General features: G+C 41.9%; 1 protein-coding gene and 1 pseudogene across 3 annotated transcripts; both read right to left on the bottom strand.

Annotated features, from left to right (window-relative positions):
- Positions 1-43,562: 43,562 nt before the first annotated feature.
- LOC145351808 (F-box/LRR-repeat protein 3-like) lies at positions 43,563-68,352 on the bottom strand. 3 transcript variants are annotated; one of them, XM_080201465.1, is made up of 7 exons: positions 68,252-68,335; positions 61,774-61,843; positions 58,323-58,388; positions 51,515-51,888; positions 49,577-49,699; positions 49,314-49,485; positions 43,563-47,522 (listed from the first exon to the last, which is right to left on the bottom strand). In XM_080201465.1, the coding sequence occupies exons 1-7, from the start codon at positions 68,291-68,293 to the stop codon at positions 46,879-46,881; spliced, it is 1,491 nt and encodes a 496-aa protein (XP_080057591.1). In that variant the 5' UTR covers positions 68,294-68,335; the 3' UTR covers positions 43,563-46,878. The 3 variants fall into 3 exon arrangements, with proteins under 3 accessions (XP_080057591.1, XP_080057592.1, XP_080057593.1); XM_080201466.1 differs by lacking the exon at positions 61,774-61,843 and having other exon boundaries at positions 68,252-68,352; XM_080201467.1 differs by lacking the exons at positions 58,323-58,388; positions 61,774-61,843 and having other exon boundaries at positions 68,252-68,345.
- Positions 54,521-54,899, bottom strand: LOC145351809 (LYR motif-containing protein 9 pseudogene; annotated as a pseudogene).
- Positions 68,353-72,089: the final 3,737 nt, after the last annotated feature.

Below are 72,089 nucleotides of genomic sequence, written 5' to 3'. Positions count from 1 at the left end.
TGCTCTGCTTCCTTGGCACATTTACTCTGTGTTCACACTAATGACCTCCCTAAAGTAACGAATGGCATAGCCCACACCCAAGGGGTAAATTTTCCAGTTCCACCTGCCATAGAAGGCATCACAGGACAATTCCATGGACCACTGAAAGGTCTGTGAACCTTGGACAAGGATTTCCAGTCTTGGGGTGAGTGGGACTGAAAAATCCCACCCAGGGATGTGCACGCAAAAAGCCAAAAGTCACCAATACCACCAAAATTACAGGTGCTGCCCAAATTTATATCGCAGCCCTCACACTTTGGTCTTCTGGATTCCACCATCCTAGATAACTTTTTCCAAAACAAAAACTAAGTGGCCAACAGGCAAGAAAACAAGATATTTTCTCTCCTGTTTTTTGGGGCGAGCTTAGTGAAATGAACTCAAGGCACTCTGTGAAGCACAGAGATTTATGCCAGTGTGGGAGGGGCGGGGCATATTCTTGCTCGAGAGGCTGGCTGCTGGGGGGGTCAGTGCATGTGTGCCAATCTCCCAGTAGACCAGGAAATCAGTTGACATGCCCCTCCCTCTCCCCGGACATTGCCAATTGCCCAACCCAGACATGCCCCCCTGACATCACTGGCCCCACCTCTCCCAATTGCTATCCTACCCTGCTCTCTCAAGCATCAGCCCCAACACTCTCCAACCCGATCGCTGACTTCCTGATGGCCAGGTCAGACCCAGCCTCTGAATGCAAGCCCCATCACCAATCCACATCCCCCAGTGCAGAGTTCCCCCATTCCCTCTCCTCCTATCTCCTTCCACTCTCGGTCTGGTCCTACCCCTATCTGGCCCTAACCTCATCTGACCCCTTAGTAGTGCCTGGTGTCCACTGGATGCTGCTAGTGTGCCAGGCTGGCAGTGCCAGGGTGCCAGGCTAGCATTGTCAGAGTTCTAGGCTGGCATTGACAGGATTCTAGGCTGGGTGTGCAGTGGGCAGTTTTAGGGTGCCAAGCCAGCACTGCCCAAGGGACACCCCACTTGCCTCCAACATCTCGGGGGACCTCAATGACATTTGGTATGACCAGTGAGTCCCTGTTGCTAAGGACTATCTATGATCTTCACTGGTGTGGACCTCCACTGGTAGGGTCAGAAACAATAGCGAGCCCAGGCAATTGCATCCCAGGTTCATTAAATGGATGCAAATAAGTAGTTGCATTGTGCAGCCAGTCTCACATTGTTCCGCCTGTTTTTGACCTCCCGCTGACACTTTCTGGCCTGCTGCTGTACCTGAGAATGGGCCAGGAAAGATCACTATCTTTCCTACAATGGGTATCCAAAGTTGAGCATGGTATTCCGCACAAGGTTCGAGTAGCATGTTGTTTTTATGCTTTGTATTTGCTATAGGCCTTGACATCATAATAGACTTTTTGATTGTCTGCTGCATGTGGAAGTCCAGAAACCTGCCCATGTTTCAACAGAAATTGGGATCAATTTGGCTAAAGCACTGAGAGAGCTTACAGGATGACCAATACATGAAATGAAAAGGTCACAGTTAGAAATGGGTCATGCTGTTTTGACACTCAGGTTAAGGCAAATTTGGGGCACGTATCAGGTCAGATGATAATAAAAGCTTGATTGAAGAGGCAGTGGAAAATGTGCTGTCTTCTGCATCCAACCCACGCTGCGTCTGAATGATTGGAACTGCCATTGTGTGAAAGAAGAGGAAGTTTGTTTCCTTTGACATAAGGTGTTGGGGCAGGTAATAAACTCAGCCCATGGAACAGGAGGAAGGGAAAGCCTCAGGCAGATAAGAAACAAATGGCGTTAACATGGATCGAGCGGAAAAAAGTTTAAAAAAATGCAGAAGGAGAAATAAACCGAACGAAAGAAAATAACTCGCATTTATTAGTCGCTCTTGTGAACTTTTGAAAGTCTTTATTGAGAATTAACTACATGTTTGATAGATTGTTATTATACAAGCAAAAGCAGCAACCATTATGCTGAGAGTTGGAAGAATTTTAGCCAAGATTTAGTGAAGACATCCTGCTCTTCAGCACACACCATCCAAACAAGCAGACTTATTATTAGTTTAGAGTCTCAGCCGATGGATGAATTACTGTGGAGGAGCAGAAAGGTCGCTATCAGGAATTTTGTCTGGAAACTGTTAAGCGAAGCTATCAGTCAATGCTAAAAAAAAATGACTGCACCACCTCTGAGGGCTGAAGCTGCTCTTGCGTACGTTGTTCATGATTCATTTACAACGGGCTTCTATTTCCACACTGGGGAATAGCTAGCTTAAGCACTTGTGCTGCTTATATCCTTGTATTTTTTTATGAATTCAGGTAGATCCAAAATAAATTCTGTTATTTCAAAATAAATCTTCAATGGAAAAGTTATCAAATTTTCTGCTTACTGTTCACAACAGTAAATCTCCAGCCTCAGCTGGGCTGTTGCTATAGCAACAGTCCGTTTATGAAAAGTCTGCCACAATTCTGCAAAAAAAATATATAAACTGATAATAAGAATGAACAGACTATTAGTGCACTCCTTGCAATTACTGTCACTTTGATTTATTCAGCTCTTAATAAAAAAAAACTAAAACTGTAACTATGTTTAAGAAGCAGTTACCCTCTCAATGCAATAATGTGGCTATTCCTTCTGGAGGAGTAGCCTTCAATACATAAATGGCATTGTACAACAGAGAAACTAGAAGGAAGAGTCGGCCATTTGGCCCTTCAAGCCTGTTCCACTCCGCCATTCATTATAATCATGGTTGATCATCAAATTCAATATCCCGATTCCTCCCCCCACCCCCCCGCCTCCTTGATCCCTTTAGCCCCATGAGCTATATCTATAAAAACAAGAATAAACTGTAGAGAGCAAGAAGATGTCGGGTTTATGTGATGCTCCACTGATCTCAGCTAAGATTCTGGATCAGACCTTTCTCTTTGCGAATGAAGGAAAACCATCTCCTGGGCAGAGGATGGGGGGAGTGGGGGGAGTGTATCACCTGCCTGACTCCAATCCGGTGGGCCTCATGTTGAATTGTTGAAGAGAAAATCTTCCCTCAGTTACAGTGTTCCTGAGCAAAGGCGGGATCTTAAATATTTAGGGCCCGATTCTCCCATCGCAACGCACTAGTTTTTTAGCGCATCAGATTGGGAGGTGCGCGTGTCGGCCATTTTGCGGGACTTGCGCTTATGTCACCAAAGCATGTGTGTCTCCTACTGCCGTAGAGCAGGAGCAGTAAAGACTATACTGAAAACTGAGGGGAAGACCAGGTAAGTGACTTTAATCAGTTTTTAATGTAATTTAAATGTCATTATCGGGCTTGGAACTGAATTCTCAGGGCCCGATAACATTTCGCACCCCACCAGGAGTATTTCACTCTGGCAGGGTTTAGAATAACTCCCTACATTCAGGTAACCAGCGGGAGACCCGGCTGAAGTGAAGGGGGAGGCAATCGAGGTCCCCGCAGAGGTCGGGCGGCTGGGGGTAGTGCTCCCTGGGCGTGGGTACCTTGGCAGTGCCAGCCTGTGCTCTTTGGCACTGCCCAATGAGCAAAGTGCCCATGCCCAGGGGGCACTTTGGCACTACCCACCGGGCATGGGGCAGTGCCAAGGGGGTGGGGCCTATTATAGGCAGGGCCTAGGGGTGATCAGTGGAGGTGAGGGAGTCCAGCTGCCACTCTGCACTGGAATTTGATTGGTGCTGAAGGGAGGCCAACGATTAGGGCTGGCTGGGGGAAGGGTTGGTCTTCTGGGGGAGGGGGTGTCTGGCTCCTGTCGGAGGTGAGGGGGGTCTGATGGAGTGGAAGGGTGGGGGGATCATCACTGCTGGTGTGGGTCTGGAGATCATGGTGCTTTGGGATGAGAGGAAGGTTGGACCTGGCCTGGGAATAGTCGTAGGGGCCTCCATCGAGTTCTGGGGGTTTGCTGGGGGGAAGCATTGTGAGGGTCCCTCGCTGGCCAGTGATTGAACTGGCCAGCAAATAGGAGGCTGACAGATCAAGGCCACTGCGCATGCGCAGAGTCCTGGAACTGTCAGACTCTGGTGTGAATAGACCCCCCCGATCCCGAGATTTTAGTGATATTCACAATTGTGACCTCAGCATTGCACAGTGTGGGAGATTCGAGTCTGAACTCCCACTGAAAAAAAAATCGTGAATTATACCATTTTTCCTGTTAATTTAGCACTTAGAATTTTTTGGGGAGAATCAGCCTTAATTGCAATCTTGAACACAGGCTAGATGTTTGCATGTCTAAATATCAGGTGAAGGCAGTTTTGGGAATTAGCTAAAATTCCCTGCATCATCAACATACCTGTGAAAGTCATGACGAGGTTATATCTACACTTCCGAACACTTGCAAAAGGATTCTATACGATTACAGAACTGAATCCCAGCGTGAGTAAACAACGTCAAGAAAGATTGCAAAAAAGGAAAACGGAATTGCTAAATAACCGACCACACCAACCTCAACAGTTGATTACTTCTGGAATGTGTTCAAATAACAAACAAGGCAATCATACTTAATATGGAATAAATCTGCAAAACCTACTATATATGGCAGTATTAGTCAGAGCCATATGCATTCCTGTTAAGATTTTATCTTTCCGAACCTCATGTTCACTTCCCCATCTGTTAAGTATATACCACACTTGTAAATAGCTTTCAAACACAAAACAGAAACACACACCCGAAGGCAGTTTTATTGCTATTTTGTTCTTTTGAAATACAGCAGCGCGGTCTAGTGCAGGATTAGCCAAGGACTGATTCCCACGCTAAATGTGGCACTCCTGGGGCTGAAATGTTTGATTACACTGCCCCGTGGATGAACTCAGTTCCAATAGATTCAGTCCATTGTCGCTGGCTCCTGGACTGTCAGATAGTGAGGCGTGACAGGCTAAATGGATAAGCACAATGCATGATCTGATATTTAGCATATAATGTGAAGGAAAAGGTATGTAGGTGCAATGGAGCAGAAAGAATTATTGACAAGGAGATTGAAATAAAACAGAACCATGGCAGCTGAGTAACTGTTTAAGTATTACTGAATAAGTGTTTGATAGAATTAGAATGTGTGCCAGATAATTTTAATAAGAGGGATTATGTGAAGCAATGATGTTGGAACTCGGCAAATAAAAACAGTTAGAGACGAGCTCCATAAAGTAAAGTATTTTAACAAAATTTAACAAAAGAGAAGAGATAGCAGAGGCTAGACCACCCAAATTTAATAATTCATTGGGGAAAAAAAAGATGCCATGCTGGAGGGCTAGTGGCTGCTAATATAATTCTTATATTTAAGAAGAAGAACAGACCAATCCCAAAGATTGGAGAACAATTCAATGATAGGAAAAATGATGGATTCTTTATTAAAGGAAAGTAGAAGAACATCCAGAAACGAAAAAGATGCTAATAAATAATCAGCAGAGGAATCCATCCTGGTCAAACCAAGGCAGTCAAGGCAGCCTTGAGGAGGAGTTCATAGAATGTATCCACAATAGCTTCCTTGAACAGTATGTAATGGAACCTACCAGGGAGAAAGCTATCCTAGATCTGGCCCTCTGTAATGAAACAGGAATAATTAATGACCTTACAGTTAGGTATCCTCTCAGAAGAAGTGATCACAGTATGGTTGAATTTAAAATACAAATAGAGTGTGAGAAGGTAAAATCCAATATCAGTGGAGACTACAAACGGATGAGGGAGGAATTGGCTAAGGTAGACCGCGAGCAAAAACTTTATGGTGGGAGAATTGAAAAACAGTGGACGACTTTCAAAGCGAGTTTTTACAGTGTTTAGCAAAAGTATATACCAATGATAAGGAAGCACTGTAGAAACAGGAATAATCAACAATGGATATCTAAGAAAATAAAGAAGGGCATCAAATTGAAAGAAAATGCATACAACCCAAGGACTCTGGGTTGGTTCCCACAGGTTGGAAAACAGCAAATGTGATAACACTGTTTAAAAAAGGAGGTAGGCAAAAAGTAGGTAACTATAGGCTGGTTTGAATCTATCAGCAAGGAAGAAATAGCAAGACACCTGAATATAAATTGTCCCATTGGAAAGATGCAGATTGGGTTCATGAAGGACAGGTCAGGTTTGATTAATTTGGTGGAATTCTTTGAGAGCATTACATGCGCAGTGGGCAATGGGCAACCTGTGGATGTAGTGTATCTGGATTTGTAGCAGGTATTTAACAAGTTGCCACACCAAAGGCTGCCACATAAGATAAAGGTGCATGGTGTTATGGATAACGTATTAGCATGGATAGAGGATTGGTTAACCAACAGAAAGCAAAGAGTGGGGGTAAATGGTTGGCGAACAGCAACTAGTGGTGTGTCTCAGGGATCTGTGTTGGGACTGTATTTGTTCACGATTTACATAGATGATTTGGAGTTGGGGACCAAGTGTGCTGTGTCAAAATTCACAGATGACACTAAGATGAGCAAAGTATGCAGAGGATGCTAAAAGTCTGCAAAGGGATATAGATAGTTTAAGTGAGTAGGCATGGGTCTGGAAGATGGAGTACAATGTTGGTAAATGTGAGGTCATCCATTTTGGTAGGAATAACAGCAAAATGGATTATTATTTAAATGGTAAAAAATTACAGCATGCTGCTGTCAGAGGGACTTGGGTGTCCTTGTTCATGAGTCACAAAAAGTTGGTTTGCAGGTGCAGCAGGTAATTAAGAAGGCAAATAGAATTTTGTCCTTCATTGCTAGAGAGATGGAGTTTAAAAACAGCAAGGTTATGTTTCAGTTGTACAAGGTGCTGGTGAGGCCGCACCGAGAGTTCTGTGTACAGCTTGGTCTCCTTACTTGAGAAAGGATATACTGGCACTGGGGGGAAGTGGGGGGTGCAGAAAAGATTCACTAGGTTGATTTCAGAGTAGAGAAGGTTGGCTTATGAGGAGAGACAGAGTAGCCTTGGGCTATACTCATTGGAATTCAGAAGAATGAGGGAAGATCTTATCAAAACATATAAGATTATGAAGGGAATAGATTGGATAGAAGCAGGGAAGTTGTTTCCACTGGTGGGTGAAATTAGAACTAAGGGGCAAGGCCTCAAAATAAGGGGAAGCAGATTTAGGGCAGAGTTGAGGAGGAACTTCTTCACACAGAGGGTTGTGAATCTGTGGAATTCCCTGCCCAGTGAAGACATTGAGGCTACTTCATTGAATGTTTTTTAAGGTAAGAATAGATAAATTTTTGAACAGTAAAGGAATTAGGGCAGATATATTGAGCTGAGTCCTTGAAAAGATCAGCCATGATCTTATTGAATGGCAGAGCAGGCTCGAGGGACCAGATGGCCGACTCCAGCTCCTAGTTTTTATGTTCTAATGTTCTTGACCAACCTTACTAAGATTTTGAGGAGGTGATAGAAAGAGAAGACAATAAAATGTATTTTCAAAAGGCCTTCTGTAAGATATCTCCAAAGTAGACTAAGGCTCAAGTGACAGAAGGTGCTGCTGTTAAGAAAGAAAGCAAAGAGTGAGAGTAAAGTGTATTTATTCAGAGTGGCAGAAGATGGGAATTGGTCCAGGATTTTTAAATGGGTCGGGGCGAGATCAGAGATGGGTGTGAACACAATTTGGTGCTCTCAGCTTCTGTGCTGATTCCCCATCATGATCATGACCTAAGCCATTTTCAATCCACCTCTGGGTGCATCTGCTACCCATCAAGAAACAGCAGGTAGCAAAACTATTGTCATTTGGGCCCCATTATTGTGCCACATGAAATGCAGGCAATCCACCTTGGCCTCAACCATGGCGCCTTCTACACCACAGCTGCAGCCGCAAGCCATCCCTTGGAGGAGCTGTCCCTCCAGAACCATGACCAGGCAGCGTGGCATTTTTGAGAATAAAGATAAACTTAGCTTCACTTCTTCCCCTCTCCTTCCATGTTCACATCAATAGCTCCCACCTCAACCCGTGAGACCGCTGATTGCTGAACGCTGCCGCATCTCCCTTTGGTCCTTCAATGTCAGAAGCTCACCCACCATCCATGATCAGATGGTGCACCTGTTCACTATGATTAGTTGGCTTGGCATTAGTGGACTTGTCTGGGTTGAGATATAGAACTGAACAAGTGACTGGGTTCCTGATGCAGAATTAAAATCCCCAGTTCCTGTGTTCCACAAGGACTTGTGCAGAGACCACTGCTGTTCACAGTTCACAATAACTCTTCAGACTTTGGAATCAAATACAATTTCTAAATTTGCATCTGTCGGCAAATTAGGGGAGTAGTCTACAACAAATTATATAAGTATATTAATAAACTTGCAGAATAGACAAAAGTTTTAAAGTTTAAAGTTTATTTAATCATGCCACAAGTACGCTTATATTAACACTGGAATGCAGTTACTGTGAAAGTCCCTTGGTCATCACACCTTGGCGCCTGTTCGGGTACACAGAGAGAGAATTTAGCATGGCCAATGCACCGAACGTTTGGACTATGGGAGGAAACCAGGGCACCCGGAGGAAACCCATGCAGACACAGGGAGAATGTTTAGACTCCACACAAACAGTGACGCCTGTGTTGCTTCTTTAAACAGTAACAACTTTCATATCCTGTTGCTTCATCACTTTTCCACTCTCTCCATTGTGTCTGTTTATGTTCTTACACCACTGTTCCACTTCCTCAAGTAATTTCTTTGCTCCTCAACATCTCATCCAAATACGTTACAACCCACTGGGCCAAATGAATTGGCTACCACATCTCATTATGTAAAAATTTGCCTTAGTAATTGCTGTCAGGGTCCTTGATGGAATTTAATAATAAGCACTGCGACATGATCATCCGTAATTTCTTAGTGTGATTTCTGATCATTTCTGGCTGGTAGAATTTTGGAAGAATATAGAAACAGGCAACAGATGGGGAACTTAACTTCAAACATAAATGAACACATTGGTTGCATAAATCTGCAAATATGAAGAAATATTTGCTCCTGTTTGTGAGGCCATTGTAGATTACATTAATTCTTCCTGAAATAAAGTCACGATAGGATGAAGACCAGGTAAATGAACAATTAAATTTTCTTTTCTTACAATGTTTTGGTGATACTGTCTGATCATAAGCATACACTTGTTCTTCCTTCATTGGCAATAAGTGATTAAATGATTCAGGCTTCATCATGAAATAGCTAGCGTGTCAGAGGTTGGGAACTTGAGGGGTAGCTCAAATTATCTGGAAGTACAGCTGGTAACGTGAAGAAGAAAAGTGGCAAGTGAATATAGAAAGCGGGCAAATTGAGGGCAAGCATCAATTAAACCAAGAATGTGGAATAATGTCAAAAAAGATTAAGTTAAGGGCATTCTACTTGAATGCACACAACGGCCGTGGTTCTCCCATCCTTCGCCATGCTAATTTTCAAGCGCAGCAGGCCAGGAGAATCACGTAGGGGCAATATGTGGGATTTACGCCCCACTAGTGTTTTCCAAAGTTGGATTTCCAGTGCCTGATTTCCGGTGCAGCTTGCTCCACTTCGGAAATTGGCAGGGCTAAGATTTAAATGATATTTTATGTATCATTTAAATGCTATTAGTGGGTCTGGGACTGAGGTCTCCTGGCCCGCTAGCCTCTCCCACCCCGCCAGAGTGTCCCACTCCAGCAGGGATTACAGTAGCTCCCCTGGGGGAGCTGGCGGCTTGACCCCCCCCTCTGGAGTGAAGGGGGGCAATTGCACGTGGTGCTCCTGAGCATGGACACGCTGGCAGTGCTAGCCTATGCCTTCTGGTGCTGCCCAAGTGGCAAAGTGCCAATCAAATGTCCAACAGACACCTTGGCCAAGCATATCATGCATGGGGCAATGCCAAGGGGACATAGTTGGAATTTAGAGGTCCTGCCGTCACATTGCCATTGGGATCATCAACTAAGGAAGGAGGCCAACGGGGCGGGCTGGGAGTTGGTGGGGGGTCAGCCAGGACGAGGGTCAGCTGGGAAGGGTCTGCTTGCTGGGGGAATGGCAGATTGGCACTACTGAGGGGAGGGGGTAACTGTTGGGAGTGAGGGCTGGAGATCGGGGTGGTCCGGGAAGGCTTGGGACAGGGGATGGATGTTCAAGGCTGGCCTGGGCATGGTCAAGGGGCCAGCAATTAGGCCATGGGGGGATCAGAGGGACAGCATTGTGGGGATCGTGGGCTGGTCAGCAATCGAGCTGGTCAGCAATTGAGAGGGTGACAATGTGGGGTCACTGCGTATGCACAGAGGCCATTGGTTTCAACATTCTGTGCTGGAATAGGCCCTGTCCATTGATTTATAATGATATTCACACTGGTGGCCTCTGCACTGCACAGTGTGGGCAATCCTTCTACAAATTCCTACTGAAGAAACTAGCATGAATTACTCCAGTGTTCACGCAAATTCAACACTTAGAACTTTTTTGGGAGAATTCCGGCCAACATTCACAACAAGGTAGATGTATTAAAGGCACAAATAGAGATAAATGTGTATGATTTAATTGCCATTACAGAAACATGGCTGCAGGGATATACAAGAGGACCTGGGTGACCTTGTCAGCATGGACAATGTGGATAAGGAACTACTTAGTTGAAGGGTCAGTCATGAGGGGACATAGGTTTAAAGTGAGGGACTAGAGGTTTAAGGGGGATGTGAGAAAAAACCTTTTCATCCAGAGTGGTGATGGTCTGGAATGTGTTGCTTGGGAGGTGATAGAGCTGGGCTGCCTGACATCATTTAAAAAGTACCTAGATGAACACTTGGCACATCATAACATTCAAGGCTACTGGCCAAGTACTGGTAAATGGGATTAGGTGGGAGGTTAAGTGTTTCTCATGTGTCAGTGCAGACTCAGTAGGTCAAAGGGCCTCCTTTGCATTTTATAATACTATGATTCTAAGAAAAGCTAATGGCATGTTAGCCTTCACAAGAGGATTTGAGTACAGGAGTAGTGAAATCTTGCTTCAGTTGCATAGAATACTGGTTTGACAAGCCCTGGAGTATTGTGTGCAGTTTTGAGTTCCTTAGCTTAAGAAAGATTTTATTGCCAAGGGTGAGTGCAACAAAGGTTCACTTGTCTTGTCCCAAGCATTCAGACTGTCTGATGAAGAGAGATTGGGGAAACTGGGATTGTTTTCTCTAAAGTTTCAAAGAATAAGATGTGTTCTCATTCAAAATACTTAAAGAGATAGATAAGGTAGATCCAGGTAAGATGGAAACATAGAGACATTGAAAATAGGACCAGCAAGAAGCTTGCTTCTGCTCTAATGTTAGAACAGGTAGCTCAGATTGCCATGCACCTCAGCCTAGGTTAGAGTGGCTCAGTTGAAACTTTCGGGTATCAAGAAATTCTTAACATTCACGTAATCCTCACAGGGAGAGGTCAAAAGAAGCGTCCCGGATAAAGGACAGGGAGCAGTCCCAAGAAAACAAGACCAAGGTAAGGGACAAAGACAGGAGACAGAAACAGGTCCCAGTTAAGTTCAGTTAAAAGGAAGGAACAGAGAAACAGTCTCTAATTAGAGAAAAAGCTTACAGGAAACAGACATTAAATGAAGTGGGTCCAGAAGAAAGTCTAGTCATCAATGAGGGCTCAGATGAAGCTCCAAAGGTCCAAGATGGTACTTGAAGTTGGTGAATCTGTGTTAACACCCCTTGGTTCCCCCATGGAGTGGAAGTAGTCTGTTTGGCACAGCCAGAAATATGAAATCCTGCTTGGGTTTTGGTGTCTGAGTGTTCTCTGGAATTCAGCAGAACGGAATCTCAGAAATTGAGATTGAAACCTGCTGTTATTGAAGCCATTCAAGTTGGAGTGTCTTTTGGAGTGAATTCCAAACTGAGATCTTCAAAGGTGAAGATTGGAACCCTAAGAGAAAGAGAGAGAGAGATAGAGAGACAGAAGGAGGGGTTCTCTGGCCTCACCACTGTGTGTTTCTCACAGCAGGAGATGGTGGAATCTTCTGGACTCAGTACTGTTGATAACACAAAATGCTAATAGACACAAGCTGGATCTTACCAACAACCTGGACATCTGGTCTAAAATCATAATATCAACGAAGAGGCCATCAGTGACTGCAGATGCCGTGGTGTGCTGTCATTTGTGATTTGCCACTTAGGTCCACAACTGTTCCTTCAACAAAGAAAAGAAGGTCAAGGCCAAAATGGCTTTGATGACTGTCACAATCTTCCTGCAGAGCAGCACTGGATCTTAGTCATAGCTATACATTCAGTGGTAGAGTTTGTGTTGTCACTATTGCCCCCATTGTCTTCCTGGGCCTCTTTCCCCTCCCCTACCCTCTGTTGTTTGGGGTTCTGCCCTTCCTGTGATGGTTTTTTTCCCCTTGTCACCACTGAAACAAACTCTGATATTTGTATTCCCATTACCAGCACCAACCTTCCCATTGTGATCTGCAGCCTTGCCCCTAGCCTTCTGTTCCTCCCATGCCAGGGAGGTGATGCCCCTCAACAAAGCTGAGCACTGAGTACTCAGTCTTCCTTGCACCACCAGCCTAGGGTGCATCTTTACTAAGTGCCGACTGTTAATTCCAATAATAGTATATAAGAACATAAGAACATAAGAAATAGGAGCAGGAGTAGGTCATCTGGCCCTTCAAGCCTGCCCCGCCATTCAATAAGATCATGGCTGATCTGTCATGGCTCAGTTCCACATTCCCGCCCTCTCCCCATAACCCTTAATCCCCTCTCTTAGCAAAAACCCATCAACCCGCATCTTAAAAATATTTAGCGAGGTAGCCTCCACCACTTCAACGGGCAGAGAATTCCAGCGATTCACCACCCTTTGAGTGAAGAAGTTCTTCCTCAACTCCATTCTAAACTGCCCCCCCTTTATCTTGAGGCTGTGCCCCCTAGTCCTACTGTCCTATCTGAGCGGGAAGAGTCTCTCCACCTCTATCCTATCCATCCCATTCATCATCTTATACGTCTCAATGAGATCTCCCCTCATTCTTCTAAACTCTAACGAGTACAAGCCCAGTTTATTCAGCCTCTCCTCATAGCTCAACCCCCTCAACTCCGGCATCAGCCTAGTAAACCTCCTCTGCACTCCCTCCAAGGCCAAAATATCCTTGCGTAAGTACGGCGCCCAAAACTGCACGCAGTACTCCAGCTGCGGCCTCACCAATGCCCTATACAGCCGCAGCAAGACCTCCCTACTTTTATATTCAATCCCCCTCGCTATGAAGGCCAGCATCCCATTTGTCTTCCTGACCACCTGCTGCACCTGCAAGCTGGGTTTTTGCGACTTATGCACAAGGACCCCGAGGTCCCTCTGCACCGTCGCCTGCTGCAGTTTTTCTCCACGTAAGTAATAATCCTTCCTACCATTATTCCTACCAAAGTGGACCACCTCGCACTTGCCAACATTAAATTCCATTTGCCAGTTCCTGGCCCATTCGCCCAGCCTATCTAGATCCTTCTGCAGACTCTCCGCACCCTCCGCGCAATTTGCCGTTCCACCAATCTTGGTGTCATCAGCAAATTTCGACACCATACACTCGGTTCCCTCCTCCAGATCATCTATATAAATGGTAAATAGCTGAGGCCCCAGCACTGACCCCTGGGGCACTCCACTAGTCACCAACCACCAATCCGAATAGCACCCATTGACCCCCACTCTCTGCCTCCTATTTGACAACCAATCCTCTATCCACGCTAACACCCTACCCCCAACTCCATGTCCCCTGACCTTCTGCAATAACCTCTTGTGAGGTACTTTGTCAAACGCCTTCTGAAAATCCAGAAAGACCACATCCACCAGCTCTCCTCTATCCACCGCCCAAGACACATCCTCATAGAACTCCAGTAAATTTGTCAGACACGACTTCCCCTTAACGAAACCGTGCTGCGTCTGCTCTATCAAGCAATTCCCCTCAAGATGCCTCGCTATTTCCTCCTTGATGACGGATTCTAACATTTTACCTACAACAGACGTTAAACTAACCGGCCTATAATTCCCTGCCTTTTGCCTGGCACCCTTCTTAAACAACGGCGTAACATCAGCCGCTTTCCAATCTTCCGGCACTTCCCCGGAATCCAACGACGTCTGGAAAATAACCACCAAGGCATCCACTATCACCTCCGCCATATGGTGAAGGAATAAGCTTTTATTTTACTTTAAGCAAGTTTATTCTCATTATAATGAGAAACAGAAGGAGACAACTTCTTCTGCTTCCCCACATCCAACTCTTGCAGCTCTATTTACAGATGTTTGGAAGTTGAGCGAATGATCATCGCTTGTCCTTATCAATACGACTGGTTTAACAGTGTAATTGGCAAAGGATGTCATTACTAGGAGGGGGAGGGGAGGGGGGGAAGGTGGAAGAGAGGGAAGGGGAGGGCGAAGAGGAGAGGGGGAAGGGGAGGAGTGGGAATCCTTCATAAGATGGCTTGTGGCTGTGTCTGAATCATCCAGCAGTTACATGATGGGATGATTAAGAGGAGATGTTGATGACTCCCTAGTTGGCCACCAGGAGGCCACTTCCAGCTATCTGTCGATCTCCACCCTCAGCCATTGGGATCACCTTGAGGGTCCGTCAACTTCCTTCTAGTTGGCCCATAAATGATCTTTCTTATCCGGCTACTGTTGCTGGGTGGGTAGCTTCTGCTGCATTGATCTACCTCTGGCAAGATTGCTCAGAGGAGTGAATGGGTCAGGTAGCTGACCCAACGTGTTATATCCTATTCTCCTGGCCCTGTCTCCTAACCTGCCTCTGTGGGTTTGGGAAGAAACTGCCCATTAACTCTGTTTCCTCTCCACAGATGGTTCTGCCCTCTGAGCGTTTCCATTACTTTTTATTTTCGTTTCAGGTTTCCAGCATCCACAACGTTTTGCTTTCTCATTATTGCAACCAATTCGATTCTGGCACCTGCTAATCTCCCGGGTAGCCCCTTCTATTATTTTGTACCACTTTAACATGAAACACTGTGATTGAAGCACTTCAAAACTAGCCTCAGCACAAATATAAAGGTAACTTGTCAACCAGCAGGGACTTAGATGCCCGAAGCCTCAGTGAGCTTCATTATTTTCTGGGCATTCTTCTTTCACCTCCCAACAATAGTAATTTAGGATATTATTTAGTAATACCTCCCTGCTGCCTTGCATTCATGTAGAATTTTTCATGACTTCTAGGCATTCCAAAGTACTTTACAACCAATGAAGTACTTCTTGAAGTTTAGTCACTGATGTAATGTAGGTAATGTTGCACCAAACAGTATGAGTTGCTCAGCTCGCCTGAAAAATGAATTTGTCACTTGGCAAGTACATGCTTGGATGTCACCCTGATTGATTCAGGAAAGATCCCTAAGGCTGTCTGAATTTACCCTGATTCCATATAAATTGTGCGTAGTCATGACCAGCACAGGAGCACAGTGGTTAGCACTGCTGCCTCACTGCGCCAGAGACCTGTGTTCAATTCCAGCCTTGGGTGAATGCCTGTGTGGAGTTTCCACATTCTCTCTGTCTCTGCGTGGGTTTACTCCAGCTGCTCCAGTTTCCTCCAAGGACGTGCAGGGTAGGTTGATTGAACATGCTCAATTGCCCCTTTGTGAAGGGGATTAGTAGGATAAATACATGGGGTTACGGGGATAGGCCCTGGGTAGGATTCTTGCCAGTGCAGAGTCAATGGGCCAAAGGCCTTCTTCTGCACTGTAGAGATCCAATGAATTCTATATCCACAGACAAAACTATTATGGGCAGATGCTCTTGGTTACAAGTCCTTGTGCTGCATTGGTTCAGCTCCATTATTTCCTCTGGTTAACTGCTGCTAGAAATAGAGATGGCCTGTATTGCCAGTATGTTTTTTGGGAGACAATTATGTCTATCGGGATGAATCTTCTCTCAGTGCCACCTCTCTCCACTTCTTCTATCCTCTCTTGCACCTCTTGCTTCGGGAGAATGGTTTCAGAGATATGCCTGTAGAGATTGCTAGAGCTATTCCCAAGAAGCCCTTACTGTCGGTAGAGGGTGGGAACCATACTAGGAAAGTTGGTATGGGGAAGGGGAAGAAAACCCTGCCATTGATCTCACACTCCAGTGGCGACTCACAAATTGTTTGCATTCAATTTTTTTAAAAAATGGTCCATTAGATAACTCAAAGGCACAGTGTCACAGTGTATAGCACTGCTGCCTCACAACACCAGGGTGGGATGCTCCTTCAGAGAGTTAGGCAGACTTGATGGGCCAAATGGCCTCTTTTTGCACTGTAGGGATTCTTTAGTTCTATGGATAATTTCCAGCTGTAGTGATCACCATTCAAAATGTCAGCAAGTTCGAAGTCTCCTCACCTCCACTCTCTGAGCTTGGCAATTGGTTCACTTTTAACTTATTAATTTAACTGACCCTGGTGCATCGTGGGCACATATCCAGTATATTCAGGGCTATTGCACTATAGCTCTCATTTTAATATTTGAAATTTGTGGCTGCCGACTCTGAGGCTGCTCATGGAAAATAGCAAATTGCTTTTTGAAATTCAGGTTGTCCTCTTGGGGCAGAAAGCCAACATAAAAATCCTCCCGCCTCCCAGTTTTCTGCCCAGTTTATGTTTCTGTCAGCAAGGCTGCTAAAGATACTGAAATCAGGGTGGGGTAGATGATGTTGAGATTCGTAACAGACATGATCTAATTGAATGCCAATATTGTTTTAAGGGGACGAATAGTCTGTTCTCATTTCTATAGTCCGAAGTCACACACATTGCCCCAATTCTAGGCCTCAGAAACACCAAAGTGATGAGGAATTGATGTTATTACTTTTCTTTTTGTTATTGCATAACCTGTATTGAGTTCCAATGTAAGGAAGTGCAATGAAGAAAAATAGGGGAGGCAATGACACAACAATATGAAGTAATAACCGTTCCTATGTTGTAATGCAGTGGCAATATTCACATTTCTGCATTACTTGTCAGGGATAATACAGTGCCAGTGGTGGACGTCAAATTGCAAGAATGATGAATAGCTTTACAGTTATCATTCATTTTGTTGGTAAGAGATCTTTTGAAATACATTTTGTTTTTATTTTTGGATTGAGTTGATGTTTATTTTATAGCTACAAACTTCACTGTTTTAATTCTTCACAACTGAACAAGGAAAACATCTCATAAAATCGTAAAAGCTTCCAATATCGGAAAAGTTGTGCCAGTACTTTGTGAAAGCCGTTGCGTTTAGTTCTACAATCTGCACTCTTTGTCTGTCACGCTAGAATTTTCTCATTCGCAAGTACCTGTCCAACTCCCTTTTAAAATTATTTATGGATTCAGCTTCCACCACTTTTCCAAGTGGCGCATGCAGAATTATTTGTACTCTGAGTACAAATAATTCTCTGTTTTAGATCTTTTGTCAATTATTTTAAATTTATAGCACTTGTTGAGGATCCCACTTGCCATTGGGAATAGACTTTTGCTATCCACTGAATCAAAGCTGTTCATCTTGAAAACCTCGATCAGATCACTTCTTAATTTTCTCTTTTCCAAGATGGATAGTCCTAATGTTTCCTACCTCTCCTCATAACGGTGGCACAGTGGCACAGTAGTTAGCACTGCCACCTCACAGCTATAGAGACCTGGGTTGTTCGATTCCCGGCTTGGGTCACTGTCTGCGTGAAGTTTGCATATTACCTCCATTTCTGCATGGGTTTCCTCCGGTGCTCCGGTTTCCTCTCAGAGCCCAAAGACATGCGGGCTAGGTTGATTGGCCATGTTAAATTGCTCCTGAGATGTGTAGGTTAGAGGAATTAGCGGGATAAATGTGTGAAGTTTTGGGATAGGGTCTGAGGTGGGATTGTTGTCAATGCAGATTTGATGGGCTGAATGGCCTCCTTCTACATTGTAGGGTTTCTATTATTTCTATGATAACTGAAGTCCCTCATCCCTGGTAACGTCCTGCTAAAGCTCCTCTGTATATCCCTTTTAAAAATCTTTCATGAAGTCTGGTGCCTTGGATTGTCCACAGTCTTTCAGCTGAGACCTGACTAGTAATTTGTAAAGTACGAGCATGATTTCAAAAATTCCTCCAGTCTTTGCAAAGATTCAACCTACTTATAGCCTTAGTGAGACTGAAGGGGCTAGACAGGTGAAAGAAGGCAGGCAAATTACGTTATGAATTTATTTTTAAAATTCTGTCATTGTAAACTGCGTCTCATGCAACCAAGCTTTTATTGCTGTGAACATTACCTTTAAGTGAGTCTTCACTTCAGCTTCAATATTACCATTGATATATTTTGTGAAATTCTTTTGATAGTTTTGTTGACTGTTCCTTTTATATACAGACCAAACAAGAGCTGATCCTTCCTTCAAATGTTGAGTATAGAACGAGTGAGAGATGAGAGATTTCCTAGTCCAAGTAAAAGTCCATTCCAGAAAATCTAGAAACTGGAAAGCTTGGTCATTTGTATAATTATTCATTGCTGCATGAGCAACTTTGTATAGGCTGGCAAACTAGATGGGGTTTGGGGTCAGAGAATGTGGGTAGAAGGACTAGATAATTCTTTCCTTTAAATATCTTCTGCAATTCTTTAAGTAAATGCTACAATGTGGGGTGTCTTACTCCTGGATCCCTTTGCCTGGCATGTTTCCCAATTGGAAGCGAGCTGTACATACCTCATTAATACGGTACCAGAAGTTAGCAAGGAATAGCAGCAATTCAATTAGGCACAAAGCCTCTTCCTACCAGTAAAGCATGGCCAAATCCAACCTATTAAATAGATTGTTTTAGATACTCAACCTACAAAAAGTATAGCGGTGTGAAGAAGGTGAAAGACAACATTACCACTGGCTAAACAGGGAGTGAGTCACTGCTCCATCACTACCATAGCCCTATGAAAACCCTAAGCAAAGTCATGTTTGGTTCCTGACCTCATTTATAATTTTGCTGTTGCAACTCCACTCTGGCAAGGCTGAGAATTCTTGGCTCAGTGGTTATCAGTTTTTTTTTCCAGATGTCATGAATTTGCTCACCCTTTCTTGAACCCCTAAAAGATGATCCTGTTCCACCACATACAGGCTTGTTCAAAATGCTGGTGACACTTGTGCAAAAAAAAAATTTACGTCTGTTCACCACTTTCACTTTCCTTGTTCAGAATTTATATATTGTGGTTCTAAAATTCTCAATAATCCCAAAACCAGCCCCGCCACCGCCCAATTTACTTCCAATTTACTGAACCATTTCATATCTTTCTAAGTATCCTTCCCTTTCCAAGGGAACAAAGTCCTAGGGTAAACAATTGTGCTATAAGTGTTGCTATAATTTCATAGTCATCCACTCTAAGCCTCGTGAAGTAAGGTGACCAACATTGATATTCCAATTATGGTCATGTAAAGCTTTACAATTCCTTTTTTCATTTTTGCTTTCTTTCTTTCACATACAAAGAATTAGGTGATGTGTTAGTGATGTGATCACCAAGTAGTGTACCAAATTGACACTATTCTCCCCTGAATCTGGCTACATTAGGGGTTTCGCTCACATATACACAGGGTGGGGTAGGTTTGGGAAGATGCGGCGGCGCGGGCTCGTTGGGCCGAAGGGCCTGTTTCCCGTGCTGGGATGTTCTTTCTTCTTTGTCTTTGTAAGTATTCCCAGATGTTTTTTTTCTCTATTGTGTTGAATGTAAGCATTTTCTACATCCCCACTTTATACTCACCTGCATTGAACTGTACCTGCATTCCTACTGCTTACAAACCATCCAAACCATCATTCTCTACATTCAGAATTTCAAGTCTAATCCTCAAAATCATAGAATCACTACCATGCTGAGGAGGCCATTTGGCCCATCAAGTCTTAACCGACCCTCTGAAAGAGCATCCTACCTAGGCCCAATCCCCCGCTCTAACTCCATAACCCCACTCATTGATCATGATCAATCCACCTAACTTGCACATTATTTTTCGTGTGTGAGAGAAACCAGAGCATTCATAGGAAACCCTTGCAGACATGGAGAGAATGTGCAAACTCCATACAGTCAGCTCATGCCGGAATTAAACCCAGGTCCCTGGTGTTGTGAGGCAGCAGTGCTCACCATTGTGCCACTGTGCCACCCCAGTTTTTTTTTTATTTTTTAATGCAGAGTAGGTTTGTGGAATAAATGCATTGACTATTTTTTTTCTCGTTCATAAAGGTGCCATTTTGTCCATCATTCCTGTTCAATCGGTCGAAGTATCATCATTGCCTTTTCAAGTTTCTTCATTAAATTCTGAGTCAGTAGATTTTGGCACAACAATACCATATTCTGAATTTCATTCAGATTTGCAGTATGGGCACGATGAAAATAATGTTAGCACCGTGACCGACTCTGCTTTAGGCAATGCTTTTCCTCCATACTTTGATTCAGAACAGACAGTATCTAATACAACTGCTATCGATGAAGTTCAGCAGGACAATGCAGGTCCTAACCTTACAGAAAATGAGATACCTGAAAATTCCAGCACCGCAACCATGTTAACCCAAGCTCCAAGCAGTAATTCACTGGATACTGAAGTCGCAGGAGTAACCCAACGAGGAATAAAAGTAAAGCATGCAAAAACATTTGGTAAGATTAATAAAATTTATTTTGATTTCAACAGATACCATCTTTAGCATCTCAGTAATTTAATATGGAATCACATTAATTTTCAGCAACTCAATGTTTCATTAAGCTACTGTTTAAAATAACATGAATTTTTAATGCGACTGACATTTGATTGGAAAACTGATGTTTAAATATACCGACATATGCAAATAATGCAGATCTCGGAAAACCATCAATTAAAAAAAACGGAAGCCAGATTTCTTTCCCTCCAGGTCAGATTTCTGATTGCTCTCATGTATTTGCCATATTGTTTTATGCTTCACAATTATTGCACAAGAATTTAAGGCCCTGATGTTTGCCAGATGGATTTCCAAGTTGAGATAAGAGTTCTGATCCCTGAATGCTGTGGAGTTAATTCACAGCATCAACAGTTTTGTTCCAACAGGATTGCAGCCTGGAAGTCAGCCTTACTGACACACTTAGCCCCCTGTTGGTTAGGGAGCACTGCAGAAGAGATGCTGGCCAAAGAAAAGTGGGTACCTTGTTTCTGGGGTAGAGATCACAGATGGGTTAGTGCAGGTACAGCATGACATGTCAGGTTGTGGTGAACATGTGGTTTCAGAGACCAATCAGGCCAGAGATGGAAGCTTTAGAAATGAGTTGTTTATTGCAGAGGAGGATCCAACTGGTGGGATGTGGTCAGTGGTAATGAGGTGATTGATGGGCACAGGGACAGGTTGTCTGTGACCATGGAGGTTGGTGGGGATGGGGGGGGAAGGGGGATGGGGTGACCCATTGCTGGCTTCGGGGTACAGCCAGTTGTCTGATCAGAGATTGTGACATTTGGTCTCATTTGGCCTGGCAGGTTGAGAGATAGCATTCCTGTTGCTAATGGCTCACAAGCAGTGTTGGAAAGGTACTTGGCTCTCCAACAGAATAGTCCTCATCTCACTTTAACTGTTGGATTTCCCAAAGGCCAGGACAGGGGCAGCACCGTGGCACAGTTGTGGGGTGGCGGGGGGCGGGGGGGGGTGGTGGTGGCGCTGGTGGCGGCGGGATGTGCAGCACTGTGGCACAGTTGGGGGGGGGGGGGTGGCAGCAAGATGTGCAGCACCATGGCACAGTGGTTAGCACTGCTGCCTCACAGCATCAGGGACCTAGGCTTGATCCCCAGCGTGGGTGACTGCCTGTTTGGAGTTTGCACGTTCTCCCTGTGTCTGCGTGGGTTTCCTCCAGGTGCTCTGGTTTCCTCCCACAGGCCAAAGATATACAGGTTAAGATGTTTGGCCATGTTAAACTGCCCTTAGTGTCAGGGGAACCAGCTAGGGTGAATGGATGGGGATTATGGGGATAGGGCCTGGGTGGGATTCTGGTCGCTGCAGACTCGATGGGCCGAATAGCCTTCTTCTACGCTATAGGGATTCTATGGAACAAAATATATTGGTCAGGATTAAAGCAAGATTGGTAATAAAGCCTGAGATGCAAAATCTCTATTCAAGAATCAAAGTTACAGTATCTTATGGGAGCAGCAACAACTTCTACAAGTAAGTTTAGTGTATCTATATCATGTAAGTACAACAGTTCCACACTGTTCCATATATTTTAAAGATAAGTCTTTGCAAGATATCATTTTTCTGCAAGACTAGGGCACATTGAGCAATGACTTCCCCATTTATGCATTTAACTGCACATACACAGTCGCTGGAAGCTGCTGATATACTAACGGTCAATACTGATGGCCTCATTTTATTTTTAACCACAGAATCCGGCCCCTTATTACTGAGAACTGATAGATACTAAACCAACTGCTGTTAAGCAGCCCTCCTTGGGTCTACTGTGAGATTGAATAGAAATGCCTGCACAGTAATGTCTTCCCAGGTACATCCTCTCAAGACTATGGCAGTGTGTCCGATGAATTCCTCCGAAACAATTACTGCTACAAATCTTCCAGCAGTACGTTAACTATTTCATTCTAACTACTTTGTTTTCATACAAGTTTCTGGGAATGGGTTATAATACGCACACGAGTAGATTTATCAATCGTGTAATGCCTGGCACAGTTAGATAGAGCAGGAGATGGAGATTTAACTACGTTTATTCTCCAAACCATGTCACTTTAGAGTGCTGCTCTCTGCTAAGGGTTTGGTGTTATTGCATTTATCCTATTTATACAATTCCTTACAGAATCTCTTAAGCCTATAATATGTGCAGGACTTGAAATTTGTTATTCCTTAAGTTATTAAGCTCTAGCATTCCTCCCCTAAACACCTGCATCTTTTTATCTGACTTTCATAACTTAAAGCACTCTTTAAACATCTTTTTGACCCAATTTATGATCAGCTGCTCTAATGGGCCCAGTGTCATATTTTTGCTTCATATTGCTCCTGTGAAGCACCATGGGATATTTTATGTCAAAGGCACTGTATAAATAAAACTTATCCCTTTGTTTAAATGTTTAAAGTTTATTTATTAGTCATAAGTAGGCTTACATAAACGTTACAATGAAGTTACTATGAAAATCCCCCAGTCGCCACACTTCAGCAGCTGTTCGGGTACACCGAAGGAAAATTTAGTATGGCCACATGGGGCAGCACAGTGGCACAGCAATTAGCACTGCTGCCTCACAGCACCAGGGACACGGGTTTGATTCCTAGTCTGGGTCACTGTCTGTGTGCATAATCTCCGCATGTCTGCTTGGGTTTCATCTGGATGCTCTGGTTTGCTCCCACAGTCCAAAGATGTGCAGGTTGGGTAGGTTGGCCATGCTAAATTGTCCCTTTGTGTCAGCGGGATTAGCTAGGGTAAATGCATGGGGTTGTAGGAATAAGGCCTGGGGGGATTGTGGTCGGTGCACACTCGATGGGCTAAATGGTCTCCTTCTGCACTGTATGATCCTGTTATTGAATGCATCCTTTATCCTTCTTACATAGTGAAGCTGCAATAAAGTTCTTTGTGATTAATAAGTCCTGACTTCATCATACATGGCACTAAAGATTGACAAATCACTTATTCCCTCCTGATTATCAAAATTATGACAACTGGTTAAATTTTATTTGCTTGATTTATGAATTTGTTGAGATGGAATCATAACATTTTATTTTCTAGGAATTCTTATTACTATCACTGCTGTTGCCATTATACTGGTTGTAATCATTGTACTTGTGGCAGTATACCTCTTCAAACAAAACAGAAAAGTAAGTTTTTTTTCATCTAGTTATGTAACTTGAATAACTTTTCCCCTTTCTGTTGGTTCCTTAGTATGTACATCAATTTCTACCTGAGAAACAGGGTGGAAGGCTGTGGGCATTCTCCGTGACCGCAGGCCATGGCTAGAAACCCGAATGGCCCATTGAATAAGGCGCAAGGACCAAACTGGCACTCCTGCTGGGTGTCAAGCCTTTTATGAGTCTCCTAGCTCACCCGGAACCTACTTATTATACATGGTTGATAATTTGAATGCAATTAGCAGGCTTGAAGCCTGATTCAAATCCCTCCCGCAAGTCACCCACCCCCCCAGTGGGACCTGCACTGGACGGGCTTCAGTACATGTCCTGTCGCATTGGAAGACGAGGGGTTCAAAAAGGTAAGCACAGTTCCCATATGCCCTTAGCCACTGCCAGGTTATAGAAGGAAAGCCACTTAAAGGTCCTGGGGGGTAGGGTGGACTCAAGCTGGGGGCAAGAGGTTGACGCAGGCACTCTCCCCGGTATGGGGGTCCTGTGGCTAGATTACCTCTTCTATCTCCAGAACCCAGAGCATCACTCTTGGCATGGCAATTTCAGGCATCTCGTTGATCAAAATTTTCATCCTGGTCAATCTGATCAGCAACTATAGGCAGTTTCAAAGCAGCTAAGTGTTTTCAGTTTCTCTTTTGTGTAAACATTGAGGTGAGGAACAATGGGGAGGGGTCCTTGAGATGCGTTTAACCCTGAAGGGAAAGATCAACATTAAAACTGACTACACACTGTCTAGAAATCATTAAGCTGTCAATCGAACAAGACTGAAAAAGACTGGGTTGAAACTGAATGGAAACAAAGCTTTTCAACGGAGTTGATTTCTGAGGTTTTCAGCTTGCTATGAAAACTCAGAGACTTGAAATAAATGCTGTGTTAAAAAAATGGGGCTAAGTGAGCAATCTGTGAAGAAGGGAATTGCCCACTAATGAAAGTGATTGACTTCTGTCAGTCAGAGGATTTGAAAGGGATTTTCTCATACCTGCAGCTTCTTAGAGAGAGAAAGAGGAATCCCTTTTGCTGGGATTTGGCAGCCTGCCTGGTGTCCAGGGGACATGAATATGAAAGTGACCAGTCCACTTCAGTCCACAGACTAGAATGAAGACTTTGATCAGAGAGATGCCTTAAATCACATTGTCAGGAGTAATGTTCAGGTTTCCCAGTGATAGAAGGGACAATATGGCCAATAGATGCCTAGCCTAGTGAAGAATGCCAACATTATTCCCTTACCCCAGTAGAACTCACCCCATCCCCAGGACCCTTGGGGGACCCTCCCTCTACAGCCCGGCAGCAGCAGAGGGCACATGGGCAGTCCAATGACTTCCCTGAAACCCCCTCCCTCCCCCCACCACCCTCCTTGGGCTCCAACATGACGGGCCAGGGTGTTATAGCCTAGGGGCAGTGCAGTGTTGGCATTACCGAGGGGAGTGAGCTGAGGGGCACCTAAGGTGAAGGGCGAGATGCATGAGAGTGGAAGTGTATGGATCACCTTCATGCCTGCGTAGTTTCGGGGGTGGGGTGGGGGGGGGGGGTGCGTTGTCCCATTATTTTAGTGCTGGAGGTGAGTTATGCCTCTCTTTCCTGAGGGGTTGGTGGTGTGTCCTTCATCCTCGGAATGGGTAGGAGGGTTACCATTTCCATGGTGGGGGTGGGCGCGGGGTAAGTGGAGGTCCTCTCTCTGAAATGGAAACCGCGGCACCCTTTAAAAAACAGCACCCCAATCTTGATGAAAGCGGGCTGGCCAGCGTGCCTCCAGTATGCACATTTTTACATGCCTCAGATGGATGAACCCCACCTGGGAGATATTGCCAGTGCCAATGGGAAACACTTCGATCCACTGGTGGCAGCACTTAGTTTTTCTCTGGAGAATCACGGTCAGGAAGATGTTTGACCCACAAGCCCCATTTTTGTTGTACACTCTCCAGAGTGAACTCCAGCAAATCAACTGGCCTTTTAGTCTTCACTCCTGTTTCCTCCATCTAAGCCAGGCAGACGTTTCAGCCCAGTTCATGTCAGGTTGCTGCATTGTTCGAGGAACCATCCTTCAGATGAGACATTAAATTGAGCCCTCACATTCCTAGGGGTTCAAGTGGATGCGAAAGCACAAAAAGCACGAGAATAAGCTCATTCTTCCTCATGTTCTGGTCAACATTTAGCTCTCAATTGGCATCATCAAAACAAATTCATTTTGCATTTTGCTCACCTTTCGGTTGTGGGGTTTGCTGAATGAAAATTTGCCGTTGGGGTTACCTACGTAAAAACAGTGACGCAATTAAAAAGTAGTTCATCAGCTCGGAAACACATTGGCAATGTCCTCAGCATGTAAAAAGATACGTCATAAAACACATGCTCTTTGTTCTTCCCACCCATCTCCTTGCCTGTGCTCCACTTGAGTGCATTCTGAAACCTGTGCAAAAAGACTTAACAGGGAATATTACAAGTCAGGCATGATTGCACCTACTCATCCTAAGCTGTCAGCTTGGTTCAGTTTGTAGCATGTTGATAACTTAATTGTTTGGATTCTTGGCTGTTGAAGGTCTATTATAGATATGAATGCCTAATCTAATTTAATACACTTGGGGAACATTGAGGGAGATTTGCAATGGTGGAGGTTCCATCTTTCAGTACTTTGATTTGATTTGATTTATTATTGTTACATGTATCAGTATACAGTGAAAAGTATTGTTTTTTGCATACACAGAAAAGGAGAAAGTGCAGAATTTAGTGTTACAGTCATAGCTAGGGTGTAGAGAAACATCAATTTAATACAAAGCACGTCCATTCAATAGTTTGATGGCAGCAGGGAAGAAGCTGTTCTTGAGTCGGTTGGTACACATCCTAAGACATTTGTATCTTTTTCCTGATGGATGAAGGTGGAAGAGAGAATGTCCAGGGTGTGAGGTGTCCTTGATTATGCTGGCTGCTTTTCCGAGGCAGTGGGAAGTGTAGACAAAGTCAATGGATGGGAGGCTGGTTTGCATGATGTTTACTGGTTAAAAGGAAAAGAAAACAAGCAGTAGATGTGGGTTGAGGGTTGAAGATCAGGACCCTCTGGTTGCCAAGAAAGACAAGTAGCCAAACTACCCCAATTGAACTTTTAAAATGATGAGGGCTAATATCTATAGCTGGACAAACATTGGCTGTTGGGACTTCACTGAACTTCGTAAGGGGAGGTAGTCTGAACAGCCACATTCTTCAGCCCTTCAGCCCTGTGGTGCCATCCAAGTGGAGTATTAGGAATATGAGGTGGAATGGCAGGAAATTCTGTCATGCTGCAGATGTAAACTGTGCTCCCAAACCCCCCACCCCCGGACAACCCCAACCCAACTGACAGAAAATCCCAAGAAATGCTGGGGGAAATATAAAACAATGGAAATACCTCACAAAAGGTTGCTTCAGAAGGCTAGGGTGCACGGAGTTGGGGGTAAGGTGTTAGCGTGGATAGAGGATTGGTTATCTAATAGGAGGCAGAGAGTTGGTATCAATGGGTGCTACTCTGATTGGCGGTTGGTGACTAGTGGAGTGCCGCAGGGATCGGTGCTGGGGCCTCAGCTATTTACCATTTATATAGATGATCTGGAGGAGGGGGCTGAGAGTAGGGTGACGAAATTTGCTGATGACATGAAGATGAGTGGAAAAGCAAATTGCGCAGAGGGTGTGGAAAGTCTGCAGAGGAATCTGGATAGGCTGAGCGAGTGGGCGAGGACCTGGCAGATGGAGTACAATGTTAGCAAGTGTGAGGTTATCCACTTCGGCAGGAATAATAGTAGGCGGGATTATTATTTAAAGGGCGAAAAGCTGCAGCATGTTACGGTGAAGAGGAACCTGGGGGTCCTTGTGCATGAGTCGCAAAAACCCAGTCTGCAGGTGCAGCAGGTGATCAAGAAGGCAAATGGGATGCTGGCCTTTATAGCGAGGGGGATAGAATATAAAAGCAGGGAGGTCTTGCTGCAACCGTACAGGGCACTGGTGAGGCCGCAGTTGGAGTACTGTGTGCAGTTTTGGTCGCCGCACTTGCGCAAGGATATTTTGGCCTTGGAGGGAGTGCAGAGGAGGTTCACTAGGCTGATACCGGAGATGAGGGGGTTGGACTATGAAGAGAGGCTAAATAGACTGGGTCTGTACTCATTGGAGTTTAGAAGGATGAGGGGGGATCTTATAGAGACGTATAAGATAATGAAAGGGATGGATAGGGTAGAGGTAGAGAGATTCTTTCTGCTTAGAAAGGATAGCAGGACTAGAGGGCACAGCCTCAAGATAAGGGTTTAGATCAGAGTTGAGGAGGAACTTCTTCACTCAAAGGGTGGTGAATCCCTGGAATTCTCTGCCCGTTGAAGTGGTGGAGGCTACCTCGCTAAATATATTTAAGTCACGGGTAGATAGGTTTTTGACAGACAAGGGAATTAAGGGTTACGGGGAGAGAGCGGGAAAGTGGAACTGATCCACTTCAGATCAGCCATGATCTTATTGAATGGCGGGGCAGGCTCAAAGGGCTAGATGGCCTACTCCTGCTCCTATTTCTTATGTTCTTATGAAATCTGAGTTTCTGCGGTTTCTTCCTTATCCAGGCGATTGGGTAATTGCTGAGAACTGGATAATTCATAATAACATAACCAGTGAGAAATTCCTTGAATGATGTTTCTAGGAACTAGTCATGTCCCATTTACTTTTTGCAACAATTAAAATTTAACTTGTCTGTGGGTGACAATTTTCACTGGTCAGACTGAGCTATATACCCTGAACAGATTTTGCACTCCATAGAATAACAAAACACTTCACCTCTGTCCCAATCTCAGCTCCACTTCCTATCATACTATTAAGGACTCCTTACGCAATAGATAGCTTTATTTCTGAGGGATCTTGCTTTATTTGGAGTAACTTAGGGAAAGGTAAACTGATTTTACAGGCGAGCTAAATAATAGCAAGTTGTATGAATGATTTAACATGTGGATTTTCTGTTGCAGAGTGCATCGTATAACACCGAATCAGTCCATGAAGGTACACCAATGAATGAAGTATGCACAGAAAGGCCCAATAATTAAGAAAAAAAAATCAATGAATCCTGATTGGGAAGCATTCTTAGAATTGAATAACAATTCATTAAGGAATTGTGACAAAAAACATATTAACAAACTAATTATGAGGAGACAATTTTATTTTGGTAATGTTGTTTATTTTCAAAATGTTGTTTCAGTGAAAATTACTTTTTGGAGAACTATGGAGAATAAAATTGCACACACTATTCCAGATGTGGGGAAATGGTGGTGCGATGGTAATGTCACTAGACCAGTAACCCAGGCTAATGCTCAGGTGACACATCAGCAGGTGAAATTTAAATTTGATTAGTAAAATCTAGGATTGAAAGCTAGTCTTGTTCATCAAACTATCATTGAACACCTGGTTCACTAATGTTGTTTGGAAAAAGAAATTTGCCACTCTTCCCTGGCCAGCATGTGAATCCAGAGCCACACCAATGTATTTGTCTCTTAATTGCTCTCTCAAATAGACCAGTGAACCATTCAGTTCAAAGGCAATTAGAGATAGGCAACAAATGCTGTTGTTACCTGTAATGTTTGCAACCCTCATAAGAAAATAAAAACATGTTCTCACCAAAGCCCTAAGCACTTATAACAAGACTCCTATACTCTTGCACTCAATCCCCTTGCAGTGAAGCCCAATGTGCTACTTGCCTTCCTAATTGCTTGCCGCACCTGCATGTTAATCCTTATATGAGCCCACTCAACTCTCTATGCACATCAACATTTCCAAGTTTTACTCCTTTTAAAAAAAGTTGCTTTTCTATTAGAACAAAGTGAAAAACCTGAAAATTCCCCACATTATATGTCACCTTGTTGTCTACTCACTTAACACGCCTATATTTCTTTACATCCTCTTTCTGTCCTCCTCACAGGTTACTTTTCCATGTAGTTTTGTATTATCAGCAAATTTATTCTGGTTATTAGTCTAAGTCATTAATATAGATTTGTAAATAGCTGAGACCTCAGCATTCACGGAATGCTGCTGAAGGAAACCATTCAGTCCTTGGAGTCTGCACTGACCACAATCTCACCCAGGCCCTAAGGCTATAACCCCACATATTTACCCTGCTAATCCCCTGACATTAAGGTCAATTTAGCATGGCCAATCAACTGAACCCACACATCTTTGGTTTGTGGGAGGAAACTGGAGCACCCAAAGGAAACCTCCATAGACACAGAGTGAAAGTGCAAACTGCATACACACAGTGACCCAAGACTGGAATTGAACCCAGGTCCCTGATACTATGAGACAGTACTGCTAACCACTGTGCCACCATGCTGCCTCTTGATCATTGTGGCTTTCCAACTTTCACAACCCGCCAATTTGAAATAGCTTTGATGTGAAAATGCTGGCATTGGACAGGGGTAAACACAGTAAGAAGTCTCACACCACCAGATTGGACTTTAACATGGCGTTGTGAGACTTCTTACTGAGTTTGAAATAGCCCCATCTGTGCCCATTCTCTGCTTTATATCTATTAACCAATTCTCTATCCATGCTAATGTATTACCCCCAACTTCATGAGGTCCTTTGCTGTCTACTAACCTTTTGTATGATATCTTAGCAAATGCCTTTTGGAAATCCTACATCTACTGGTTCACCTTTATGTACATCCTCAAAAATCTGTAATACATTTCCTTAATTTCCTCATCCTTTTTAGCCCCTAACTCATCATCTATTTCAAATCTGAAATTTGTGTCATCTAATGGGGTGACAGGCACAATATCTTTATTCACTGCCTCTGCCACTTCTATGTTTCTCATCATATTTTCCCTGTTTCCACTTCCAAGGGACAAATATTTATTTCAGCAACTCTTCCTTTTTATATATTTAAAAAGTTCTTATGATTTGTTTTTATATTTCTGGCCAGTTTATTCTCTATTTTTTCCCTTTTTATTAAATTTTGATGGGCGCTTTGCTGCTTCTTAAAACATTACCAAACCATTCTCAAAGTTGCTATTACTTTTTTGCATTTGAATGTGGACCCTAACTTCTCGAACTCTCATAGTAGACTATTATTCTGGTTCTATTTATGTTGTTAGTTCCCACATGGACCATGACAGTTGGATCCTTCCTCTCTCACTTCAAGTTCCTCTCCAGCTATGAGGAGATGTCCTTAGCCCAGGACTAGCAAGGTAGCACAAATGTTGGAGCTCCCAGTAATGACAGCAGAGAATAGTATCTATGGATGGACTATACTGTCTATCATGACCACATCCTTTTTCACTCCCACCCCTAACACCTGACGGTATCCTTTACCAAGGTGACATAATCAGAATGCTAATCCACTTCAGTCCTTCTCCTCATCCACACAGGTAGCGAGCATCTTGCACATGTTGGACAAAGGGGCTGAGGTGCCTCCATCTCTACATGTACGTTTCCCATACTTACATGCTTCACAGTCATGCCCTGCGGTTCCTGATCAGTGACCAAAAGTTCTGCCTGATCTGAAGGGTGTCGCTGCCTCCTGGAGTAGTTGTCAGCTTACTTTCCACCTCACTGAGGCAGCACAGTGTCCACAGCTTAGCCTCAGGCCACAAGTGATTACTGCAAATGTGTTTGTCCTGGATCAATCTCATTGAGTCCAGGAGCTCCTATATGCAACATTATTGATTCTGCTATCTTTAATATGTTTTTAAGATCGTGCCTATTTAATCACAAAAACAAAATTAATGTTATTTTGTGCTGCTGTATTTCTACAGTTTTGCTGATGTAGCTTTCATCGTTAATTCTTCACAATCTGGATAACACCTCTAGTGCCTGTAATTGATTTGCTCTCAAAACCACTCCCTGAGCTGCTGTCAATAAATATAAAAGATCAGGAGCAATGTAAAATGGGCTGCTGACTTACTTTCATCAATTTTACACCATCAGTCCAATGCAATGATAATGTGACCAAGATCACAGAGAGATGACAGTCAAGCTAGCTCAGATACAGTCTCTCAGGTGTAAGATGGGTTCAGTCATCACAAAGAAAAATCATCTGAAACTGATAACCACACTGTTGAAAGGAGAGTACATCAACTTGATAATCTTGAAGAAAACACCAGCAACTGAGCATACAAAGGAGATTAACTCAAACAACCTAATCTTTAGGAGCAACAACGTTAAGACCTGCAGCATTGCTAGCCACAAGTTTCTCATTGATAATCTATGCAATAGGCTACCTATCTGAAGTCTATTGGCTTTTACCATTTTATTGGATTCATGATCAGACATAACCCAGGCTCTGATCACTGTTGTAATTAATCTGCATCATATTTAAAACTTTATAATACCATAAACCAATCAGTATTTACAGCACAGAAACATCCAATTTACCCCAATTGGTCCATGTCAGTGTTTCTGTTCCGCACTAGCCTCCAACTACCCTCTTCATCTAACTCCATTAACATTCAGACCCACTTAGTCTTCTGTTTTGGATGAACTCACCTTCCAAAGCAATAATATGAGCTGCTTTTGCTTTCATCTTTCTCTGATCTTGGACACATAGGGTTAGATCAATATTAAGCAATGCACTGAAGTGCTTGCAAAACTTATTAATTTTGGTAAGCTACTATTAATGACTTGCTATTCAATGGTTAGATAACTTGTCTATTTAGAGTTATCACAGAATCAAAATTCAACTGTAAGTTGTGCTTTTACAATAAATAAGTCTTACTGTACATGATCAGTGGTTGATGTCTTTCTTGATGATACGGCAAGGGTTAATTAATGCACTTGGGTAAGCTTAATTCAAATTAGTTATTGTGGGGACCATTCAGACATTAAGAATCGGCAACATATTCTGGTCTTGCGGGTGATGCCCAAATCCACTGAAATAATAGAAAAAATGGTGTCATGATTCGTTGCTTCTAGATTTAAAGTGGCTAGCTAAAAGTCCAGGTTTCCATAGTGAGGACGAAGGCACTAATGTTACACCATATTATGGGGCACAACTCCAGGTGGGGAGAAAGCATTGGGCTTGCTACCTCTCATATAAAAGACATCAGTGGGGTGACTGTAGCTGTGTAATCCAACCCAATGTTTTGGATCAATGGCTGTTCATCAGAGCTGGCACAACTAATGGATGTAATAGGTGAGTAGGACAAGGATTATAGGAAAGGCTGTGATAGGTGGAATACAGAAGAAAATGAATGACATAAACGTATGTCATTCACGATGAAAAAAGAATGGTGAAAAAGCAAGAAGCAGATCTCATTTTCTTTTTTCTTGTCCCGTCACCATTCCATTTGGCCCTGAAGGAATAACTGTTCTGTCATTGAACCTCTCATGTCTTCCTCTCTGTCACAGACTTTCCTTTTGTTCTCGACTCTCAAATCTCTTACTTTTAGCTGTTTTTTTTTCTCATAGATGCTATCTAACCTGCTGAGTGCTTCTAGCATTTACTGTTTCTATTTAAGGCATGTTGTCAGGACCCACAGACTTCTTGAGTCACTTCTTAAAATCTCATGTGGGGAATTGAATTGTACAATGGCAACTAGGAAGGGAACAAAAAGGATCATTCACTTGGCAATTGTAGTCAAAGATGTTTTAAGTACAGATCTGCAATGTTGCATTCTTCGTATAGACCTAAAACATGCTCATTTATTATTTGTTTAGAATTTAAAATCCCAGATGTCTACTAAAAAAACAAAGCCACAAGGTTTGCACACACAAACTAAATCTATCCATCTGATAAGTAACTATTTGGATCACCTTTTCTATTTTTTGTTTATCTCCCAGGCAACTTGGTCACATGAACAATTACTAGAAGCCAGGTGTTTTGCTAGAAAAACCTAGTTCTTAAGGGGGTCAACATCCTTACATAGAATAAGTTTTCTTTTCAAAAGCACACAGGCCATTGCAACACCATGGTTGAGAATGGGAATGCCCCATTAGTTGCCTGTTTTGTTTCCATTAGATTTTTCAACATTCTGCAGTAGAGCTACAAAACATTGCTTCAACTCATTGAACAGCATATCTCTGTAAAACATGCGGGGTGGGATTTTCTGGCCACGCTCACTTTGAAACCAGAAAATCCTGCTTGAGGTCAACGGACCTTTTCATGGTCCACCCCTTGCCCGCTCCGATTCCCATGGTGGGTGGGACAGTATAATTTGCCTCACTAATTTTGAAAATTAGCATGTATATTACCTTGTTGTTACTTCATCAGTTTGATCCATGCCCCATTGACCTAGGATTGGTCATTTCAAATGTTCTGCCAAACCAAAAATAATCTATTTGTCTTTTGTGCTTTCTGTTATGTAGCTACAATCTTTTTACATCAATTGCCTTAAATAACAAAGCAAGTCAACACAGACAGTATAAGAATGAGTAATTGACTGGGCCTGAACAAGTTAGTAGGGATTACTGTGAATTGATACTTGTAAGTTCCATAAATTATTTTATTTTATAGAAGAGGCAGGCTCTGTCGCTTAAAGCAAAATATATCAATCCTTGGATTATGTGTTCTCATTCTAAAGACATACGAACATACAAATTGAGAGCAGGAGTAGACCACTTGCCCCACAAGCCTCCTCCACTATTCAATAAAATCATGGATGATCTGATAGTAACTTCCACCACTCCACATTCCTGCTGACCAATAACCTTCCACCCCTTTGTTGATCAAGAATCTGTTTGCCACTGCCTTAAAATTATTCAAAGACCCTACTTTCACTGCCTTTTGAGGAAGAGTTCCAGAGACTCTCCATCCTCTGAGGGAAATAATTTCTCCATATCTCTATCTTAAATGATTAGAGCCTTATTTTTAAACGGTGAACCCTCATTTGAGTTCTCTGACAAGAGGAATCTTCCGTTTCACATCCACCCTGTCTATAACACTCAGGATTTTAAGGTTTTGGTCAAGGCGCCTCTTAACCTACCTTTGTGTTGTCAGCAAATTTAGCAACCTTTGGTCTCTTCATCCAAGATATTTATATAAATTTTTAAAATGTTGAGATCCCAACACTGATCCCTGTGGCACACCACTCGTCACAACCTGCCAACTAGAAAAATACCCATTTAAGCCTAGTCTCATTTACTGTTAGCTAGCCAATCTTCAATCGACACCCATATATTACCACCACCCCCCCGCAACACTGTGAGTTCATATTTTACGTAATGACCTTTGATGTGGTACCTTATCAAATGTCTTCTGGAAATCTAAGTATATCTACTGGTTCCCTTTTATCCACAGCACATTGACTCCTTCAAAGAACTCCAATAAATTGGTTAAACATGATTTCCCTTTTAAAAAAAATCTGATTGCCTTGAATTTTCCAGGTGTTCTGCTATAACATCTTTTTCTTATGACAGATGTTAAGTCTAACTGGCCTCTTGTTTCCTACTTTCTGCCTCCCTCCCTATTTGAATAAAAGGATTCGCAGGGAAGATTGTTCAGTTATATGGCTCGCAAGAGAGGAGCTCAGAATTCAGGCAACTATTGTCCTCATTTGTTCTCTGTCACAATATTGACAACATGGGCAGTGGGATAAGAAACCTTGGGTGGAATTTTCCGTTTATGAGAACAAATACAGTGGTGGGCGGTTTCCACAACATGCATCCCACTTACTGGAATGGCAGGAACAAGTACATAATTCAGTGCTTGAAAATTCATTCATTTTGTTTTATTTATTAGCGTCGCAAGTAGGCTTACAGTAACACTGCAATGAAGTTACCGTGAAAATCCCCTAGTTGCCACACTCCAACCTGTTTGCATACACTGACAGAGAATTTAGCATGGCCAATCTTTTGGACCATGGGGGGAAACTAACGTAGAAACGGGAAGAACGTGCACAGACAGTAACCCAAACCAGGAATTGAACTCAGGTCCCTGGCACTGTGAGCTAGTAGTGCTAACCACTGTGCTGGTTGGTCAGGAGTGATTTGTCCACCCACCATCAGCTGGCGGGATTGAAGTTCCGGGCACCATATTTAAACGCAAACACCTCACTCTCTGCAGCCCACCTATCTTCAAGACATTTGGAGAGATGTCATCCAGCCACCAGAAGAAATCCAAAAGCCTCAGAAAAGCAGCAGCAGCCTGCTTCACCCACCAGGCCCCCAAAGCCTTGATCAAAGAAGTGAAAGTGCACAGACATGTCCAATATCTAGGGATGGCTCTAGGAAGCACTCCAAGCTCACATCTCCAGCTTGGGAGCCCATCACAGGGTCAGCATGGCTGGAAATCACACTCAAAATGTCATCCAGCACAGGAAGAGGATGAATGATCTCATCGGCTCCATCCTTCAATCCCCTCCAATAGCAAACTCTCATCATGCCATCTGGTACTCAAAGAGCTACTGTCTTCAGTGATCTCACACATCCATTCGCGGGGGTACATAACAACACTCATTCTCAGACACTTTCACATCACCACAATCCCACCTGTCATGTTGCTTACACTCCATTCTCTGGTCCTTCTGGGGAGGGATCATCACACACAGATGTCTTACCCAACTGTTGCTCCATTCCCTCTGATACATTGCCTTGCTTTCATCTTCAGAGAGGTCAAGCTGGCGTGCGATAGGCACAAAAGATCACAGATGGCGGGAGTGTGGGGAAGGCGGGGGGAATGTCCAACATCATTGCCTTCACTAGGTTCGAGGAAGCTTGGGGAGGTAGGGATCGCTCTTGTGGGGAAGGGGGTTTGATTTCTCCCAGTAATCTAGTATGGATAACAGCTCTATCACTTCATCAAATCTTAACACTCACCGTGAGTCACATGCAGTCTTATACAGTTCATGTTCATCGACTGAAACTCTATTCCTTATTTTCTAGGCACCAGCGTTTCGAGGCCCAACAGGCAGCTGGGCATCAGTCCAAGTCCCCAGACCATATCTGAGGAGGAAGCTCAGGAAGGTCTGTCACAGCGCTCACCCGCACCCTCCACCAACACAGGCACATACATCTCGATGGGACACAGGTCTACATTAAGCTTGGGTTTATTTCCCGAACAACACCTCACTGACACGTCCCCACAGCAGTCTGAGGCAGGGACTGCCCAGGCCTCTGCACTCAGAGGGCTGCTGGAGACCAGGCACCTGCTCAGTCTGAGTCAGATGAAGAGCCTCTGGGAACAGCCAACGCTGGAGATGCAACGAGAGGAAATGGCACAATGACATTGTCACTGCACTAATAATCCGGTAACTAACCCAGGGTAAAACACTCAGGATGTAGGTTTGAATCCCACTGTTATCAGGAACTTTAGACACATCGACTAGTTTATACTAAAACTTGGTTACCCTGGTGTTCTTATGAATAAAGGACAAGAGTTGAGTATAACCTAATTTTATTAATAGATTCTATTCAAAGTCCATACAACAAAAATTCTCAATTCCCACAACAACTTAATACTTTATGCCAGGTTTTTACAACATGGGTTTGCAATCCACAGGTAGGTCACCAGGTAAATTCTCACTGCCCTCTAGAATTATTCTGTTTAAAAAAATCTCAGGATATTCTATGATCTTGCTAAAATAAACAGGATGCTCTGTCATCCTGTTAAAAATAGAAAAACAAAGGCAGCATGGTTGCATAGTGGTTAGCACTGCTACCTCACAGCGCCAGGGACCTGGGTTCAATTCCAGCCTTGAGTCACTGTCTGGACTTTGCACATTCTCCCCATATCTGCATGGGTATCCTCCAGGTGTTCGGGTTTCCTCACATAGTCCAATGATTTATGGGTTAGGTTGATTGGCCATGCAAAATTGACAGGGGGATTAGTAGGGTAAATGTGTGGGGTTACGGGAAATAGGGCCTTAGTGGGATTGTGGTCGGTGCAGGGTGAGCCAAATGGCCTCCTTCTGCACTGTAAGGATTCTGTGATTCTATGAAGGAATTTTCTGTGGTCCTGCTAAAAAAATGTAGGATGTTCTGTTAAATGTAGGACAATGATATAGCCAACATGAGGACTTCTTATGTAGTGGAAAAGCTTAGTATAACTTGATACGATTCAAGTAATGTCCACCTTGTGGAAGAGAAAGATAAGAATTAGGTGAGAGTTCTTTTTAGATTTACAGTAAATCCCATTTAGATTGCGACTGCGGCAGCAGTTCTGCAGCTTGCCTGCACAGTGGACTCTGTCTGAGTCTCAAATTTCCTGCCATGAATGCAGGCTATAACTTCAGAGTTTGACAAGTATCGTCACTATCTCACAATCCAAATCATTAGTTTTCCTTTGTGCAGAAAAATATTTTGCAGTTGAATCAAGTTCAAAGTGAGAATATGTCTGAAAAACAGGAAAACCATTGAGATGTTTTTTTTAAATTACAGCTGTATGTGAGAAAGGATAACCACAGACTTCAATGGATGTAGCAAAACATTAGTTACTGATGTGACATATCCCACCTGCTGGGGAGGTTTAATTGCTGGGATGGTAACAGAATGAGATTGCCTTATTAAGTCTCCACCAAAAAATATCACGTTGATCTGGTGAGCTTCACTTTCCAAAGATGCATCTTAAACAAGAAATCTGTCACAAATAAATGACAGTCAATTACCTGTTGATAGCTGATGCACAGTAAATGAGTGTATTGTCTGATTTCAGACATTTACTCAATGTATTTGTAGACAAAAGGGGTTTGCAAAATAGTGGCACTAATTCCTTTTGTGCCAGAATATGGCTCAAATAAATTGGAAAATGGATCTGAAGCTGACCCCCCAAGATGTTTAATATACTGTATAATGTTAGTACAAAGTGAAAAGATTATATTTCACTGTGCTTTCCACATGACGTGGGTCATGAGGGACTGCCACTTGGTAAAAATGGGTCGCCAGAAAAATAGTTTGCAAAACAGTGCTTTATGCCATCTGTGTGAGATTTTTGATGTTGCCCATGTCAATGAACTTGACAGAACTGTTGGGTCCAGTTCACTCAGGTCTGCTGTCTCTTGAACTCAGAGTCTTCTTTGTGAAAGTTGGTCTTGCACACCCTCTTGCATTGACACTGGGTCTTTGCCTCATCTTTGCTGTAGGTCAAATCCTCACCAGGGGTCAAATTGAGTCTTCACTGGGGATGACCTCCAGATCTCTCTTCTTAACTCCCTCTTTACGTTCTTCTGGAAGATTCTCTGCTTTCAGCTAATCGGGTTCCTGGGAGGTGGGGTGGGGTCACAACACCTAATGGGGTTACTGATTCCATCTATGAAGAATTCCAGGCCCCCCTAGGTGTCACCCTCAGGTGCATGCAGTGCACATTGCCCCTTTTCACACAAGATAATGGTGGGAATCCAAGGTGCCAGAGAGTCTAGCTGAAACTGGGGAATACACAAATACTGTCCTTATTTGGTCAGGGCTGAGCACTTCCAGTTCCAGACTCCAGGACAAGGCCAGGCTTACCGTTGCTTATCTCTGACCTGTGTTTGTGTTTTAAACTTGGCTTGTCTGAATTCTCATCAGGCCTGGCTATGGAGGCTGTTGACTGCTGTTTAATTTAGGTTCTCCAATTGTTTGTCAGGATTAATTGCTCAGGCTGTTGACCACACCACCACAGTGGATGGTGCAATAAATTCGTGATGGCCATGAAGCATTGTCAATTGTCATAAAAACCCATTAAAGTTCTCCAATGTCCTTTAAAGAACAAAACCTGGGCGTATGGTGACAGTGGTTAGCACTGCTGCCTCACAGCATCAGAGACCCAGGTTCGATTCCTGGCTTGGGTCATTGTCTGTGTGGAGTTTGCACATTCTCCCTGTGTCTGCATGAGTTTCCTCCCACAGTCCAAAGATGTGTGGTTAGGTGGATTGGCCATGCTAAATTGCCCCTTAATATCAGGGGGACTAGCTAGAGTAAATTCATGGACTGTGGGGATGGGGGCTAGGTGGGATTGTGGTCAGTGCAGACCCAATGCACTGAATGACCTGCTTTTGCACTGTAGGATTCAATGATCCTTATCTGGTCTAGCCTATGTGTGACTCCAGACCCACAGCAACTTGGTTAGCTGCTCTCTGGCAAGATTTAACACCTCCCCCTGACATCACACAAGAGTGTAGAGACTCGTTCAACTGAGGTTGACATCACATTAATGTTAATCTCACAGTGGGACTGAGTGGGAGGATGGCTAAACATTAACTTAAAAGGATTTCAATGTACAATTTTGCAACTTTTTAGTTGACCGAAACATTCAAGTAACCATCAAATTTCTTCACAAAAGTGATATTAAAATTTCTCTTTCCTTACCCTATCACCATGTGTGCAACCCCAACATTCGCAGCTGAGGTGGAGGCAGCCTGCTGACTGTTACGCCCTGATGTCTGTGATGACCTTGGCTGATGTCCACTGGTGGCCAAGACCTGGGATATTCCTCAGGATGTCCTCTACTTACTCACGCAGTATTACAATGCAGGGGAAACATCAAGAATTTTCTTGCATTATTCTTGTTCCTCCATAGACACTCAGTTCTTAGAGTGGGCACACTGTATTGAAGCAGGGATCATGGCCTTGTGATTCATGGGCCTGAACATGACTTGTTTTCATTGTGTGAGTGAGTGAACACCCTTGAGATGAAAGGAGATGGCATTGAGGGCTAGGGGAGATGTGGTCATATGCTCTCACTTAGCTCTCTGGCAAGGGCTTGCATCTTTGCAATGCCAGAATGTGAAGGATACAACATAACGCAGGGAGTGCATTGCAGAGCCACTTGAGCAGCCCAAACATCTTCAGAAGCCCTATGCTCTATTCTATAAAGATGCTTGTGAGCAGTTTTGTACCTTGCCTCAGAATGACTCTGAGCGTGACACATTGGACTCATCAGTCAACGTTTTAGTAAATACCTCTTATCCCCAAGCAGCCATCCCTGCAGACGTACTGTCCCCTCAAAAATCGCACGTGGGAATCATGACAATTCCCAGGATACATGTTCATTATGTGCTTCCAATGATGACACACCAAATATACATGGATTGAATGGTAGCTCTTGTGGTTTTTAAACATTTGGGGCACTTATGTGCTAGAGAGTCCGCATAGCTACATAGGTACAGTCTATTGCACCCTGTACTCTTGGAAAGCCTGATTTGGCAGTGAAGTCGGTGACTCTTGTGGCCTGGCTATCTTCGTCTAGTGTAAACCAGACATAATGATGGGCCTTCCCATACAGGGCATCGATGACTTCCTTCATGCGTCAACATGTTTCACTCCGAGATACTGTTGCACAGCTCCCCTGTTGATCCCTAAAAAGGCCCAGAAACAAAGAAATTGAGAGCTACTGTCACCTTCAAAGCAACTGGCAGAGCCTCTAACCACATGTGGCACCAGGTCTTCAGGCTGAATGCAGCATATATGATGTACTAGGTCTCAGGGTAATTACCGACATACCCGGCACCATTGTTCACTCATTTGTAAATAGAACATTCTTCAACCATATGCCGTGGTCTGGCTAGTCACCTTAGTTTGCTGGGTCTCTCATCCTGACCTTCCTGCTTGAGCTCTGCCTCATCTTGACTATGTCCCTCAGGGGCTTCCAGTTGGAGCTGTGCTTGGCTTTGCCTCTTCCTACTTCGCCTCATCCATTGTACTGGGACTGTGACAATGGCAGCATTAAGGCCAGGATCCAATAGTTCTTTTGTTTTCTCTCTGAAGTAAAGCACTGAAGATACAAATTAAAGGATTGTAGAAGTGAAGCTCTGAATAAGAAACCAGTGGGAAATGTAGGGTTCTACAGCTTTAGCTGCTTGACTTGAATGGTGACTGATGCACCTTTGTCCCCAAGATGCTAACAACCACATTGAAGTGACTAAGATTGCATCCAAGAAATGTGACATCTGCAGGCCTTTGTGGGATGATAAAGCGTAAATGAGATGTGATGCAAAGTAGCTCTAGCTCGGCACTCCAGTCTTTAACGTGGCAAACTAATGATCAATCCAGTGCTCATGGCCAATGAACAAAAATTCTTTGGTCAGTTACAGATACCAATTCTGATGAACAGCTGACTGGCCTTCACTGATGAAATGTCATATGTAATGCAGCTGTGCCTCCTTCACTATTGCCTATGGTCACAAGGTCTACATTCAATGTGTTATTCTTGAGATGCAGGGACAGTGACATGAAGCCACTAATTTCTGAGTATCCCTTCAACAATGCTAATGAAAGCATTGATTTTCAGTATGTTTCTTGTCAAGCTCTTTCCCCTTTCCAAGCTGACTCTTGCAGCAGCAGATGAGTGCATCCCCAGAAGTGGACCCTTAATCCAACATTGAACTTCTCCCACACTGCTTCAGGGTCCTCCCAATCAGATTCACTGCGACTTTCATTTTCAGCCAATGCCATTACTGTAGTACAGCAAGATAGTGGCTCAACTTATATTTCCAGATGGAATTCAATGCTACCTCTCCCACTGTCCATACACACACACATATAAACCTCACAATGTGAAGGTACAGTTTCCTTCCATTCTCCAGCCTCCCCCACGACCTGATCCCATAGTTATTACGATGGACATTTCTACTTTTATTCCAAACTCACCACCTGTGAAGTGCCTGTGCCCCATGTGGAACTCCATCCACCTCATCTGGAGGCTGAAGGCACACTTCCCTACCGAGGTTAACCGCAATCCCCCTCGTTTATTGTGTTTCCAATCTACAGATTTCTCCAGTTACTAACACCATTCCATTTGCAGCCAGTTCAGAAACAGCCAACAACCAAGAGCAGAAGCTCTCTGCACTCCCCAGTCTTAGGTTGCAGTACTGGTCAACGTCAGAAACAGGAGGTCTGTAGGAATACCGGAACATAGTGGTGTCTTTATGGACAACGTTGGCAAAGAGCAAGTGCACACCAATCCTGGAGCCCCAGCAGTGTGGCATTTATTGCAACAAATGCAGTACAGTGCTATGGCAGGTAAGCTATGTATGTTGCACACATCCAGTCATGAGTGAACTGAGATGCAACTTGTGCACACCACTCATTTTCAGATAAATTTGAAGTTGGTTAAATTTCCTGCTGGCATGATGCAAGATTAGAAGGCATGATGAGTTTCTGGCTAGCAGTTGTTTTAATAATCATTCACGAGATTTAAATGAATATAAATAGTGTTCACTCCACTAGGTAATGGGATAATTGGCCTGCCACTAACCCAACATCAGGATAATTACAAACCATTTTTATGCATGCGAGTTACTGACCTTTTCCCCTGCCGTTAGATTCTCCGTCCAGCCTACCATGAATCCCACCATGTATGGGACAGGAATATCCTGCCCTCTGAATAGGGTTCAAGGCAGAACTAGGCTACAACTATGATTCAGTTATTGAAAACATACCAAGGCAATACTGTGGCTAGGTGAGTAAGGTGGTCCAAAAATTTTATCCTGCCTGAAAACTCTTCATATGTATGTACAGCAGTATAAATTAGTTACTTGTAACATAATTGAAAGTTGTGAAATGTTGACCAAATGTCTGGTCAACATCAATACGTTTCATGCATCAGGAGTCAAGACCCTACAAAGCGTTTCAGTAGAAGCTCCTTCCAGGAGATTCGGCAGCAAATCACAAGAAATTGTAATTATGGGGTGGAGGGTAACTTTTTATTTGCATCACTGGGAACAGGGTAGAGACTGCTGCTAATTCATCTTCTTAGAACCTTTAACAGGTGAGAAAAATTGCTATTGCTCATCTGGGCTGCATTTGAACCAGAAGGATGTTGAAAAGAGTGCAGTAATGAATCACTCACACCCAGTTGGCGTTACTTCAACTTCCAGAGCTCTGCTGAATAGAACTGTTTCACTGATATTTGTGTCCTTCCTGAGCCTGGCTTGGGACACTTGATGTGATGTGACAGGTAGATTACCCCAATCAAACTCCCCACCTTTCACTTGAATTCCTAAATATCACTTAAAACTTGAATACATAAATACACCAGAAAATGGAACAAATAATTTGCTTTAATGATTTTGAATATTGTAAATTTCTAATATGCATGTTTTGTTACCTGTAGCCATCATAAACAATTGCACAGTAAAAACATTCACTTTTAAATATCTGAATTTTTATATCACGTAAGAAAATACATATACTTTATAAAACTTAATCAGCAAGTAGAAACAATACAACTTTCACGAAAATGCTTTATTGTTATCAGACATTAAAGCAGATACTTAAACCTGCCTCAAGATCTCCAACTGAAACTCTTGGTTTGAAAACACTTTGATTTTAGAAAAATGGATTTGAATGTCAAGTTAACTGAAATAATTTCAGTTTTCCATATTCTCCAAAAATGCCTTTGGAATGGGTTTCTGAATCAGTGTCAAGCCTACTTTAGGACAAACACCAAACAAGAAACAAGAGTTCAGCCACATTACAAGAGAAATGGAAAGCGTAACTATGAGAAAAACATGTCCACTTTTAGTGTAAAATACACAAACAAAATTAATTTCCCAACTGATTTATCATTTTAAAGCTGATGATTCATTCTTCACAACTGACAGCATTGATGCATCAGCAATTTTATTCATATAACACGCAATTAAGTTTGTGCCTCAACATCGCCAGTAAACAATGACTTAAAGTTTCATTATAGGTTGCTATTGTGCTACTGAAACATATTTTCAATCTTTTGTCAATCAACATCTTTTTTTAAGTCACCTGTGAAATCCAAATTAATATACTGACTTAACAGTATCATTCTAGCATCAATGATATGACTCAATTTCTGAACTGCATCACATGAAGACAATGGCTAAGCTACAGCAAAAGTGAGCATTATATTGTATTGTCTATATTTTCAACTGGTATGATGGTACTACATATCTGCTATATTTAAATAGAAAATGCTGGAAATACTAACAGGTCTGGCAGTATCTATGGAGTGAGAAACAAGAGTTAATGCTGTGACCTTATGCCAGAACTGATACATGACTGCTCTCCATAACAGCCTGGTTCCAAGTACCAAATCATCAAATCTGAATTAGTTTTGCCTAGACATGACAGATTAAAGTTTCCTGCTCACATGAATCAAACATTCATTTAAACTGGACCAGCATAATATTGATATCTTATGGGTGCAATTTAATTTTAATAGGTTGCCAATATCTGTGAAATGTGAAATGAGGGGAAGAGGAATGGCAGAGAAGTCATTAAATTAGCAGACTCACTCTGAAGAAAATTGTGTGTCAGATTCTTGCACAGTAATACCAGGTTATCAGTTTAAAACTCAACTTTGAGGTGACCTACTAGATGGATCTCAATGGTACAAATGTTAAGGAAACAACCTCACAAGCTTGAAAGAAACTCAAATGAATTAAACATCTTATTTCAAATTATTTTCTAAATGATTCGTTTTCATACGGTGATGTTTTCAAACTTCAGCTGAGCCATTTTCAGTTTAATCATTATTCAAATCAATTTCCACAGTTTTGAGTACTTGCCAAGTCACTGCAAATCAAAACTCCAACAAAAAGCATTTCTATTTGCACCCACAAAATTATTTATCAGCTTCTACAAGCTTTCAAGTTGTAACCAGGGTTACAGACATGCAATGAGACTTCAAATAATATCAACTTAGACTATAAGTTAACTTTATTCAACACATTTAAATAGGGTAGCTTGATCAAGAAAACAGTACTCTAATTTTGGATAAATTCACCAAAACTGAACAGACTAAAACCTGCTGAAAGACATCTTTTGTAAATGTTGCAGCTTATTTTGAAGTTGACATGAGGATAAGAAGTTTCCTTGTAGTTTGACTGAAATTTCTAGCACACAACAAAATAACTAAGCTTCACAATATGGTAATGTTCATCTAGAATTATTTTTTTAAAAATCTAGCATAAAATGTATAAACCGGAGCCTTATCCAAGGATGCACAGGCAGAACAAGACATCTAGTGCACATTTTCAGAAAGGCAGCAGGGTTTTCAGTGTTTCCCATTCTTCTGATTTGTCCATTCTAGCACTGTGTGCATGTGTGTAATAAAGCCACCGGATCAAAAAAGTGACCACATCCAATGCTCCCACTATCCAAAATAGATTAAATGTAAAAATGATCTGCTCCACTAAAGGGAAAGTGTTTGGGTCTGATGTGAGAGATAGATGTTAAAAATCTGAATTTACTGCAGAGAGCAGTGAACCCCTCATGGAAACAGGTTTGCACTTAAATTATTTCATTGAGGTTGAGTGCCTCATCTGTTTTTCCCATTTGAAATTTAACTCACCAACAAAGCTAGGATAAGGTACCTGCCTGACCATTCAATTCCTGCCCTTGCAACCCCCTTACAATCCCACCCCCCCCAACCGTCTCCCAAATGACCTTTTAAATCATTTCACATTATTTTCCTTTACTCCAGGCCACTAATTCAATCCTCACCAAAGCCTACCGCCCCAATGATCAGAACAGTTCTATGACTGCTAATGGGGGCCATGAATGTTCCTCCAACCCATGCTCCCCCCACCAAATGCTCCAATATCATTCTTCCTGACTGTTTGCCACTTCACTAAGCATCCAATCACCCCACAAGGCTTACAAGCAAGCTGTGGTGCCCTGCGCACCACAATTTCCAACGCTACAGACAAGCTCCACTGCACCCACACCACCCACACAGAGTCCAACCCACCACATCCAACACTTCTGATTCCCTCTATCAGAGTTGCGCTGTCTATCCCTCCCTTCTGGCGGATCAGGTAAGTTAAAACTCTTCTAGCTCAATGTTAAAATTCACACATTTAAAGGGCATTTATTGGACACCAGTCACAAATGAGTTACAGTTAATTTGTCAGCTTACTGAGTTCTTTGCTCATCTTAAAATAGAAGGGAATAAAATATTAATCCATAGGCCCACTGACTTGATCACTTCAAAATACTGAACTTTCCATGATTAGAAAGTCAAGTGGACTTTCTTCAAAGTCACAATCCTTTATGAATCAGTCCAGTCCATAAACAAAAATCACATAAGATCTAGTTAAAAATAAGCCAATATTTCATGCTCTGAAAATGTTAAAATACAGCAAATAATTAGATATGCAGACACAATCACGGTAGTCAACACACGAATCCTGAAACTGGATTGAAAAGTGCATTCAAATATATCTTAAGACTTTGTAAATGATAATTTGTGCTAATATTTAGTTGGTATTCAGATTTAACAGCCTCGGTCTGTACGTTTTATTCACTGATGAAAGCACGTGAGCAACCCTCTCGATCCTGACAAATTTCTCATTCTCTCAGCTTAAATAATCTGCAAAAGATTTACCAGGTGGGCATCATGTCTGGGAACCATACCCTGCCCAGATACTTGGAAACCTCCCAGTGGATTTGCTCTAAGTTATATTTCTGATCTGGTATCAGTACTTCCTCCATAATGGATAGCTGAGTCAGCCGTCCTCCACACATCTTCACAAACTCCACAAACGCACTGCATGAAACCTCACATTCACCCAGGCCCATAGCAGTCAGGTTTTTGCAACGTTCTGCAATGCGAATCAATTCGTCATCCAGAGGCTGAAGACCGTTTGCACAGACTACCAGTTCGATCAATCTTGGGCAGTTCATTCCAATGCGACCCAACATCTCCTTACTGACAGCGCGGCCAAAATATATGTGCGTGACGGGAGTTTCATCACGGAAAAATGGGTCAAACTCTTCTTCATACAGAAAGAAATACATGACAATGTTGACTTTTGGAGAATGTCTCACAAGAGCATCCCAGCTGCTCTTTTTGATGCTGTGGAACTGTGTTTGTCCAGGATTCTCACTCACCACATCGATGCGAAGGTGTTCCAGATGAACATGCTTCTCACTGGATAATGCCAATAGCAACTCATCACTCAGAAGGTAGTAGTTTAGTGCCAGCTCTCTAAGGCCATAGCACTGATCTGCCACACAAAGAATACCTGCACAGGAATAACATTTAATATCAGTTTAACAGATGACTAACAAAAGATAGACAGTCAATAAGAAAATTAATTTACAATCAGGTCAACAGTAATTTGAAGTAGATGGCAAGGTGGACGGGATAATTTTATCTTTCTACTTTATAGACTTAGGAATAAGACAAAATTATCCTTTCTTCATTAACAAGAGGGGTTAAAGTGAAACGAGCTTTGATAAGTTTAATTCAGTTCCTGGAGGGAATAGCCCATTTTCTCCACAATAGCAGCAATCTTCCGAAAATACAAATAAAGACCAGCAATGAAATTATCATAAGTGAAAAGAGTTTTTTCTAAACTTATGTTGATATCTACATCAAACTTATATAAAAAAAAGTTTGGGAAAGAATAGCTACCTAATGAGTACTTTGTATCAGTATTCACCAAGGAGAAGGATAAGATGGACGTTGAGGTCAGGGATATATTCACCTTCTTTAATCAAAGGAGGAAGTGTTCAGCATCCTAAATTGCAATAAGATAGACAAGTCCTCAGGGCCGGATGGCATCTCTCCCAGGTTATAGTGGGAAGCAAGGGAAAAAAATAGCTAGAACCTTAACCTGTATCTTCACATCTTCTTTCACCACAGGTGAGGTTCAAGAGGACTGAAGAATAGCCAATGTTGTTCTCTCGCTTAAGAAAGAAAGCAGGGATATCTAGGAAATTATAGGCCAGTGAGCCTGATGTCAGCGGTGGGAAGCTTTTGGAGAAGATATTGAGGCACAGAACATATGCACTTTTGAAAGAAAATGGATCAGTCAGTGACAGGCAGCATGATTTTGTACAGGGAAGGTCATGTCTCATCTCGCCAACTTGATTGAGGTTTTTTGAAGAGATGAGGATATAGTTCATGTGGACTTTAGTAAGGCTGCCAGAGGCGGTGGTGGAAGCAGACACATTAGCAACATTTAAGAGGCATCCAAATGGGTACATTAATAGGGAGGGAATAGAGAGATATAAATCGAGTAAGGACAGAAGTTTTTTTTTTAGGTTAGTTAGGGCATCATGATCTACACGGGCTAGGAGGGTCAAACTTTCCTTTGTTCTAATCAAGTTAAATGTATCCCTAATGTATTGGAAAAGGTGGTCATTAATGAATCTCAATTCATTAGCAAAATATACAAGTTTAGTAACTTCTACCACACCCAGCAGGACCGTATCAGTACTGAATTCAGGAATGAACCTCCTTCATTTGTTTCCAAGTTGAAAAGTTTTCATTACTATGAATAGCATGATTGCTTAGCAGACAGCTAACTCTTATTACAACTCATGTCCAGCATCATGTTAATATACACTAATAGTGCTCAGAGAATAGAAAAGCGATAGTAACATTCTGAAAGCAAACTAAAACCAAATCAGTGTATAAAAATGAATCGCACTTGAACGTGTTCAACTTAATTGCAAGGTTCCAAATCAAACTACATCTTTCTGAAGATCAACTGAGCCACTCAACAGCTTCAGCATGCTATCAATAGGCTAGCATACAAAGTGTTATTGCTCACCTCAAAAATGTACAATCATTGCATAATGCAATTTTTTTGAATGAATGAATTGAATTATAAAAATAGGATCGTCCAATTACTCAATAAAAAATAGATGACCTCAAATAAAAAACAGTTGGCAGAGATTCCACAAGGTCCTCTGGACTGATCACTTAGATCAATACACTGCATTAGACACTTAGGAGCAACATTTTAGAATTCTGAAAACATTTCTTGCTGAATTACATTTTACATCGTAAACAAGCTTAGATTTACCTGCAGGTGAAACATGAGGACAACTGCTCATTTTCAATAATTTCAGAGTGTCACTGTTATTAGCCACCAAAACTTTAAGAGATGGGTCATCTACTGGTGTGTCATCAATCTTGATTGATGACAGTGATTTTGAGTTCACAAAAACCACAGTCAGGGCTGACACAAAACGCGACTGTGAAAGCAAAAGGAAAGATAATGAATGCAGCATAATCTTCATTAAAGCACTAGAGGTCAAGTTAGATTTTTAAAAAATAAAAAGTTACCTTTGACAAATTCATGAAACTGGGTCTTGCTGTGGAGATCAGTCCCAAGGTCTTTATGGAACAGTTGACCAGTTGTGAAAGAATATCACAGGCTGCCTCTGCAGACTCAGTGCTACTGTCGACCTGAAAAATGGAAGAAAGTAGTTTAAATGATGGAAAGTAAGCCGAATGTTACAAACAATTCTGCAATTTAAAGTGAAACCATAATCATTGAAGGAACCACAAACAAAGTCCAAAACACCAACTATGGACAGTATTCAAGCATTTGTGAGTACTGTTTATTTGATTAATTGGATACATTGTAAAAGCATAATTAAAATATCAAGAAAAAAAGATTGCTTTACTTTCATGCTTTACATGCCATTTGCCTGAAGAAACTACATATGGTCTTACTGATTCCTTCAGACAAATGTTCCAAATAGCTTTTATACAGCCCAATATCAACTTTCCCAAAGGTGCACTAATTGCATTCCTGTAATTCCACTAATCTGCACTATCCAAAAGGCATTATCAATTTCAATCCTTCCCAACTTTAACAATAACCACTTGTGTTTGCCTAACATCTAATTGTAGTAAAATGTCCCAAGACACTTCACAAGAACATTATCAGACAAATCTGACAATGAATTACATGAAGTATTAGGATAGGTGATCAAAGGTTTGGTGAAAGAGGCAGATTTTAAAAGGAGCACCTGAGGGGAAGAGGGAGCTGGCAAGGCAATTCCATAGCCCACAGAACAGGGGGAAATTCTCCAATGCTGCAGTTATACCGAGCACAAAAAGAAGATTGCTTGTTTGTTGGAGGTTAATCATCTCAGCCTCGGGATATCACTGCAAGTGATCCTGAGGGCAGTGTCCTAGGCCCACTCATTTTCAGGAGCTTCATCAATGTTTTTCTCCCTTTGTCAGAAGGAGATTTTCACTGACAATTGCAGCGTTCAGTTCCATTTTCAAAGCTCAAGTAACGATGCAGCCTGTGACTGTTTGCAGTAGTGCCTGGGCAAGATTCAAGTTTAGACTATTAAATAGTTGTGTCTCACGAATGCCAGGTAATGACAATCCCCAACTAGCTTCTCTGACCTTTTCCCCTCAACTTTCAACAGGAAAAGCATCACTGAATCACTCACCTTCAACTAGAAACGTAACTGAACCAGCTACATAAACATCGTGACAAAGAGAGCAGGTCAGAAGCTTGGTATTCTGCATTAAGCAACTCACCTCCCGAGAGCCTAAAGCCTTTCCACCAACTACAAGGCAACAGCGTGATGGAATTCTCTCCATTTGCCTGGATGAGTACAGTAACAATACTCAAGAAGCTTGCCATCATCCTGCTATCATGATACCTTCATGAATGAATACAGACTAAAGCCTCAATTTGCTCTTTCCAGGTTGACTGATAAAAATGATCCCAACTTCCTTCACCCCAACATTAAAACATAAATCCCACCCATCAACTTCAGCTTCATTTTTTTTTGTCCAATTGCATAAGCTGACATATAAATGCTGAGGGAAAAAAAAGCTTTATTTTTACTTACCACCTTTCCTCCACCCACACACAGCTGTTTGCAGCTCAGATACTGGTATGCGTTTCAAAATCAGTTTTTCCTTTCTCACTCTTTCCAGGTTTTGGAGAGCACAAGAGGAATGAGGAAAAGCACTAGAATTTTTGACCCACTTCACGAACAAGAGATTCCTTCCATGAAATGCAAGAGTGGATAGGATTAACCCAAGCTATGATGTTCCCCCATTGCCAACCAATTTTCTGATGCTTTCGCAACTTCAGAACAGCCACTATTAAAGTACCAGGGTAGCACCAGTATGCTGGCTTTCAGAAATGGAGAGAAATGTATACTCCCATGGTTGTTAAAAAGAGGACAATTATCCATAGCAAAAGAAATTTATTTTTAAATATTGTATGATTCAGAAACTTTTTTTTACCTTAAAACTGACATACTGCAGATGATCTGCATGCTTTTTGATTATCTGTTGGATTAGATCTGGGTGGGTTGATTTCAGATAGGACGTGGCTGGCTGGTTCAATTCAAACTCAAATCGTCTCCAGAGCTCAGGCATGTGAAAGACTTCATTCCATGTCCTACATACTGATGATGCATAAGCCCGATCCACCAATGGCAAGTACTGAAAGATGTGTAGAATCACATCATAGTGCAGGTTTCCCCAGTCTACCTGACATGCATTCGAAGTTTCACTGGTTGGAGCCGAGCTCGTTTTTCGTCTTTTTTTGCCTTTATCAACATCTGAGGCAGGCTGAGTCTCAACGTTTTGGTTTATTCTGTTTTGCTTCATTCTGTCTGAAAGAAAACAAAAGCTGATGTTATTTTAGTTGATGAGTGCAAGATGCTCACTTTCAATTATAACTAGCAATATTGGATGCAGATGACAAGCTTCAATCCGAGCACTGTGTTCAAACTAAATCAGACTAGTTTATGAGACTTTTGAGTTAATAAGGTGAAGATGCAATGTGACATGATGTTTACCCAACAAAAAATCTGAAGGTCAAAAAGTAGCTTAAATGATAGGCGAGTGATTTTTTTCCCCCCCCTCAGACACTATATGGAAATAGCAAGTATATTACTTATTTTATTTGGGAAATAGGGCAATGGGGTTGTTCTTAATACTTCAAGGGAGCTAAAATTACTATAGATATAAAAGTACTATAGATGTATATTAAAGGAATATTAACAGAATTTCAACAATTAGTAAGTGTATTTCTCTACTGATAATTGTTTCTTCACAGATATTGCCTCGTTGTCCTTGAGAAGCTGATGGTGAGCTGCTTTCTTAAAACGCTGCAGTCCACGTGCTGTGGGCTGACCTACAATGCTATTATTAGGGAGGTAAGTCCAGGGTTTTGACCCAGTGTCTGCAAGGAACAGTGATATATTTCCAAGTCAGGATGGTAAGTGGCTTGGAGGGGAGCTCATAGGTGATGGGTTCCTGTGCATATGTTGCCCTTGTCCTTCTAGAAGTGGTTGTGGGCTTAGAAGGCTCTGTCTAAGGATCTTTGGTGAATTTTTGCACTGCATCTTGCAGATAATAGATAGTACACACTGCTGCTACTAAGCATTGGTGGTGAAGGGAGCAGATGTTTGTGGATGTGGTGCCAATCAAGCAGGCTGCTTTGTCCTGGATGGTGTCAAGTTTCTTGAGCATTGTTGGAGCTGCACCCTTCCAGGCAAGTGGGGAATATTCCATCACAATCCTGACTTGGACCTTGTATGATAGACAGGTTTTGGGGAGTCAGGAAGTGAGTTACTTGCCACAGCATTCCTAATCTCTGACTTGCTCTTGTTGTCACTGTATTTATGTGGTGAGTCCAGTTGAGCTTCTGATCAATGGTCACCTCAAGGATGTTGATTCAGTGATTGTATACCACTGAATGTCAAGTATCAGGAGAGTAGGGAGGTCCTCCTCAATGACAGATACTATACAGGAAAGTAGCAAAGTGAATACAGTCTCTCCCATGTCACAAAAGTAAATGTTCAATAGTTTGTGGGGCTAAGGGAGAGTGCCACAGCTGGCTTCAAGAAATACATTTTGCCAAATCGGGAAAAAATGGATATCTGTACTATGCAGGCAGTAAGTCAGCAGACAGCAACACAATGCCAATACAACCTGCCAAGCAATTTTTCCAATCCACTTATTCTAAATTTCTTCGCTACTGTGATGCAGTTCCAGTCTGCTCACAAGGTCAAGATTTCTGTATGTTCATAGAACTGCCTGTTCACTCACAACAATCATATAGCAATTTTAATGCAGTAAAACATCAAGTGTTTCACAGGAGTGTAATCAAGGAAAAAAATAACATTTAGCTACATAAAAGGGATCAAAAGTTTGGCAGATGTTGAGGTGCATTTTAACAGGAGAGCTAAAGGGATTTAGAGAGATTGAGAGGGAATGACCTAGGCAGCTGGACACATAACCACCAATGGGGAAGCTGTTAAAATTAGGGATGCGCAAAAGAGGAGGAATGCATTGATCTCAAAAGGGTTGACAGAGATTCAGGAATAGGCTAGGAGATTTGGGCTTTTAATGACAATCTGACAGCTTCATGGTCACTTGTATCAATACCATTCCGCCGCACCCCCAAATTCAAATTCACAAGTTTCCAATGAGGAGGTAAAAATGAGAACTGTACATGATGGACAACATCTACAGGACAACGGCGGGAATTACTGTGGGACCCACAGGAAAAGAATTCACACAGACGTCGACCCAGGATATATTTCTGCTTTATAGATTAAGAGAAGAGCAGAACACCAGTGTTCTTCAAAAAGTAATCCAAACTAGGAGTCACTGTTATTGATATCAAGGCTCATAAACAATTGCTCGTTCAGTTCTAAAAAAGATGTATGCAATATGAACCAATATTATTTCTTGATAATTGCTGATTACTTTATAATTAAAGCTTCAGGATTTGATTATAGTATGCTAATCATAGAACATAAACAGTAATTTTGATCTCCTGGCATCAAAACTAAATTAAAATACACAGTGCAATACAAATCAACCACATGGGAGTACTTTCAGGACAATAAACCTAATTTCAGCTTTGGGTTACCTACAGCATTCGAACGTTATTGGACCAAACCATTGTGATTACTGTCTTAACCTATGCATATTTTTCTGCTTTGTGGAAAAATAACATTCTGATTTTTTTCAGGGAAACTGGTCCTGCTGGAGAAATAAATCCTTCCATTTCTGCTGTCTATTGTTATCCAAGTCAATTAGAATATTTCATAGGTTGTGAGTCATCGATCACCTTTCATGCAAGTCATACTTTGAAGGAACACTTCAAGGGCAAATAAACTTCCCAGAAAAATATAACACACTGCAGTTTTATGCCCAAGGAGCAGTTATAGCAATTTAAATCTTAATTTGCAGGTAAAATTAAGGTTACTACAATATTTTTTTCACCTTTGTTCATTTCTTTAATTCAAGTTGTTTCCTCTAAAAATCCACTGAGCAGATTTGCAATGAATGAGTTCCTGTTAACATTTAAATCTTTTGCACCACCCTCGTTACTTTGCTGGCTTGGGCTGTGGATCTCTTCCTGTTACTTCTTTTGCTTCGGATTTTTATATTTAGCCAGGACCCAATCAGCATCTTCAATTGCCCTTTTGATAATCTGTTGAATTCGCTCTGGATCATCTTCATCTGTGTGACCGTTAAAATTTTGCCTTATTGAATGTTCGTAGTGCCATTGTAGGTTTTCTGCAGGAAGTTGCTTGCAGCATCGAAAGAGATAACGGTATATCTGGACAGGCGTCCACACAAGTTCTGAGCCTGGCAAAGGAGGCATCCTATGCTTATGTTATTTCCTTGATGAGTCAATGCTCCAATGCTAAACTGGATTTTTCTTCTACTGAAAGCAAATTATCCAGTTATTGGATCTTGTCATTAGGCAGCACAATGGTTAACACTGCTGCCTCACAGTGCCAGGGACCCGGGTTCAATTCCTGCCTTAGGTGGCTAAACTGTGTGCAGTTTGCACATTCACCCCGTGTCTGCATGGGTTTCCTCTGGATGCTCCGGTTTCCTCCCTCTGGCCCGCTCTCCAACCCCCTTGCAACAAATAAGTATTGCAAATACTTTGTAGGTACACAATACCATACTTTGTTTTAAGCACTTTTCAGTTTTGTTGCACAATCAGATCAGGCAGCATCTCCTAGCTTACCTCCACCACTCGGCTGTTAAACTCTGCTCCTAATATCAAAAGAAAGATGTGATTTCTAGAGCTCTTCTGACCACTCAGCTGTAAAACCTTGCACAGTGGCACAATGGTTATAGACTAAATATTGCTGCATGTTCTACCCTGTGAATGACAGCCATGAAAAGTGATGAGTATTATTCTACCTAAGACAATTATTAATTGCTAACATATCTTAATTTCAGAATGTTAATAATTATACTGCCGCAAGTTAATGTTTCTACCATCAATAATTTTAACTAATGCAGTGTCCTAGGCCCAACCATCTTCAGCTGCTTCATCAATGACCATTCTTCAATTACAAGTTCAGAAGTGGGGATATTCACTAATGATCACACAATGTTCAGTACCATTCACGATTTGGACAATATTCAGGTTTAGGCTGACAAGTGGCAAGTAACATTTGCACCTAACAAGAGCCAGACAATGACTATTTCCAAACGAGAGAGAATCTAACAATCATCCCTTGACATTCAATGGCATTACCATTGCTGAATCCCTCACTATCAATATCCTAGAGATTAGGATTGACCAGAAACTGGACTAGCCATATAAATACTATGGTTACAAGAGCATGTCAGAGACTAGGAATCTTGCAGTAAGCAACTCATCTCCTCATATCCCTAAAGCCTGTCCACCATCCATAAGGCACAAGTTAGGAGTCTGATGGAATACTCTCTATTTTTCTGGATAAGTACAGCTTCAACATCACTCAAGAAGCTTAGCACCATCTAAGACAAACCAGTCCATTTAGTTGGTATCCTACACACAAACATTCAATCCCTCCACCATCAACGCATAGCAGCAGCAGTGTCTACCATCTACAACAGGCAGTGCAGGAACTCCACAAGACTTCTCAGACAGCACCTTCCAACCTATGACCACAACTACATAGAAGGACAAGGGCAGCAGGGACATGGAAACACCACCATTTGCAAAGTTCTCCTCCAAACTATGCACTATCCTGTAAAGTTAGTGTATCTTTAAGATAATTTTTTTAAGAAATCACGCTCCTGCAATTCACAGCCTTAGCTGATGTTCTGTTGCCAGCTTGACTGGATATGTCCTTTTACTGCTGCTTAAATGGGGATTTGTTTATTTTCACAGGGATGTTAATGATTCTGCATTGTAAGGAGATAAACTGGTTGGCAAGTCAGGTGACAGGAGCTTTTTCATTTTCAGTCTGGAGCAGCAGGTTTTTGAGTTTTAGAAGGAACAGCAAGTTGTAAAAAAAGTCTCTCTCTCTGGTTTTGGAAATTCTGATGATTCCCTGAAAGCCTTACTGCAATAGAAAATCTGCTGTTGATGGCTTAACTAGAGTCTTCCTGGGATTCTTGGAAGTTCTTCTGACTTCAAAATGTTCTGGGTGTGTCAAAAGGACTACTAGAACTTACAAGACAAGGAGTTTTCAATTCTTCAACCAAATGGCTCAATGTGATGTGAGCATAAGACTTGTTGGGTTAAACTTATTTAAAAGGACTTTGTCTATGGAAGGCTTTGGTTTGATTGGAACATCTTAGATATAGTTGTTAATATTATCATGGTTATTTTGTTTTTTTGTAACTGATAAAAGTTATTGCTAATTTTCTTTCCATACATGTTAACTATATTCTTAAATAAACTTTGTTTGATAAAAGCTCCCTAGTGGGTCATTTGAATCATACCTGAAATGTAACATATCATGCTTATCCGAGCCAAATTCAAGGTGCAAAAATTATGATCCAGGCAGGCTACATAAAATACTTTGGAGTTTCTGACCTAAACCATAACAATCCTGACTTGGAAATCTATCATTGTTCCTTCACTGTCACTGCATCTAAATTGTGGAACCTGCTCCCTAACAATACTGGGTATACCCCGGAGACAACAGCAGTTCGAGAATGCAACCCACCAAAGACAATAAATGTTGGCCTAGCCAGCAATGCTCACAACTGATGAATCTATTAAAAATATATATACCTTGCCAATAATGTTACTTTAGATCCAAAGCCACACTAACTTATCATATTTCTTTTAAGAACAGCTAAGGAAGATAAGAACTAATGAGAGTCTTAGCAAAATTATTCATGACAGTGTTAAGCACTGTCAGTAATTTGTGCATTTTTTATTTGTTCAGCAGATGAGTGATTTGCAGTAAGAATTAAAAACAAAATGCTGCGGATGCTGGAATCAGAAACAAAAACTGAAAATGCTGGGAAATCTCAGCAGGTCTGACAACATTTGTGGAGAGAGAATATAGCCAGTGTTTCGAGTCTGGGTGACCCTTTGGGTCTGCTGAAATTTTCCAGCATTTCCTATTTTTGTTGCAGTAAGAATTATTTTATTTAAAGTTTAAATAAACATTCTAATTATAGAAAACAAGAGTTGATAAATTTATATCAATGATTTACATTCACTGAATTTCTACTAGTTTTCCAAAACAGAAACTGCTTCTAAAACTGAGCATCACATCAAGGTGCATTAAATAATGTGATGAACACTAATTTACCCAAGATTAGTAATTACAAGGTGTCACTGCATAGATCAATTTCAAATAGCTAGTTTAGCAAGAGTGCCAAAGCTAACAAAGTTATTAAAAATGTTAGCATCCATTTAATTCAATGGCGCATAATTTAACACCTGGTGTCAAAGGTCACCATCTGCAGAATACCAATTAAGTTTCCTTCTACAAAACGAGGGCTATAAATCAACTATAATTGAAAATCTCAATCCAAATACAAATATGCATTTATATTTCATTGTGTTGAAAGTGTTCCATTTAATGCTACACCAAGTAGCAAAATACATTATCTTAATTTTGTTCAGAAAGTAAGGTAATATAAATGAAAATACAGGATTTAGGTTAGAAATAAACCAGGAAAAATAAATTCTCAGGGTCTAAATTACACTTGGAAAATAGGTAAACTCCATGTTCAAAGATTTATGGTTTATTCTGTTAATCACATGTGATAAAATCATTTGCAACAAAAACTACATCACTTGTACTTAAGGGTGGATTATTAAAGTGCTTAATACCTCCTAGGTCTTTATGTGACGAAGCTTTCAATTTTCTCCAGAAGATTTTCGGCCATCTTGAAAATTCTGTTAGCAGGGATTAAAGTTAGAAATTTCAGGAAACAACATCCCCAACATCTAAGTATGGTCACAGAGATAGCGTAAGTTTCTATTCCCATACCCCCATTCTGAGCATTACAAATCAGTGCCATCAGTAATGTTGCAACTTATAGGAATATACTCCCCTTGTCAGTTCCTTTTCAAACTTAATATTCACAATTAGACTGACAGTGAGACAAACATAAAAATTTCTACATCCATTCAGACAAAATCGTAGAAGTACCCTATTTTTGGTCCACTAATTAAAGTACGTTCTGTGACTGAATGCACAATAAATTTTTCTCCGATTCCTCAAGTTTTGAAAATGGAATATGACCCAACAAAAACAGGAAATGATATCTGCTTTAACAAAGTCATATAGAGGACAAAGGCTCAAATATCATGAACAAGATGTTGACTTGTGACAGTTAATCCTAAACCCAAATTAAAATTAAAGATTATCTCCTTTAAATCTTTATTACACTATGGAATTCTATTTTGCCTGTTCTTAAATGTGAATGAAATAATTACATTTCATGATGCAAATTACTTATGCAAAGGGAAAACAAAATCAGTTCCTTCAATTTTAAAGACAGTGTGGGTAATTAATGTTGAGCTTCAGCACACTGCTGTCACTCTTCCCAGTTTAATTTACTGGGCACATATACTTCCAGAGACACGAGTACACTGTTACAAATGTGGCATTTAATATTATGTCTTGATACTGCGTCTTCAATTTAGGATAAAATGGAGGGATGAAGGGGGTCATGTAACCCTTTTCATTCTAAATTTTGTTAACAAGTCTAGATATTAAATTTTAAGGGGGGGGGGGCGGGGGTCGATTGTTTTACTGGGAAGAAGGTACAAGGTCTTCATGCCTGTAAAAATTAACCAAAGCATCTGAGCTGACTTATGGATAGACTGTCAGATTCCAAAGTCCGAGAAAGATGTCAGATTTTGGAAATAGTTATATTTTAATCTGATAGCTTAATTTTCAAGTTCAGATTGGTGTAAAATAATTAGCACTTCTACCTGGATGCAAGACCTATATGATTCACTTTGCCATGCAGATGGGCTTTGAATGGGGAACGTTGATTCAAAGCCATTGTAGGATCAGTTTACAGGGAATTTTCTTAAGACAGAGACTGAAGAGGCCAAGTTCATGACAATTTAAACAAAACTGGAAGATTTGACTAACTTTGGCTCAAAGAAGGAATCTCAAGGATAACCCTCACCAAAGTCAAAAGGAAAAGAAGGGAAACAAACCCTAAGAAGCTAAGAATCACATTGGACTGGTTCCACATAATAGAGTGTTTCCTTAAGGACACACTAAAGTATGCCTGTGGAGTGAGATTTTGGTTGTGTTACAGCATTAACAAAGGATTTTTTCTATGGAGTATAAGTATCTGACAAAATAATGTTTAGTCAATGTTGCTTTTAGTTTATTCGTTACAGCAAAAGTTTTAAAACTTGAAATCACGTTGTGCAATCAAATTTGCCTCTGGAATATTTGTTTTTTTTTCATTTATTGGGTTCTACACGAATCATAACACCATCAAAATCATTGTCAAATTCAAGCTATATGTCAGTCTATTCCCAGTTATTGGGGATATCACAAAGGTCAACATTGTAAGTCTATATCACAAAATTATACTGATGTAGCTGTTTTCAACCAGGGCAGCACTGCCCTGCAGAATCTTCAAGGTTGAATTTACATTTGTCATAAAACAAGTTAATGATATTTTAGTTTCATTGAGGCAGTCCCAATAGCGTCACATTAGCAGGCATTGAGCTGCAAGAACACATTTCTCCACATTAAGCCACATATTCACCTGCTTAGCCCTAATATTTTCCTGTTTACAAACACCTAAAGCCTTTTTAAAGGCACTGGATTCTGATCAATGAATAAACATTCTAACTCCCATGGTGTAAAGAACACCTTCCCAACTATCCTTTAACCTAGCTATAATCAGATGCTATAATCTTGAGAAAACATTTTCTAGCAGTTTGTTGGTTGAAATGATTTGATAAAAGTCTTTACCATTTGCATGGAATTGGACACAAACAATTTTAAATATATGAATTAATTTGCCAATGCAGTACCCAATGATAAACTACTATACACTATACTTATATTCACTGGAATAATAATGTACCTTACATAACACCAGAACTACTAATTTAAAGTGATTGAATAAGTTATATTGTGTTTCCATCGCACAGCATTGTAGGTAGGCATATTAATATCTTCAGGATTAAATTCTGTTGTTACGTAAATGTGTGGAAATTAAATCAGTGGCTTTGATTACTAGCATAAACAGAAAAGTCTGGAAATACACACATCAGATCTCATCTATGGAGAGAGAAGCAGTTAATGTTTCAGGTCAATGACCTTTCATCAGAACTAAGAATGTTAGCAACATAATAGATTAGTACAAGTGAAAGGGAGAGGATAAATAAACAAAAACTAAACTGAAGATCAGCGATAGAACAGAAGACAGGAGAGATTAAATGACAGAAAGCTTGATGACGCAAGGTCAATAGGAGCAGTAATGGGGCAAGTAAATGAACAAAAAGATGTCAAGAACAAAAGCTTAGCTACCCACATTGTTTCCAAATATCTTGAAATGGGAATTGTAAGATTAGCATATCTCACACAAGTGGGTAATAAAAACAGTGGAACAACTGACTGGTTAATAATCACAAGTGTAGGTTAAAATCTAAATTTCACTCTGTAGACATCATTACTGTATAGTTTTAGCTACTCCCTCACATACCCCAGCCCAATAGTGTCCTCAGATTTGTCCTTCCCTTTAAACAAGATTGCTTCCAGCCAAGCCCTCCAAATAGTCTTTCATTTTAATATACTACATCCGTTCTTGGACTGGCCACATTAATCCTAATTTTGGTACCAAATATTATGCAATATTTAAACAATGACCCTCCGATCTGGGTTGTGCTCCCACCTCAGCTAATACCCCATTTAACCCTCTCTTTTTAATGTACTCTACAGTCCCCTATCTGTTTTATTTCTCCAGCCATTAGAAAATCAGTCTCAATCTTGATCTTCATAAGAGGATTGAAATAAATAACACAAACAAGGGAAGTATAAGAGAGAATGTTTTGGTAGAAGGTATCCCCAAAAGAGAAATGGAGGTGGAGATGGGCTTGGGGAGGGATAGGAGGGGTGGTGAGGAGAAACTTACAGTGAAACATGAAAAACAAAAATGGATCAAGTATCTGGAGAATAAACTTCAGAATTTTGTATATGACCTTTACCATAAGAGATCTACAAAAATACAAAAAGAAGCTAAAGCTATCAACAGACCACGAGAATAAGTTTAGCAGACAGCAAATTAATTTTGCCACTCACCTGCAATAGGGCCCTTATTTCCGAGGCAGTGTTTTACAGATAAAATGTAACATGTACCACCAGATTTGAGCTATCAGGAGAATATTAAAAGATAAGACCAGCTATGTCAGGAATACATTAATAACTTTTCTTATAAATAGGAGTTACAAGAATAACAGTATTGGCTAAGCAGTTTAGTTTACACTGTAAGCTAACAGCAAAGCTCAAGTAGTTTAGAATTATTAATATTAACTGAACTCTTACATAAAAAGCTGTTTTGCTTTTGGCCTCATTCTTGGAACACTGATTGGTCCACATTAACCATATGACACAAAAAAGTCAGTTACCAGGAAGCCCACATGTAGAGAAAAGAAAATTGAGCTGCTTCAAAAAAATCAACTTGGCACTTTCCTAGCATTGCACCAAGGGTTAAAGTTCAGCTGTTTAAATTGGATTCTTCAAAATAACAGGAATTTTCTTGTAATTATAATTTACCAATAGTTCCTGCTATGATATGATAAAATACAGAAAATGAGACATAGCTTCCAGAACATTCCAGGCAATAGTGCAAATACCTCTTCCAGCTCAAAACAGTTGAGTGTTGCACAATGTTCAAAATTCACCGAAGAGGACTGCTTCATACAGGGACCCAGTCCCTGTTTACCCCAGTCCAACGCCGGCATCTCCACATCTTACAGGGACATGCAGGGCTGAGGCCACATCACCCTAAGAACAGGGCTCTAGACAACATATACCTCCCATTGCTCTTGTGCTAAATATCCAAACACAACAGGTTGAGCGAGTTCTGAAGGAATTTCACTTTTAATGATTTACATCTGCTACTTTTTAAAATGTTATGTTGGAAAGAAAAACAAGCAGAGTGGAACTTAATCAATTTAAAAAGTTGTGTAGTGGACTTCACTTTTTCTGGATGTGGCTTGAAGGCTGCTCAATGGTGCTTCAAATTTCAATATATTAACGACTTGATTGAAGGAACAGCAAGTTGTATTTTCAGTTTTCAGATTACTGCAAGTTACAAAGTTATCACTGTATATTGTGTCGATGGAAACAATAAATAACAAAGACTAAGAAAGTGCGCAAAACGATAGACAAATCCCAATGAGATAAAGTGCAAGATTATCCAGAGACACACAGTGTTCATATCATCTAGTCTGGCTTCAAGGCCTCCATAATCAGAACCAGCAAAGTGAGGCTTCTTAGAAACACCAAGACTAGTTTGATGAGAACGATCAGGAGATTCAGGACCTGACATGCTGCAATTGCAAAGCTTTTCTGAATCTGAAACAGCAACCCAATTCGAAAGCAAGATAGCAGCTCTATAGACAGCTGAAGGCAAAGGTTTAGCAAAAATTCCCTGCAACCTAAAAAACAGATGATGGGTGGAAAAGATGCAGAAGACCCAGCAGTTAGTAGACAACCATTACGATGAGGTTTCTTTAGCACTGTCAAGACGACCTATGGCCCAAGCACCCACCTTTTGATTTGATTTGTTGTCACATGTATTGGTATACAGTGAAAACTATTGTTTCTTGTGCACTACACAAATTATACCAGTCATAGCAAAGGAAATGAGAGAGTGCAGAACGTAGTGTTACAGTCATAGCGAGCGTAGAGAAAGATCGACTTAATGCAAGGTAGGTCCATTCAAAAGTCTGATGGCAGCAGGGAAAAAGCTGTTCTTGAGTCAGTTGGCACGTGACCTCAGACTTTTGTATCTTTTACCTGACGGAAGGAGGTGGAAGAGAGAACGTCCGGGTGAACGGAACCTGAATTATGCTGCCTGCTTTGCTGAGGCAGTCGGAGGTGTAGACAGAGTCAATGAATGGGACCTACTGCTGGCCAAGAACAGAGAGAGATATATCAAGAAAAGAGAGGCAGTCACTATCAACTAATGAGTGCTGGAAAGACCTCCTTAATAAACATTCTATCTTCAAAGCAAGTGTCTGCATTCTACCTCCCACTATATAATCACAGAATCCCTACAGTGCAAAAGAGCCCATTCAGCCCATCGAGTCTGCACCAACTACAATTCCACCCAAGTCCTATTCCCGTAACCCCACATATTTACCCCGTTAATCCCCAGATACTAGGGTCAATTTAGCACGGGCAATTCAGCTAACCCACACATCTTTGGAGTGTGGGAGGAAACCAAAGCACCTGGAGGAAACCCACACAGACATGGGGAGAACATGCAAACTCCACACAGACAGTGACCCGAGGCTGAAATTGAACCTGGGTCCCTGGTGCTGTGAGGCAGCAGTGCTAACCACTGTGCCACCATCTCAGCTCAAACTCAGTCTGGCCAAGGTAGAAAAGCCATCCGGCAGCTAAAGAACAAAAGGTATCAGGAGCAGATGGAATACCTGCCGAAACATGAAAACATGATAGAGAAGCATTGCTGTTGGCCACAGGGAAGGTAATCGCAGAAGCCCTCCTTTTGTCTAAAGAGCTCCTCCCAGAGTCCCAACATGAATTCCATCTACTGAGGGGTGCTTGGACAGGCTCTTCACTGCGCAGCAACTACAAGAAAATTTCAGGGAAAAGTACCAACACTTGTAGATGGCCTTCTTTGACCTCACAAAGACCTTCAACAGTGTCAACTGCGTGGGATTAAGGGGTGCCCTCCTGAGTTGGCTGCCCCAAATTGACAAAGGTTTGTCAAAATCGTCCGTCCACTCCAGGAGGACATACAAGTCACGATCCTGACCAACTGATCGACCGTACAACTAATTCACATTTGACTGTTGTCAAGTAAGGCTGCATCATTGCACCAAGGCTCTTCTCAATCTTCCTTGTTGTCACGCTCCATTACATCCTCAGCAACCTCGTCGCTGGAGTGAAGCTAAACTATGTAAAAAATGGGGAAAAAAACAAAACACTGCGATGCTTGAATCTGAAACAAAAACAGAAAATCTACAGAGCATGAACTCTCTCCTCCACCTTAACCCCATTTCCATTTTTTTTAAATTTTGTTTCATTTTATGCATCCATTTTATCATCTTTCTTTCTCACCTCCATTTTTTCACTTTCTATTCCAGCTCTCCTTCTTGGTCACCTCCTCCCTTCCCCCTGCCTTCAGGACAGCTGCCACATTCATCAGGCAGTCCTTTAACAATCTCCTCCTCTGTTCTTCCAATAAACCCATTATGATCACTTATTGGACACTTTTTTAGCATGTTCTCGGCCTTCTGTATTCTCATTTACATTCCCTTTGTCACATTTCATGCTCACAACCCCTGTCCTCATAGTATAAATCTCCACTCTCAGTTCTGACAAAACGTCATCTAGACTCAAAACATTGGCTCTATCCTCTCCTCAGCTGCTCAGATTTTCCAGCATTTTCTGTTTCTGGAACAAATGGGAATCTGTTTAACCTTCACTGCCTACAGGCCAGATCCAAGGTTGTCTCATCCTTTGTCATTGAAATACAGTGCAGATGATGCTTGTGTCTGCGCACACTTAGAGGCCAAGCTCCAAGCCACCTTCACTGAAGTTTACAAGAGTATGTGCCTTACACTAAATATCTATAAAACTTAGGTCCTCCAACAAACTACCCCCGCCACATAGCACTGGTCCCATTATCAAGACCCATAACAAGGTCTTAGACAACATGAACCACTTTCTGTATCTTGGAGTCTACTGTTACTAAGGGCAGACGTCAACAATGAGGTTTAACACCATCTTCAGTGAGCCAATGCAGCCTTCAGTCAGCTCAGGAAGAGAATACTTGAAAGCCAGGACCTCAGACTTGGCATCAAGCTCATGGTCTACAAAGCAGTAGTGATAGCCACTCTCTTATATGGCTCAGAGATGTGGCCTATGTACAGCAGGCAGCTCAAAATCCTGGAGAGGTACCACCAGTGCTGCCTCCACAAGGCAAATCCACCAATATCAGTGTTCTTGTTTAAGCAAATCCCCAGCACTGAAGCATTGACAACACTTGATCAGCTCCACTGAGTGGAGCACATCATTTGCATGCCTGGCACCAGATTCCCAAAACAAGTGTGTTATTCAGAGCTTCGACACAACAAGCAAGTCCCAGCAGGGCTGAGGAAACTCTCCAAGGACATCCTCAAAACCTCTTGGAAAAAGTGCAACATCCCCACTGACACCTGGGAATCCCGGCCCAAGACCACCTGAAGTGGAGAGAAAAAAAAATTGGGGAAAGGAACTGAACACCTTGAGTTTCATTAGTGAAAGCAAGCTGAAGCCAAGCATCAACAGTGAAAGGAGTGTTTAGCAACCCGGACACTCCACCAACCCACTTCTCTAATCACTGATAGTCTCTGTGACAGGTAGGGCAATAAGTCACTCATTGGATTTCTCAGTTACCTAAAAACCTGTTTTTTTATTGTGGAAGCAAGTCTCAGTATATGGGAGACTCCGAGGGTCTACCAAATAAGATGATGCAAACTGCAAATCTGGTGCACAATTACAAACAATAATCAAACTTCTAATGGAACAAAACAATAATCTTTATCTCAATAGAGCTGAAAACTTTATAAAAAGCTGTGCTTCAGATGAGCCTTGATCACCAACTGGAAAGGTGCTCAGTTTTGGACACTAAGGGTGGGATTTTCTGGCCCTGCTCACCCCAAAACTGGAAAATCTCGCCAGAATAATAGTACTGCTAACCACTCTGCCACTGTGCCACCCTATTTCCTTGGGTGGGGGAAACCCAGGCATGGAAGATAATCTTATCATAATCTTAATACTTAAATCACTTCAAAGTAAAAAAAAGTGAACAGAAATTTTTCCTCAAGGGAATAAATGCTGGGTCAATTGAAATATCAAGACTGATATTTTTTGCTAAGTAATAATATCAACAGATATGGAGCACAAGTGGGTAAACGAAGTAGCGAACAGTCAGCCAGGAACTAAATGAAGAACATGGCTATATTTCCTACCAATTTCTAACTTTCCACAATGTTCCTTGATTTGTACTTGGCTGTACTTTCAGCTGCAAGGTTCCAAGCTCTGGAATTCCAACCCTAAACTTCTCTGCCTCTCTACATCTCTTCCCTCCTTCAGGGCACTTGTTTAAAATCTTAAAATGTTTTGGGTGACTTGTCCTAATTAAGAGATAGGATAGAATGGTTACAGCACAGAAAGCCATTTGGTTCATTCTGTCCATGTCAACTCTCTGCAAGGTCAATGCAGATTGTCCAACTCTCCAACCTTTTCCCTGCAATGTTTCTTTCTCCAAGTGCATTATTCAATATCCTTTTGAAAATCTTAGCTGAATCACACACAGTGCATTCCAGATCCTAATCACTTTGTGTAAAAAACTATTTTCCACATGTTGCCATACCTCATGTCATCACGTCAGTGTACTCTGGTTTCTAACGCTTCTGCCAACGGGAACAGTCCTCCGCCACTCGACTAAGGATGCCAGCAGAGTGTACATCGGAGTTAAAAGCGAAATCATGGGTTTTCACAACATTCAATTGGAGAAAGTTTAGCTTCAACCTTGAGTAAAGCAGCTTTAAATTTATAAAAATATACTGCATAGTGGTTTTACTTTGATGCATTGTAAATTCCTGGCCCATGAGCTAAGTAAACAGTGTTCTACAGTTTGGAAAAACTCACAGATTTGCATAATTCAGGAATAACTTGCTGTCCCTAACAAGTAATGGAGGCTTAAATATGGAGATTGATTTCCTGAGTGTGTCAGGCTATTATTATTACTTCGCCTACATGTTCTGTGTCTGTACGCCACTCTCCACTTCACCAAAGGAGCCACACTTCAAAGCTTGTAATTTCACATAAACCTGTTTTGATTTGATTATTGTCACGTGTTAGCATAGTGAAAAATATTATTTCTTTCATGCTATACAAAGCATACCATTCATACAGAAAGAAAGAAGTGCAGAATATAGCGTTATAGTCATAGCTAGGGTGCAGAGAAAAGTCAACTTAATGTGTCCATTCAAAAATCTGATGGCAGCGTAACCTCAGACTTTTTTAAAAAAATTTTTGTTGCACTACAACCTGGTGCCCTGTGGCCTCTCATCAAACTCTGAAAAGACGGATAAACAAGTGACACTATGTCAATGATTTGCGTAAAGGATTCCTGTTTGTGGACAGCAGAGATTTTCCCCCTCTGCAAGCCTGTCTGATGGTTACCGAGATTACCAACCCCAGTAACCATGGCAACCCCGGCAGCGTACAGCAGCACGGCGAGAAAGGCCCATTTAAACTACCCATTCCTTAACGACCACCCCAGGCTTTATGCTGCGCCATAAAACCTTTCGGCAGCCTGCAGCCTCTCACAATGCGCAGTCTGACGCGGTTCTTACCGGCCTGAGGCTGGAAGGGGGGGGGGGGGCGCAGTGGGTGGTCGGTAAGCAACGCAAAGCACCGCAATCCGGCCTCACATACGCACTTTCAAACACCACGACTCCCTCCTTCCCTACTGATAAACAATGAACCTACACGATCGTGATAAATAAACAACGAGGAGATTTTCCCGACTTACTTTCCCGTTTACTGCGCCACTGCGCCTCCTTTCAAAGCTCATTCACACTGGCCCCTCCGCCTCGCTCTCCCCACCGCGTCAGTCACCCTGATTGACACGGGGATCGGATAATCGGACGTGGGCTGGAATCGGCATGCGTCAGCGGGTGGGCGGACCCACAGTGACACATGGCAACACCCAGTCAAGGGGAGCACCAATCAATGTGGAATTCACGGCGAAAGGGGCCGTTCCACACTGATTGACGCACAAACTAGCCAATAGGAAAATGTTCGCTGCACGGGGGCGGGGCCGTGCTTTGGTAACGCTGGCTGGAGGGGAAACGCTGGGAACAGCGGTGCACGGTGGGATCTGTAGTTTCACTCCCAAAACGCTTTTGGGCGGGGTCTTTCGGGTCAAACCAAGTAAACAAACTCAAATTACATTAGGACAAAGAAAAAGGGGGCGGCTCCCACCCAAAACGCTTTGGGGAACTACAGTCCCGATTGAGTCATAGATAGTGCAACAACGGAGGAGCCAAGCAGCTTGCTGGAGGATGGCCACTGAAGCATTGAGTTTATGTATATTCTGTTCATTGATTTTATGTAGTATTGACTATGTTATGAGTTTACGGATTCTTTCTGGTTGTATCATAGCTTGGTATGGCTCCAGTCTGTCCAAGACCATAAGGAACTACAAAAGGTCGTGAACGTATCCCAATCCATCATGCAAACCAGCCTCCCATCCATTGACACGGTCTACACTTCATGCTACTAACTAGAAGCAGGTTGATGGGTTCTTGATAAGAGAGGGGATTAAGGGTTATGGGGAGAGGGCGGGAAAGTGGAACTGAGCCACGACAGATCAGCCATGATCTTATTGAATGGCGGGGCAGGCTCGAAGGGCTAGATGGCCTACTCCTGCTCCTATTTCTTATGTTCTTATGTTCTTATGTGAATGTATCCCAATCCGTCATGCAAACCAGCGTCCCATCCATTGACACAGTCTACACTTCATGCTGCTAACTACAAAAGGTCGTGAATGTATCCCAATCCATCATGCAAACCAGCTTCCCACCCATTGACACGGTCTACACTTCATGCTGCTCAGCAAAGCAGCCAGCATAATAAAATTCACCACCCACCCCAGAAATACTCTGTTCCCCCTTGTGTTGGGCAAAAGACACAAAAGTCTGAGGTCACGTACCAACTGACTCAAGAGCAGCTTCTTCCCTGCTGCCATCAGAATTTTGAATAGAGCTACCTCACACTATGTTGATATTTCTCTACACCTTAGCTATAACTGTAACATTACATTCTGTACTCTGCTCTATGTACGGTATCATTTTTCTGTATAGCATGCAAGAAACAATACTTTTCACTGTATACTAATACATGTGACAATAATTATATATCAATTCAAGACGCCATAGACCTCTTCGCTCTGGAGAGAGTGGGTCCACTATGATTTTATGGAAGTTAATGTTTCGTAAATGAAAGCTTCATTTACCATTGTTCCACAGTTTTGGCCAAATAATTGGTTACTCTCCCATTTTTCATTTGTTTAAGCTCTTTTTCATTCAGCTCAGCAAATACTTCAGTGAATTCACCTGAGTTATCTGCTGAGAGCTTCGCAACATCACCTAGACACTCAGTTCCCTTTGGAATCTTTCTTCCATGTTCACTGATTTCCTTTGTCTCATTCAATTCACTTGTTAGAATTTTCCATATCTGCTTTTAAGGTCTGAATTTGCTCGTCCATACTATGCACCTTATCTACTTCAGATTGGATCAAAGTTCAGGAATTTCATCAGCTTTGTTTGCTAAGTTTATACATGATAAAAGGTGGAGTAGGGACGATTGTGGACCTAAGGGAATTTACACATAGAGGCAGGGAGCGTGGCTGAGATACTAAATGAATACTTTGCATTTGTCTTTACCAAGGAAGTAGATACTATCCAGGCCACAGTGACAGGTCTTTGAGTTCAGAATTGATAAGAAGGAAGTATTTATCCATAAAGTTGACAAGGAACTGGGACCAAATGAGATGCATCTAAGAATACTGAAAGAATAGATGCTGAGGGGAATTAGCCATAATATTTCGGCCTTCTCAAAACGTTGTCCTTGTTCAAAAAAGGTTGGAAGGAGAAGCCCATCGATTATAGACCAGTCAGTTTAACTTAAGTGGTGGAAACTTCTGGAAACAATTATCTAGAATAGCATTAGTAGTTCCATGGAACAATTTGGGTGATCAGAAGAGACAACATGGATTTTTGCTAGGGAAATTGGGTATAATTAACTTGCTAGAGTTTTCTGAAGGGGTAACAGAGAGGTTAATGAGAGTAACACCATTGATATGGTATACATGGACTTTCAAAAGGCATTCAATACAGTACAATTCAAGACGTGAGAAAAATTGTAGCTTATGGAATAAAAAGGGACAGTAGAAACGTGGATACAAAATTGGTCAAGAAATAGGAAACAGAATAATGGTCAATGGATATTTTTTGGGCTGGAAAAAGGTTTGTAGTTTATTCCTTACAAAACTGGCCCCAGAGCCCAGTTTTGGAACCCTTGCTTTTCCTGATGTTTATTAATGATTTAGATCTTGGTGTGCTGTGAACAATTTCAAAGTTTGCAGACAACACAAAACTTGGAAGCATAGTAAGCTGTGAGGAGGACAATATAGAGTCATAGAAACCCTACAATGCAGAAGGAGGCCATTTGGCCCATCAAGTCTGCACTGACCACAATCCCACCCACACCTTACCCCCATATCTCCACACATAGATCTGCTATTCCCTCTAATCTACGTATCTCAAGACTCTTAGGGGCAATTTGTAGCATGACCAATCAACTTAACCTGCACACCTTTGGACTGTGGGAGGAAACCAGAGCTCCCAGAGGAAACCCATGTAGACACAAGGAGAATGTGCAAACTCCAGACAGACAGTGACCCAAGCCAGGAATCAAACCCAGGTCCCTGGAGCTGTGAAGCAGCAGTGCTAACCACTGTGCTACCATGCCACCTTCTAGAACTTCAGAAAGGCTAGACAAGTTGGTGGAATGGACAGAAAGGTAGCAGATGAAGTTCAATGGTGAATAGTGTGAGATGCTGCATTTTGATAGGAGGAATATGGACACACAAATTAAGGAGTATAATTCTTAAAGGATGCAGAAGCAGAGAGACTTGGATGTATATGTCCATAACGCTTAAAGGCAGCAGGACAAGTAGAGAGCAGTTAATACAGCATACAGTATCCTGGACTTTATTAATCGGGACATAGGATACAAGAACTGTATGGTTATGCTGAACTTATACAAGGCACTGGTTAGACCTCAGCTGGGGCAGTGTACAGATGTGGCCACCACAATGTAGGAAGTACATGAATGCTTTGACAGGTACTGAAAAAGTTTACAAGAATGATTTTGGGGATAAAAAACTTCAATTATGATTATAGATTGGAGAAGTTGGGACTGTTCTCATTGGAGAGGAGATTTGATACAAGTGTTCAAAATCATGAGGAGGCTGGACAGAGTAGATAGGTAGAAACTGTTCCCGGTTGTAAAAGGGTCAAGAATGAGAGGGCACAGATTTAAAGTGATTTGCAAAAACAGCACATAGGATGTGAGAAAAAACCTTTTTCTTTCAGTGATTCAGGTCCACAAAGCACTGCCTAGAATTGTGGTGAAGGCAGGTTCAATCGGGGCATTCAAAGGGTATTAAATGAATACTTGAATAGAAACAAGGTGCAGGAGTGCAGGGAAAAGGAGAGGGCAATGGCATTAAGTCATAATGCTCATTTGGAAAGCCAGTGCAGATATGATGGTCACCTTTGTGTAACTGTGGGAAGCATTTAGCC

This window comes from Carcharhinus amblyrhynchos, chromosome 13 (assembly GCF_965287045.1).
Source record: "Carcharhinus amblyrhynchos chromosome 13, sCarAmb.v2.hapA, whole genome shotgun sequence".
Classification (NCBI taxonomy): domain Eukaryota; kingdom Metazoa; phylum Chordata; class Chondrichthyes; order Carcharhiniformes; family Carcharhinidae; genus Carcharhinus; species Carcharhinus amblyrhynchos.
Note: the sequence above shows the minus strand (reverse complement) of the source record. Positions and strands in the feature narration are given on the sequence as shown.

Bases quoted from the DNA above. Each gene is read 5' to 3' on its own strand.
- LOC145351808 (XM_080201465.1), bottom strand. From the start codon at position 68,293: ATGAGCTTTGAAAGGAGGCGCAGTGGCGCAGTAAACGGGAAA. The intron at 49,486-49,576 runs GTAACTTTTTAT...TTGCTTTCACAG, and splicing joins GTTTCATGAATTTGTCAAAG to TCGCGTTTTGTGTCAGCCCT. The intron at 47,523-49,313 runs GTAAATCTAAGC...ATTCCTGTGCAG, and splicing joins TCCTCATGTTTCACCTGCAG to GTATTCTTTGTGTGGCAGAT.